This window comes from Sinohyriopsis cumingii, chromosome 10, assembly GCF_028554795.1.
Source record: "Sinohyriopsis cumingii isolate HCF-2022 chromosome 10, ASM2855479v2, whole genome shotgun sequence".
NCBI lineage: Eukaryota > Metazoa > Mollusca > Bivalvia > Unionida > Unionidae > Sinohyriopsis > Sinohyriopsis cumingii.
In genome coordinates this window covers 115,063,400-115,135,488 of record NC_142970.1, presented here as the reverse complement: position 1 = coordinate 115,135,488, position 72,089 = coordinate 115,063,400, and the positions used below count along the sequence as shown (strand labels likewise).

Genomic DNA, 72,089 nt, shown 5'->3' with positions numbered 1-72,089 from the left:
GCAGAGAGGGGCACCTACCAACGTTGGTCGTCAAAAAAAATAAACAAAAAAATAAATAAACACGTAGAGTACTTTATTTTTCAGCTACTATTTCGAACTAAAGCTTTATTAGCATGATCGGCCATTACAGAAATAAAACATCTCAAGGAAAGTTCATTTGTAAAAATCTGGACCTTTCTACGAGATGATTTTATTTTTGTTTGTTTTATTTTGTTTTGTCGGAATTCTATGGTCTGTTCACCCTCTCTGCTGCTCATTGTGCATAAAATATGTGCAATAACTTTGGAATTCGCTTAGCATGCATATTTGTAGCATGGTCTAAATACTGGGGGTAGAATCGTACTACTATTTCATTCTCTGCAATTTTGACTTCAACCTGTCCTTCTTTCCGTTTTTATTGCTAATTCCATACATCTTGTTTAGACACCGTCCTCTTTCTCGTTTACCGAATCGGACGTTTCAAACCACTGATATTCAGCTTATGGTCGTTCTTGTCAATGTATGTTGATGAGTAACACTGAGAAAATCATGTATGGCCGTCTGCCTCTGTGTTTCTTCTAAATTCAGTGTGAGAGTGAGGGTGTATTTTTGATCTATCCGATACCGAACTTCTAACGGTTGGGCAAGTGTCGACTCATTCAGCTAATGAATGAGAAAACTCCCAATACGATTTTCTTCTCGTTAGTGGCTGGTTTTCCACTATCTCTCTTAGTGCATGGGTGTTATACAATTCTGAGTTTGTAACTGCGGTGGATATGTAGAATACTTCCAAACTTGATGAACGAATGAAACTGTAATAATGTATAGACCATTTCGTGATTCGTCTGATTCAAGGTAAAGAGTTACTGCCCGTAGTATCATGATTCTACAGGGACTCGGAGCTGTAGATTAAACTTTTATTTTCTCCCCTTAAAATGTGTCTGATATTTGTACACTATGCAATGAAATACCTGACGGTAAGGTATGAAAGGACTGACTAATTTGTGCAACAATTACAGAATTTGATTGGAGGTTCCGAACAAAATCCCGATCGGTTTTTCATAGTGAAAAAATTATATTTCCTGTCTACTTGTTACCATTTCTCTTTGTAATAATGGCTCGTTTTAAATATCAAATCTAATTTATGAAAGTTTACTTTCAACAACGAAATAACATAAAAATACGTATTACATATTTCATAACGAGATATTGAAGTAGATCAACAAGAGAAAACATATAAACATATAAGACATTTAGGGAGTACATTTTGCATAATATATCTGCCCCTATGCATGTCATCCATATCGGTATTTCCATCCTTCAGCTTATTTGTATTTTTCTTCGTCTTCATTGTCTCGCTCACAAGGATGAACAGATCTCAAAATGTGTCCAGACTGATTGATCCTGTAAGTAGTGAATGGGGTCACTATAGGGTCTATGGGAATTAGCATTAAAAAACACCCTGGGTCGATATAGGGTCTATGTAAATTTAACATGGACAAAATCCCTGGGTCGATATAGGGTCTATGAGGAATTAGCATTACAGACCTCCCTGGGTCTGTATAGGGTCTATGTAAATTTAACATTAATCACCCTGGGTCTGTATAGGGTCTATGTAAATTTAACATGGACAAAAAAACCCTGGGTCTGTATCGGGTCTATGTAAAATTGAAACAGGGAAGGTCTCTATTTTTTTTAAAAAAACTAAATAAAAAAAAGGGTAGGCAATGGAAAGGCTATCTCTTTTCGAGAAATATGGCTGGCCCTGAAAAGGGCCTTTGGTTTATGTTAATATGCCCTTAACATAAAGGGCATTTGCGACATCTTCTTTTCCTCAAACTTCGTCTTACAGCAGGGCCATACATCAGAGTCCTCTTGAGGCAACCTTGTCTCTCTATATAGACTCTTCTTATCCACAGGCTGCTGTTGGTCCTGTGGACAACGGTCCACTTGGATCGGACATACATGAGCATGTCTGTCCTGAACATCATTGTTGACACAAGGGTTGAAGATTCAACGTCTGTCCACATGTTGAGACTCCGAGAATAGGTGAATCAATGCAGTGAACGGCGCTTATTTATAGGGACAGGAAGGATTGAAACGGATTGAGTTCATTCACCAATCCGAACACGCGTTACAGAATTCAGTCAGCTCGCATCCAATCCGAAGAGTGCAGTCTGTGACTTCACGTAGTCTATATAGATTCGCTAGCGCTTGTGTGCAGTCAATCTATGCGACAGTGATTCAACATGACGGAAACTCAGAAAACGATCCATTGGGGTGCACCAGCAGGGGAGACTGCCCAAGGGAACTCGGACTTACTTTCAGAAGAGGTGAATTGGGATTTTGTGGATTTTCTCTCCTCGCAAGAATTTGTTCCGGAACCTTCGTTACCTTCTTCATTACCGCAAGTGGAGAATTTTAGACAGAGACAGAAAGAAGAATTGGAGAAATTTATACAACGACAAAAGGAAGCGGAACAGGCTTTTCTCCTACAGCAACAGCAACAAGAAGAAGAGGTAAGAAAAAAACAACAGCAAGAAGAAGTAGCAGCAAAGAAACAAGAGGGTGAAAATCAAACGGTCACGGTACTGTTGGACATTTTAGCGGAGTTAAGAAGTCTGAAACAAATGTATCAGACTTCTTTATCACGACCAAAGAGAATACGACCTTCCCGAGCTAAACACGTCAACCCTGTGACTAAGCCTACAGTACCACCCTTAGTGATTTCAACCCAATCATTATCATCATCATCATCAACATTACGCAGTCCAGAAGTAGGCCTTGGCCGTGGCAAAGGCATAAGGCAGTTAAAGTTGATTGCTTAAACTCACCCTTTCACCATGAAGAAAAAAGGCCCTTTTCAGGGCCACCCACATTTCTCGAAAAGAAATACAATTTCAATTTGCCAATAACTCAAAAAAAAACCCCACCCATTTTACCCTTATACTACGTGTCTGTGTATGAGTGCGTGAGTGTAGCTTCTTATTTTAAAATCACAACTCAAAGACACTTACCTTTTATCATTCATTTATTCTTTTCTCCATTTTTTACAATCCAATTCACAATTCACAACACAACACTTTAATAAAAAGTTCATTGACTTCTTCTTTCTCCTTGTTTACTCTCTCTGTTTTTTAAATTTCTTCACCGTCTTTTCCTCATTTTCTTCCCTTCTTCTTTTCTTCTTCTCCTGTTTCTTTGCCTCTTGTAAATAGAATTGTCTTTTTTCTTCCTCTTCTTTCTCTGAAGAATCCCTCTCTTCTTCCGAAGAATCCCTCTCTTCTTCTGAAGAATCCTTCTTTTCTTCTGACTCCTCTTGTTTCTTTTTTTGGGCAATCTGGAGACCAATGTCCTTTTTCTTGACAATAATAACAGGTATCTTGACTTTTGTCTTTTTTAGTCCCTGTTTTTGTTCCTTTTTGACGGTCTGGACACTCTGAAGACCAATGCCCTTTCTTCTGACAGATATAGCAAGTATCTTGACTTTTATCTCTAAAGGAAGGAGAGTAGTCCGTAGGCTGGTCTGAAGAGAATTTTCTAATGACCCCTCGCAAAGCTCTGACGAAACGTTCCATCTGGTTAGTCTCTTCCATCGTTGTGCTCGGCTTGAGAGTGAAATGAATAGTGAAAGGACAAGACACACACCCTTTTATATAAGCTGGTCTGCTATGACTATAAAGTAGCTTATGGTGTTTGAACTTGAGTCATTTGACTTTTTGCTTTCAAGATGAAACGATCCCATTCATTCGAGAAGAAAGAAGAAGAAAGTAAGAGGCAGAAACGTGATTTATCGCCTCGTACCAGGGCTGAAATCTTGGCACAAATTCATGCCAGTGATTTTGAAGAGGACATGAGTGAACCAGAATCCGAACCCTCTAAAGCAATTTCACCACCCTTAGTCAACCCTGAAAAATACTATTCCATTCGAGAGACGGAAAAGCGTTCCTCCAGAAAATTTAGAACCACGGCTTACAAATACACGGTGAAGTTTAAAGATTTCAAGTCCGAAGTACCGTTAGAGAAAGCAGAAGGGTTCATCACCGGAGTGTGGGATTCTCTGCTCACTGCACTCAAGCGACAATGTCAACCCAAAGAAGACGATCGCTTGAGACTTTCCATACAACACGACGGTTTGAAATCCCCTGTTTGGATCGAGTTTAGCACCCCTGCAGAATTGACCGCTTCCAAAGTCATGGACAAGATTCAACACGTGCAACAATCTAATGACCAGTTTGACATCACCGATGGAAAAGCCACATTGGACATGACCCACGTCTCTCCTCCTCAAGGGACCGGACGCAAAAAGATGTTATTGGTGAACGACCTTCGCAGCATTAAGCGTAGCCTTGTCCAAATTCACAATCCTCATGACCAGATGTGTTTAGCCCGTGCCATCGTGGTGGGACGAACCTATGCCAACAAGAACGACACGGTAGAATGGAAAAGAGACTGGGAGAACATTCGACAATCGGACCGAGCCAAACAACGAAGTGAAGCAGAACTCCTGTTACGACAAGCTGGCATGTCCAAAGACACACCCTGTGGCATTCCTGAGATGCAAAAATTGCAAGATGCCCTAGCTCCACGATACACCTTGAAAGTGCACCCTCAAGAAGTGCGCGGGTCTTTGTTGTTTCGAGGGCAAGATTTTAAGGACGGAAAATACATTCATGTTTATCATCACGATGAACATTTCGATACCATTACCAGTATCACCGGATTCCTGGGATATGTTTATTATTGTGAGAAATGTGACTATGGTTATAATAATCGAGAGCAACACAAACATTGTGGATGGAAATGCTCAGGATGTTTGGCCTCTCCACCCTGTCTGAGCGAAGAACCAGTGCCTTGTTCAACTTGTCTGCGCACGTTTGTCAGCCCTACCTGTTACCAACAACATTTGAAGACGCAAGGTTCACAGAAGAAATGCGCTTGTCAACTGCTGAGATTGTGCCCCGCGTGTGGACAAGGCATACGTACCAATAGTGTCAAGGCACACGTATGTTCAGGAAAGAAAAAATGTCACATTTGTCACCACATCGTGGACTTGGAACACCTATGTTACGTGCAAAAATGCCAACCCCCACCAGAGAAAGAGGACGGTCACAAGAAGAAAGGCAATTTCATCTTTTTCGATTTCGAATGCATGCAAGAGACTGGCATTCACATTCCTAATTTCTGCGTGGCTCATCGAGCGTGCGAGAAGTGTATTCAAGAACCTATCTTCAGTCATTGCCCTCACTGCAGCAAAATTCCTGGAGGGCGTGAAAAAATCTTTCGAGGACCAAAGACGCTAGACGATTTTGCCCAATGGGTCTTAGACCCCATCGACAAGACATGGAGCCAAGAGGACATCGAACGTTACCGAGATTGTCATCGCCATGCCACATTGATGGCTCACAATTTCTCCGGATACGATGGACAGTTTCTTTTGAGGTACTATACGGAACATGGCACCGAACGTCCTAAAGTGACTTTGAACGGAGCCAAAATCATTTTCATGCAAGTGGGACAAGTGCAGTTTAAAGATTCGATGAGTTACTTGGCCATGCCTTTGAGTCGAATGCCTAAAACGTTTGGAATGACAGAAATGGCTAAAGGGTACTTTCCACACTTTTTCAATACGGAAGCCAATCAACATGCCGTTCTACCCCATTTGCCTGAGGCTCACTATTACGACCCCGACAACATGCGTACCGAACAACGAGAAGATTTCTACGCTTGGTACCAGGCTCACGCCTCGGACCCTTTCGACTTTCAGGAAGAAATGCTAAAGTATTGTCGTTCCGACGTGGACATTTTACGACGTTGCTGTGGAAAATTTCGAGAACTGTTCATGGAACACGGAGGGGTCGATCCTTTGAAAGAAGCTTGCACCATTGCCAAAGCGTGTTCCTTAGTGTATCGACAACGATTCATGCCTGAAAACACCGTGGCTGTCATCAGTCCTCAAACGACCCACTATGTCAAACGTCAATACTCGGTCAAAGCCCTACGTTGGTTACATTACTTGTGCGACAAGGAACACAAGTGGATTCAGCATGCCCGCAACGGAGGGGGTGAAAAGACCATCGGAACGTATTCGGTCGATGGTTGGGACTTAGAAAACCCCAAGATCGTGTACGAGTTTAACGGCTGCTTATTTCACGGATGTCTTGTCTGTTACCCTGACCGTGGCACTAAAAATCAGTTTTTGCAACGAACCATGGAAGACTTGTACCAGGACACTTGTCAGCGGCGCCTAAAGTTAGAACAGCAAGGATACCAAGTGGTGGAAATGTGGGAACACGAGTACGATTACCGTATGAAAACCGATCCCGAGTTTAAACGCCTCGTGGAAAGTTACCAGTTCATGGACCCGCTGAACCCGAGGGATAGTTTGTACGGAGGAAGGACCAATGCCACCTGTTTGCTGTACCAAGCCGACGAAGAGAAAGGAGAAGAAATCAAATACTTGGACGTGTGTTCGCTGTATCCCTACGTGTGCAAATATTGTCGCTTTCCTGTAGGGCACCCGCAATTGCTGACGGAACACATCGACCTGAAAAACATTCGACAATACGAAGGCTTGATCAAGTGCAAAGTTTTGCCTCCCACGAACCTATACCATCCCGTCTTACCTCACCATTGTCAAGGCAAACTGATGTTTCCCTTGTGCCGTACTTGTGCCGAAACGTGCAACCAAGACCAAGCTTGTCAGCACAGCCAGGAAGAACGGGCCTTGACGGGAACCTGGGTCAGCGTAGAATTGTTCAAAGCTCTGGACATGGGATACCAACTGTTAGAAGTGTACGAAATTTGTCACTTTCCCAAGACACAACAATACCGCAAGGGTGACCCTACTCAGAAAGGCATTTTCGCAGACTACGTGGATGCCTTTTTGAAACTGAAGCAAGAAGCCAGCGGCTATCCTTCCTGGTGTCACACTCCCGAAGACCAAATAAAATTCAAAGAGAAATACTACGAACAAGAAGGCATCACTTTAGACCACATCGAGAAAAACGAAGGCAGGCGATCGTTTGCCAAAGTGATGTTAAATTGCTTGTGGGGTAAAATGGCACAACGACCGTGTTTACCCAAGACGGAATATTTGACAGAACCTTCCCGATACTTCCAGATGATTCACGACAAAACCAAATACATGAAACACGTGGACGTCGTTCGAGAGAATTTGATCTTGGTCAATTACGAAGAAGATCTGGACTTTGTACAAGACGACCCTTTTGGAAATGTCATCATTGCGGCTTACGTGACAGCTCATGCTCGCTTAAAATTGTACGAAGCTTTAGAACTGTTAGAAGAACGCGTCCTGTACTTTGACACGGACAGTTGTATTTACATCCATCACCCGATTCAACATCACCCTAACATCGAAGGAGACCGTTTAGGAGCCTGGACAGACGAGCATCCCGACGACAAGATTCTAAGTTTCGTCAGTGGCGGTTCCAAAAATTACGGCTACGAATACCAGGACAAACAAGGAGAAGTGCACACGACATGCAAAGTGAAAGGACTGACTCTGAACTATCGTACCAGTCGAGTGGTCAACTTTGGGGTATTGAAAGAAGCCTTGCAATCGGGAGAGGATGGAAACTTTAAAGTGACCACTCACCAACCTAACAAGATTGTACGTTTACCCACTCACCACATCGTCAGTCGACCCTTGGAAAAAGTCTATCAAATTGTATACCAGAAGCGAGTGCGCCTTCCCAATCACTTTACCTTACCGTACGGTCACGTCGGTATTGGTCTGTATATAAAAAGGAACCCTAGGCAAGATCGATAGTTCATTGGGACTACCAAGACCGAGCGAACAAGATGAATACTTTGAAAGAGACATCGTTCCAGTTTGGGGATTGTAAAAAAGTTGTATCTTCCTCTAGTGTGACTAATACTGGATGGATAAGCCCCAGGCATTGCGACGGAAAATGTCCGGAAGGAAACTGCGATTGTCCATGTGGTTACCATTGTAATTGCGTAACGGAGTTTGCAGACGAGTGCGATTGTGAGCCTTGCGATGTGTACGATGCTGTACGTTGTGACCTGAGCGATGCCGTAAAGCATCATGGGAACTTTAGTGTCCCTACCCCTATCATGGAAAGCGATGCTGTGCGTGTCAAACCTGTGGGATGCGAAAGTGATGCCGCTCGTCCTCTTGGACATTTTACTGGATTTCGTTTTAAAGGGGAATGTTCACCTTCACGTCTACCCCCCTACGGATGTCATCCAGCCCTGAGCAAACTCCTGCCCATGTCACTCAATCCTCATCGAAACGAACCTGTGAAAGACGAATATTCGTTCCCTGTGCGTTTGTCGGAATACTGCGACTTTGAAAATCGTCTTCAATCGTTCAAAAGAAAATGGCCTAAGTATCTGGGAGGACCGACCCCCGAAGAATTAGCCAGAGCCGGATTTTTCTACTTGGGCGAAGGAGATAAAGTCAAGTGCTTCAGTTGCGGTGTGTCACTTCACCACTGGGAACCGCAAGATTCGGCCTACGTTGAACATGATCGATGGTCACCGAATTGTCATTACTTACCTTTAGTGGGACCGAGACATTGAAGTAACTTCTTACCATAATAATTTGTTCATGAATACTTTACAAGAGAACATTCGTGCTTTGCCTGTGGAGTTGAGAGAACGCATTTACCGAGAGCTGGTCAAAATACAAGTGAAACGTAAAGAACAATTGCATCCGTTACGTCACCGGTGTTTGAACCACTGGTACCTTCAGGCTATACAAGGACTGATTGAGTTGAAAGTGTTCCATTGCACAGACATTGATCAACGACCTCCTGGTTATAAAAAGGAATGGTTTGGTATTGACGATTCTATCTACTACATTGTAAACGTACTGCATCGAATTCCAGAGGAAGAGTTAACGAATTACCAACATCTTTCACGCAATGTCAACTTAGTGAAAGAGGAAACTTCTGAACGAATTGTAATGTGTAGATTAGTGGTGAAACGATTTAGATTCGACAATGAAGTGAAACCATGTTTGTGCAAACAGTACATTTCTTGTGTCAGACCAAAGAGGATTTAGTATGACCTATTCATGGATACTTTGCTAGAGAACATTCGTGCTTTGCCTGTGGAGTTGAGAGAACGCATTTACCGAGAGCTGGTCAAAATACAAGTGAAACGTAAAGAACAATTGCATCCGTTACGTCACCGGTGTTTGAACCACTGGTACCTGAAGGGTATAAGAGAACTGATTCGTCAGAAATTGTTTCAATGGTCAGACCTTGTTCAATACTTCCAGGCCCCCGATGATTCACGTGTTGATCATTTTGGTTACTTCGAGATTCACCTAGAGCAACCCATTGAGGAAGACGAGGTAAAGGATTACCAACATTTGTTACGTGGAATCTACTTAGCGGAAGAGGAAACTTCTAATCGAACTCTGACGTTTCGGTTACAGTATGCAAGATTTACATTCCCCACTGGAGAACGAAGATCACTGGCTAGAAAGTACGTGTATTCTTTTCGAAACAAAGAGACTATAAAAACAGGCTGCTATGCGACGACTTATGTCGTATGTCATCCAACAGATTCCGTGGAAGGAACTCAATGACCATATTCAAACCGTGGATCATTACCATCGATTATTACAAGAACTGTATCCATTCAATTTGGGACGACAAGTGGTGTGTGTCTTAGTGACTTGTTTTCTGGGATTTCGTTTACCAGCCGATTCTTTGTGGACTCTTTACGATCAGTACTTACCACCTCCATGGCCTTAAATGGTCACGAAAAACTCCTTTTGCTCAAAGCCTTGCGTTTTCATCTGGATACTTCTCGACCTCAACAGGAAAAAAAGATTCGTCAACTTTTAGCTACCCAAGACGTGTATGACGATGTGTGTGTAGCTTGTGACTTACATCCCCATTGGACAGATGTTCGTGCCTGGAAAGAATGGGGTTTTGAGGCTTGGACCCAAGAAGTGGCCCAGTATGCACAAGAGTTGTTCAAGGAAAAAAGTTACTTTTCAACCTGTGTTAGTGACGGTGCCAGAAGAACCCGTCACCGAGAACAACCACTCGCTTCAGGACAGGACTGTCATGGACATTCCTGAAAGGTCATTCCGGGAGGACACTTGTGTGACAATACCTCATGTAGAGACTGTAAGAACATTACACACTGTCCCTAGGACATCTTGGTTACCCAAAACATGTTGTACAGACACTTGTTTATATTCCACTTTGATCGCTTTGCTGTGTTTTATATTCCTGTACATCACTATTTGGGTTGTATGTATTTTTGTCTTTCGTGTTCATATTTGAAACATTCAATAAACGTGTTCTGAAAAAAGTATATAAACTCTTGTCTTGTTTGTTTTTCGTGTCACAAGTGACATTTCTCACACCATGGCTACCTCTGCTGTCTCTGCTCCCTCTTCCTCTACTGTCAAAGTCATCGACGAACACTTAGATCGTGCCAGTTGGGAGGCTTTGTATCTTCGCCATCCCTTTAACATGCTCATTGCTGGACCTAGCGGTTCAGGCAAAACCGAATTCGTCAAACGTTTGATCGAACATAAACATCATTTGATCGATCGACCACCTCAACGGATCGTGTGGTGTTACAAAGAGTGGCAATCGGCGTACAGCCTCTTGCGAGAAAGTCAAGGCGATTCCATCGTGTTTGTGGAAGGCATTCCTAAAGAAGACGACGGCATCGTCTCTGACTCCCGTTAAACCCATTTGGTCATTTTCGACGACATGTTAGGAGAAGACGAAGAAGAAATTAAATTGTGGTTCACGCGCAAAGGGCATCACCGTAATGCCAGTGTCGTTTACATCACCCAAAATTTGTTTCAACAAAGTAAAGCCCATCGCACCATCAGTCTCAATTACGTGGTCTTGTTTAAAAGCCCTCGAGATAAATCGCAAGTGCAAGTCTTAGCCAAACAGTTAGGAACGCCTTGGCTGACTCAGGCGTACGACGATGCCACTCAAACGCCACACGCCTATTTACTCGTCGATTTGAAACCTACCACTCCCGAGGATTTGCGATTTCGTACCCACTTGTTTCACCACTGGTGCCAAGACGGAGGGCCTGTCCTGTACACGTCTCCGTCCTCGACTTCATTTCACTCCCCATCAAAAAATCTATAAAAACCTCAGACCCTTTTTCGTCTGTCTCACACTCAGTGCGAACATGACGTCCCTTCAGTCGCATCTTCCCGTCAAATTGATTCGTGCCTTGTATGGCATCAGTCGAGAAAAAGATCCACAAACACGAGCTCGTGTCTTAGAAGCTAGTCTCAAAGAAGTCTTACGATGGTTTACGGTGACGGCACGTCAATTACTCCAAGGAATCATTCAGATTCCTCATCAAACCAAACGCTTTTTCGATCGAAACAAAGTCGCTTTGGTCCAACTGGCCGATCCCCGCATCGACACTCAAACCAAAAAACAAATCATTTTGAAACCTGGAGGGAGCGGTACTCTAGGAGGGGTCATCATTCGCTCACTCTTAAGATGGGATCCTAATGCCCCCAAAGTTATCCCTAAGACAAAAGTTCAACGAAGCCCCAAGAAGAAAAAGAAAAAGACCAGGTCCCCAAAGAGAAGAACTTCTCCAGTGGCGGGACCCTCCTCGTACCAGACACCACCCCGGAAAAAGAAAAGAAGCCCCCAGAAAAAGAAACAGAGAAAAAGTCCCCAGAAAAAGAAAAGTCCACAGAAGAAAACTAGTCGCAAGAGAGGCACTGCGGCCAGGACGCAGCCTTACACTCGCAAACCACGACCTGCCACAGCGGTGACTGTGTCTCCGACAGCCTCACGTTTATCCACTTCTCCGTTGATGTCACCAGGAACTGCAGAGTACTTGGAGACGTTAATCACACCAAGAACTTCTCCGTTGATGACCCCCAAAAGAACTTCCCCAGTGGCAGGACCCTCCAATTTAGTGGCAGTGCCTGCTGCTCACAAAGTACCTTCTCCCAAAATCAAAGTCCATGAAAGATCGGGCATGTTACAAAGTTTACTGGATTTGTCCAAGCAAGAACTGACTCGATTTAGTCCGTTACGTACCCCTGCACGACGTGTCATGCCTGTCATGAAGTTGATACGCCGTAAAGACAATCAGTGGCGACGCGTTCCAGTATAAAAAAGGCCTGTGACCAAGTAGGGTATCAGTGTTCTTTTGGTGCTCCTAAAGACTCAAAGATGTCACCCTCCAGAAAACCCCAAGGAAAGAAAAGGAAAGGACTGCCACCACGTTTAGCCAAACATGGGGACCTGTTATCTGTCCTGTCCAAAGCTTCTCCACCCCTACGAAAAAAACTCATTCAAACGGCCTCCAAAGAGGTCATCGATACCGTGTGCGAATGTTGTTTGAACGTTTTGAAAGGCACAATCCCTTTGTCCAAACACCAGAAACAATGCTTAGGCAAACATCGTCACGTTCTTCGCCAAATGGTTCAAAAGAAAATTCCCATTCGTCAAAATAAGAAGATGTTAGTGCAACGTGGAGGCATTTTGCCTCTCTTGTTAGGCCCTATACTGAAAGGAGTCTTGGGAACCATGTTGGGAGGACTAGTTGGAGCAAGATAAAAAGGCCTTCGAAAGTCCCAAGATCTCAGAATCGACCCCTGACAACCCCATGGAAGGACGAAAACTAGCTTTAGTGCCTTACAAACGATGGATGGAATACCATCGGTGGCAAGAACAACGCACCCCGCATTTACCTCCCAATCCCAATTTGAGCGAGATGTCCCAGTTACAACACGAATTGCAATCCTTGATGGATCGCCAAGATTTGCCCGAAACAGAAAAATCGCAAAAGTACGGTCAACTCTTGCAACGACTGCAACTCTTTCACCAGAAAGCTTTAGACGAAACAGCTCTACCCACTCTGAAAGATTTTAAGACCTTGATGAAAAGTCCAACACCATCACCAGTACCAGTACCAGTACCAGTACCACCAGTACCCGTGACCAAGACAGAAAAAGGAGAAGAAGAAGAAGGGTTTCAAACTCCACCAGAAAAAGTACGCAAGTTAACAACACCACCTACCTCCAGAATTGGATGGATTAAAAAGATGATGGCCACCCCTTCTTCCTCACAAGAGAAAAAGAAAGTGAAGACAGAAGTGAAGACAGAAGTGAAACAAGAACCGATATCCCCCGCTCAGACATCCTTCTCCTCTTCGACGCCTATTGCCGGTCGCACACGCAAAGCCTTGCAATCCAAGAAAATACCCCAAGAGAAAAAGAGTAGCCTCTTCCAAGAGTGGGTGCCTTATTAACACACCAATCAACACAAAAAAATGGAAAAAGTCTTAGCCAGCATTTACTACGATCCCTCCCATCCTGCAGGTTACGCAGGAGTTCAAAAATTGTATCGTGCTGCCAAAACGCGACTGAAAAGTCTCCGTTTACCTCAAGTGCAACGATGGTTACAAGAACAAGCTACCTACACTTTACACAAACCCATTCGACGCAAGTTTGCCAGAAGTCGCACCCTAGTGGAAGGCATCGATCATCAATGGCAAGCCGATTTAGCCGATGTCTCTCATTTGGCCAGCTACAATCGTGGCTACAAATATTTGTTTTGTGTCATCGACGTCTTTTCCAAATTTGCCTGGGTCGTGCCCTTGACTTCCAAATCGAGCAGCGAGTTAGTGCGAGCCCTGCAACGGGTGTTGAAACAAAGCGGTCGTCACCCTCTTCGATGGCAAACGGACAAAGGCACCGAATTTCTGAACCAAGCTTTCCAAAAAGAATTAAAGAAACGTGACATTCATTTTTTTACCACCGAGAATCCCGAAACCAAAGCCAGCATCGTGGAACGTTTTCAACGCACTTTGAAAGAACGCATGTGGAAATATTTTACGCATCACCACACTCTGAAGTACATAGACATCTTACCGCACCTGGTGCAAGCGTACAACCAATCTTACCATCGAAGCATCGGACGTGCCCTGCAAGACGTGACTCCCGACAACGAAGTGCTGGTGTTTGAGCGCCTGTTCGGTACGTCCCCGACGAGGGCTGTCCCTAAGAAAAGTGGAGAGTTGACCGTAGGAGATTGGGTGCGCATTGGCAAAACCAAACGCACTTTCGACAAAGGTTACTTACCTAACTGGACGACCGAATTGTTTCGCGTCACTGGACGAGTGCATGGCCGTCATCCTGCCGTCTATAAATTGGAAGACATGAACGGAGAAGTGCTCAAAGGAACGTTTTATTTGCCCGAGTTACAACGTGTCACCAAAAAAGAAGACGACGCGTACGACATCGAAAGCATTCTCGAACGCAGAACCCGTAAAGTGGGCAACCGACGTGTCAAAGAAGTCAAAGTACGTTGGAAAGGATATCCACCCAGTTTCGATTCTTGGATCGACGCTTCGCAAGTCATCGACTATAAAAAGAAGAAGTGACCATCATGCCCTTTCACACATCAGACGCAGCTACGTCGACCACTCCTTCTTCCCCTAGTTCTTCTGTGCAAGATTTACAAAAACAACCCTTGTGGGTGTGGTGTGGAGAACGTGTGCCTAAAACGCAAATCGTCTTTTTCTGCCAAATCTTCGTGGTGTATTGTGTCATCGGGGCAGCCATCGCCAATTTGAGTTTGCAACAAGGAGACAAACAATTGTGGACCATTTTATTGAGCAGTTGCATCGGTTACCTGCTTCCCAATCCCTCCCTGAAATTCTCCTCGAACGGGAACGTTGTGTCCAGTGCCAGTGCCAGTCACCACTCCAACAACAACAACAACCACAACCAGAACCCCATTTTGGGCGGAGACACACCTCTGACATCCACTAACCCCTCGGACAGCCACAGAACTCTGGAATTATGAGTCACCAAAACCAATTTTACTTAACCTTACCCAGTGACAGTTCCATGGAGGTGTTTCCCAACAACACGTTGTGCTGTTACACAGCCAAATTACCTCAAGCCATCCCCTTAGATCACGAAGCCCATTGGGAAGTGGCTTTGGTAGAAATGATTCACCCGACCCAAGTCCTCAATGTCATTCCCCAGCAAAATACTTTTACGGTGGAAGTTCATGACTCACATTTGCAACAAGAGTTGGATAAGACTAGTAGCACATATACCAATAAAACCTATAATGACAAAACTAAAACGTGGACCTACAACTTGTTCATTCTCCCAGGCTATTATTTCAGCGGTCAACATTTGGTCAACACCATAGCTACCAAGTTTAATGGTGTGTTTGGGGAAGCTTTTAAGAGTTCCAATGTCAATGTCAAGAACAAAAGTGTCACCATGGAGTACCACAAAGTACCTCGTCGCTTCATGATGAAATTTGAACGGCCTAAAATCGTAACCATTGTATTTTGTCCTGGATTGTTTGACATGTTGGGCGGTGACATGGAGATGAGGAAGCAAGTAGAACAAAAAGGCGAATTACCAGGCATTTTCGACAACGATTCTTTTGTCAAGTATTTTCGTACCCCGGTAGAACTGAACCAAGGACTGAATTTGATGTTCGTGTATTCCGATGTGGTGGAGTACAACGTGGTGGGACACACCTCCGTACCGTTACTGCGTGTCATTCCTTTCAAAGTGGATTCTGCCACGAACGCTGACGAGGAAGGTGGAAACACTTATCACGTCCACCGCGAATTTGTACATCCTCACTATTTGCCGGTCAGTAAGTCGTATTTGGACACGGTCAACATTACTATAAAAGGAGATCTGGGACAAGATATTCCATTCACCAAAGGAAAAGTCACGGTGAAACTCCATTTTCGAAAACGGTTCTCTCACGACTCGTAAGTAAGTAAGTCATGTATCCAGTGTACCGAGGGGTTGCTCGACAGCGAGGACACGGTTTAGGAGACATGTTAAAATCGGCCTTTCGTTCAGTGGCCCCGGTGTTGAAACCGATGGTGACACGCGGATTGCACGCCTTGAAAGATGTGGCACTAACGCAAGGCAAAGAATTTCTCCAAAATGTCATCATCGACAAACAAAACCCTAAAGAAGCCTTCATGAGGGCAGGCAAAAATGTCTTGCTGCAAACGGGCAAGGACATTTTGGGCCGACGAGACACACCTATAAATGCCCTGCACGCTACCGAATCAGGCATTCAGCAAGGACAAGGCAGAAAGAGACGACGAAGAAAACACCCTTTCACTAGACTTCAAGCTAGAAAGGCTAAGAAAAGAAGAACCGTTCGAGACTTAGACGTTTTCGATTATTGAAACACAGGAAAAAAATGATGCACCGAGAGTCTTGCGCTTGTTCCAAGACGGAACTGAATCTGTTTGCCATGCCCCCCACCATGATGACCATGCAAGAATCTCAATGGGTGGAATTTCATCCCGTCTCCTCATTGACCGATTCCGCTCCCATCGAGTTTGAAATCAAAGGACAGCCCGAAGATTACATCGATCTGAATAGCAGTTACTTGTACTTGAAAGTCCAAGTTCTAGAAAAGGATGGTAGTGGAGTAGAAGACACTGAACAAATAGCTCCCGTCAACAATTTCATGCATTCCTTGTTCAGCTCAGTGGATTTGTACTTGAATAACAAACTAGTCAGCAGCAGCATGGATACATACCCTTACTGTGCCTACCTGGAAAATCTCTTGACATACGGAATAGATGTCAAGGATACTCATCTCAATGCCTGCGTGCTGTGGGAACCTGACGAAGCGAAGAAGTTCGACGCAGTAGATGGAAGCAATTCCGGCTTTGAGGCAAGAGAAGAAAAAATCTTAGACAAGAAGAGTTTAGAACTGATGGATCGTTTGCATTTGGACATGTGGTTGCAAGAAAAATATTTGCTGAACGGGGTCAATGTTCGCTTGAGACTGAATCGCAGCAGTGCCACTTTCCATTTGCAGGCTGATGATCCTACTAAGGCTCCTAAAAGCCAAATTTTAGAGGCCAAACTCTACGTACGACGCGTGGAAGTGTTGCCCAAAGTGGGAAACGACATCAGTCAAACGTTGAGCAGAACGACCGCCAAGTATCCGATCCGACGTGTGGAAGTGAAAACCTTCACCATTCCTGCTGGACAGCATTCTATGATCGAAGATCATCTGTTTCAAGGACAGTTACCCAAGCGTTTAATCCTTGGTATGGTCTCGAATTCAGCCTTCAACGGAGCCATCAAAGAAAATCCTTTCAACTTTCAACACTTTAACGTGAAGAAAATCGAAGTCAGTCGCGATGGCAAAACCTTGTGTACCCGACCTTTCGAACCTAACTTTAAAGAGAAGAATTACTTGAGATCGTACTTGTCCCTGTACGAAGCCACGGGTCAGTTAGGAACCAACACCAGTCACGGCATTACGTACGACGATTATGCAGAAGGCTATGCTTTGTGGGCTTTCGATTTCACTCCAGACCAAGGCAGCGACGAGGGACATTTCCACCCTATAAAATCTGGCCAGATTCGTGTGGAACTTCAGTTTGCAGATGAACTGAAACAGACAGTGAACGTCATCCTGTATGCAGAATTCGATAATACGATAGAAATCAACAGTTTGAGAGAAGTCATTCTAGATTATTAGAAAGCCATGGAAGACTGTTATCCCTCATTACCTAGTGGAGAAACTTTGGAGATGGAATGTGAGGAGACCGTGGAAGGAGAAGAATCTCAAGACAAAGACGAAGAAGATATCATAATGAAGTCGAGATGGCCAGAACAAGAAGCCCATTTAGTCTCCTGTTTTGCCAAACACTTGGTCGACAAAATGACGGAATTGATCAAGAAAAATTGCTATGGATGTCAAAACGATCATCCTAGTCAAATTCAACACGATAAATGCCTAATGTTAAGTCAAGAAGAAAAATTGGACGAGTATCTGGACGAAGCTTGGAGTCTCATCTCGGACAAAGACGTGTTGCACCAGTGGTATAAAGACTTGCGTGAACATTCTTGTCCACCATTAACCACTCAAGAGATCCATCGTATCGAAGCTCTCCTGAATCAGAGTGAGGAAACAGAACGAATAACCGTTTATTCGTCAGACATTTTCAAGCAAAAAGTCAGGATCGAATTGACAACGTATTATTACCTGTGAAGAAAAAAAACAAATCAATGGATACCTGGGAACTTTATTACCTTTTGAACCACAGTTCATATACGGCTTCTTGGAATCCTGTCGTCTGTGCTAAAGATGAACTCCCTCATCGCAAACCTAAAGACCATCAAGCTTACGTGATCAACACGGACGACAGTCATCTCCCAGGAACCCACTGGGTATCCGTCTACTTTCCTCAAGAAGGATGTGTGGAATATTTCGATTCGTACGGATTGCCCCCTTTGGAAGACGATATCATCGACTTTATGAGAAGAAATGCTCAAACCACCCGATTCAATAATGTGAAATTACAAGGCACAGATTCCTTGGTGTGTGGACAGTACTGTGTGTATTTTCTGCATCATCGCAGCCTGGGCTATTCCTTAGAACATTTAGTGACTCATTTCGATCCTCGTTCTTCTGCTAGAAACGATGTGAAAGTAGATCGATGGTTTTGTGACCATTATGCTTATCTTTTGTCTCAAGCTAGGAAACGTAGTGTCCATCAATGGCCTAATGATTTCCAACAGTGGAAATCACAATTTCATTCACAACGTTGTCAGCCCTGTTTAAAGTAGATTGTCTATTGAGAAAAAAATGTTAGTGATTTGAAAAAAAATTGTTTGATGTTATAGTGATGGATTATTGTTAAAAAATGTTAGAGTTGTTGTTGTTTAGTGTTAAGTTATTTTTGAATAAAAAATGTTGTGTTTTGAAAAAAATGCCTTTGTGGTTTGTTTAGCTATAAGACTGTTGGATTGATGCTCTTTGATTTCTTACTATCCCTCTCATGACACTCACTAAACGTTGCGGCTCGAAAACCGTGTGGGGGATGTTTTCCTTCACGTCCGCGCTTTGACTTTAAGAACCGGTTTGTTCCCAGTCTAACCATCCATTGTCGACTCATCCTCCTACGAAGATGTGCTCCAAACTAGCTAAGCTCAACGAAGCCTACGTGAATTTGCATAGGGTCAGACACAGTCTGATACCGAAGCCAGAAGAAATAGAGAATGTGAGAATGTTAAAAATCACTGAAGACCTGATAGAAGAGCTCTTCAGAGAAGAAATGAACAGGGAGAAAGAAGAATGGACAGAGAAGTACAGACTTCAGAGACAGCAGCAACAGCAGCAACAACAGCAACAACAGCAGCAACCTGAACCTGACAGAGGCTTTGTCGATTGTCGTATCGACACCAAAGAGTTCTTCTTCTCTTTCCGAAGAAGCAGACCTATCGCCAGAAAGTCTATCCTCAGAGGACATCGTATTCTTAGAAACCAAAAAAAGAATGCCATAGCAAAACAAAAAAACAGCCCTTTTCAGGGCTACCCAATACTCTAGAAAAGAAATAACGATCGATTTGCCAATGTGTGTAGGTAGAGTAGTGTGAAAATAAACACTAACTCTTTCTTAAAAAATGTGAGGGTATGTGTTTGTGTGTTTGTGTGTTTGTGTTTGTAAGTGATAAAGTAGGTTGGTGTGGATAGTAGATTAAAATGATGTTTGGTTTTTTTTGGGCTGTTTGAGGTGTATATTTGGGGTTAGATTGGATTGCTTTGCGTATGTGGATAGTCTATTGAAGTGATTTATAAAAAAATTTACAATAGTGATGGGTAGCATAAAAAAGTGAGTGAGTGTTTCTTTTAGGTCCGCGCGTTGCTGTTTTTTTTGGGTCATGATCTAGGTAAGATCAATTTTATGTTATTAGGGGATGTTTTCCATCACGTCCGCGCTTTCACTATAAATTGAAACTCGCTGGGCAGTCTAGTTACCCTTGTTGATTGATCAACACAGCCAGAAGAATGAATAGCAGAATAGTGAAACTGTTAGAACTCCAGATGCACCTGGAATATGCCAGGCGCATAGTAAACGAACTATCAGCGGAGGCTATCGTAGAAGAAGCAAGAATGAAGAAAGAAAAGGAGGAGAGAAGAGAGAGGGAAGAAGAGGAAAAGAAAAGAGAAGAGAGGATGTCCTTCAATATTCCCGAGACGGATGATTGGGGTGTTGAAGCGAATCATCCTCCCTCTGCGCTCCCCAGAAGAAAGGTGAAAGAAGACTGGGGAAGAAGATGCGTGTGTGGCGCCAGGCCAGGAAGGTGCAACCATTAGATAGGTGCATCAGGAGTTCAAAAAAAAAACAGCCCTTTTCAGGGCTACCCAATACTCTAGAAAAGAAATAACGATCAATTTGCCAATGTGTGTAGGTAGAGTAGTGTGAAAATAAACACTAACTCTTTATTAATAGTGGAAGTGTATGTGTTTGTGTGTTTGTGTTTGTAAGAGCTCTGGTATGTTTGTGTGAATAGTAGATTATAGGTTTTTTTATTGTTTCTTAGCGCATGTGGAGAGTATAGTTTGGGTTTGATTATATGAAATGAGAAAAGTGGGGATGTTTTCTTTCACGTACGCGCGTTGATGGGTCATGATCTAGGTAAGATCAATTTTATGTTTTTAGGGGATGTTTTCCATCACGTCCGCGCTTTCACTATAATAAGCCACCACGTTCGTCGTTCGAACCATTCTACGGAATAATAAAAACGAAGATGGTGGTTGCAATTGACTTGTTCAACAATTTGGTACATATATACAACTGGATAATAGATGGTATCTATGTAGTGGAGAGACTGGAAAAAGAATGGAAGATAGTAGAGTACCTGGACTACGCTAAATGTCTAAACATAGCCAAAGAACTGATAGCAGGAATGATTGAAGAGGAGGAAAAAAGATTGAGAGGTATGATAAATCCCACCTATGTCAGAGTGGGAAGCCTAAAGGAAGCACTTGACAATGCAAGCAAAGTCAGGTGCTTTCTTGAAAAAAATGTCACATGGGACAGAGTGCTCTTATGTGGAGAGAGGCCAGGAAAGACTGAGGAAAGGAGAGGAGTTGATGAGAAAAGTGATGGAGGTAGAAGTCAAGAAGATTAAAGAGAGATGGTATAAAGAAAGAAAAGAAGAAGAAAATAGAAAAAAAAGGGATGAATTTGAAAAACTGAACACAAACTGGATGAAAATCCAAGAGAAGTTCCGGGCCATGGGCCACCCGGACTGGCTGCCGGAAACAGAAAAGAAAAAGAAGAAAGGAATGATGGACAAAATAAGAGGATGGTGGAAGATGTTAAGAAGTTAAAAGAAGAAGAAGAAAAACCCAAAGGCCCTTTCTTTTCAGGGCCCCCCATATTCTCGAAAAGAGATAGCCTTTCCATTGCCTACCCTTTTTTTTATTTAGTTTTTTTAAAAACAATAGAGACCTTCCCTGTTTCAATTTTACATAGACCCGATACAGACCCAGGGGTTTTTTGTCCATGTTAAATTTACATAGACCCTATACAGACCCAGGGTGATTAATGTTAAATTTACATAGACCCTATACAGACCCAGGGAGGTCTGTAATGCTAATTCCTCATAGACCCTATATCGACCCAGGGATTTTGTCCATGTTAAATTTACATAGACCCTATATCGACCCAGGGTGTTTTTTAATGCTAATTCCCATAGACCCTATAGTGACCCCATTCACTACTCCTGTAGTATACACTAATATAATCAAAAAGTAGACGCCATTTTAAACCAAAGCCTAATTATATTGAAAACTCACACATATTATAGATTCGTAATATACATCGATATCATTCAAACTTCACATATATGTAAAGATGTGAAATGTTAATTATTGTACTCTGTTTGGAAGAAAACGTTACAATCATGAATTTTGATTCTAATCATAAGGTCAGATTTTATACTCAGTTCGTGTCTCAAGGGCGAAGACATTTCTAATTATGTTTAAAAGGATTTCGCTATTGCAAATTCACTAAACTGCCACAAGACACTTTAGAAATTCATTTTATAGGACCACGACACTTTCCAAGTATAATAGGATGCTATGTTTTGAAACGCAACTCGACGGAATCAAAAACATTTTCCACTTTATATGTCTTCATTTAAAATTAACTCACTGGCAGGAAACTGTCATCCGGATATTTCTGATCACATGGAACCAGAAGCTATGGTTATAAATATCTGCAACGTTGCTGGCCATTCGAAGTCCTGGACAAGATGACAAGGTGTAAGTTATTTGCACTTCTAACATATATGTTTTTAAAAACTTGTATTTTTTTAAGTATTCTTTATCTTTGTGAATGAAAGTGCTCGAGATCCTGTCATAGTTTAAAATAGCTCCAAGGACAGATCAATACAGTGTTCGAACTGTTCAAGACGTTGCCTAACTGTGGCACTTATTCTCGGGACTATAACCTCCTTACCTCTGCAATATTTCTCCTCCCCACCTCCACCTGCACTTAATGCTTCTTGATGTATTTTTTAAATTTCGTGCCATTTGTATGAATCAAATTATTAAGAAATTAATAAAGTATCATTTCATTTTCAAACTAAACCATATCACCCGATTAAAACGAAAAATTCTCGTCCGTATTAAAACGAAAACGTCTCGTCCGTATTAAAAAGAAAACTTCTCGTCCATATTAGAAAGAAAACCTTTCGTCCGTATTAAAGCGACAACTTCTGGTCGTTATTAAGAAAACAAAAAAATCAAAATTAATAAATTGCAAGAGATTTTACCAGCACCACGGTAGACTATTTCTTATTCACCTTTTCATCTTGAAGACCATGGAAATACACATAGAGGATATTTTTCTTCACCTATGTTAATACCGGATATATTTAATCAAACACCTGATATTCTAACGAGTGGCGAAACCAAGAGTTACATTATGTAGTTTTTGGTATCACGAGATGAAATACATCTGGAATTAACGTATGCAAAGAAAGTTTTCTTTTTATTATATACCACACTTGCTCCAAAACGAGCTAAGAAGATTAAACTAACTCTTCGGCAAAGACCCCCCACCCACGCCCATCTTGTAAATTCACCTCACTCTTGTAGCCTTATAACATTAATATACGTGACTTAAGAAAGCGGTACGATTGGGTTGACCTAATCTGTCGCAGTAACCTACATTTATGTCATGTTTTTAAATTGTTTGACCTTCTCTGAAAACATTGCAAGTCCGATCCAGCAATACAACACAGAGAGTTTGTCGTTCTTGTCAGCGAGTAAGAGGAATTAACTTCAGAGATACGCGATCGGCGTCATATTTCTTTTTCAAAGATTAATTGTCTGAAATGGAAGGCAGTTTCCATTTATTTTTCCTAGCTCGCAAAGTACTCGTTCTTCGTGTTCAAGGTACAACTTTTGTAGGCACACATAATCAAGCCTAGCGTGACTTGATCGGAAATCATATATTCACATGTGAAAATATAAAGTTATATGTTGCACATGTAAAAATATAAGAATGTATTTTTCACATTTGAAAATATACGAATTAAAATAGTATGAAAATTATTTCGCCAATATTTCATACTTAAATATATAAAAAAATATTTTTCTCATTACCAAGGTGATGTGAGTATGTGATAAAATCCCTCTATACACACAGGTCACCATATTCTTTAATGGAAAATATTCAAACCAGGGAGGACTTGAAATAATATTCGTCGGTTGTCTGCTAGATGGTTTTAAAGTGGAAATCTGTTTTGTATATCATTTGAAATACATAGATATTACAGCGAAGTGCAATATACAAATTTATACCTGATTTTGCTTACCAAGGAAAGTGTGGACTTTCAAGAGCTGTTTTCAAAGCATTGGCACTCTTGCACTAAGGAAGCTGTATTGGTTGTATTTTGCATTGAATATTGCTTACTGGATAATAGGAAACAATTTCATTCTTTCGTTGATCTTGTTTAGGTTGCATATTTTCACCACAGGGATTATTCTCGCCTTAGATATTATTGGTCAGCCTCTTAAGGTATCACCGTACTAATTGTTTTTCAATATACCTCCATGCTAATGTTTTGTGAAATAAATATACCTTCTATCCTACCTCAGCATGCATGGCATACACTGTCATAAAGAACAACGCTAGATTGTCAATTTGACAAGGACAAACCCAGGTACTCCGTTGCATTTAAGAGAAATGATTCTGCTGGAACTAGACGGGGTAAGAGTTATCAAGTCACACAGATTCAACCATGTGTACCACATTAAAAAAAATCACAAAAAAATACAAAATTTGATCTAGATAGGAATTAACATAATCTCACATATTGCCAAAAGGCTTAACTTTTTTTAAGCCTAACAGAAAGTACAGCGCTTACATAATGCACCAATCACAGCTAGTGTTGTTCTTTATTCTGAATGCAATGTTTCACTACGTCTTATGCTCCGCCCAAGTGGACTTGCGCAAATGGTACCCTTATACCTTAAATAGCTTGCATCGACAAATCTAGGCATTCTTTTTAAAATAAATCAACACTTATCTTGTATGATGAATATGTTTTTAACCTATAAAACCTCAAACAAAAGATATCTTTTCGTCACAAAAACATAGATGATTGTACCATTTTGTCTAAGGACATTGTCACGATATTAATTTTTCACCATATTCTCATGATACTGAATTTTAGAAAAAATTGTATGATATTAATTCTTTTACATTCGATTTTTATTCTCCACAAGATTGTGATGATATTGATTTTTTACGATTTTTTTTATTAAATTTCGATTGTTCACGACATTGGTCATGATAGTGATGTTTCACGACATCGGAATGATTTTGAGAACTGTTTTCCTTATTTAGATAATAGAATGATTTTGATAACTGTTTTCTTTATTTAGATGATAGTTCAGGAGTGCGACAAGAACATAACCGTGACGCACGTTATGACTGGAGACCACTTCCATGCTGGACCCGGTGAATTAATCAATCATTATGTAAAAATGTTTAAATAAGCTACAAACAAATGTCCTAAAGATACATTTAAGAAAAATGCAGCTTAATTGTTGGTCTTATATTTCATATGCTACTATATTTGCTTGCGCTGATGAGACTATTTTCTTTTCAAACAATATGTTAACCGGTCCAAAATGGGACAACACATACTAATTAAATCAATTAAATCTATGTATCTATGTATTTTAGCCTAGGGTTTAGCGCGTCATCGAGTCCTGGCTATATCGTTCCGAGCAAAGGCTAGTTAAAAAAAACAGCGAATTCAAACACATTTCCGGAAAATCCCACAGAAGCAAAATGCAACCGACCAAAACTAAAATCAATCATGCGACAAATCACAAAGAATAATCAAATTGTAAAGAAGGCATGGAAAAAAAATCTAAAGGCAAACACTTGCACAATCCTAAAAATTCAAGGTCGAATGGCCTTCTGTCCATGCCGCAAGATTTCAAAACCCAAATAATTTCTCATATGAGTCACAATCCCAGACTGCATCTCACAGCAAATAATTTACCTCCATAGATCGTCTCTTACGACATAAAGGGGTGGGGTGGCGAATTAATAAATAATATGCTTATCTTACTGTGCACCAACTTCTGTTTTAAATATTTTTATATTCTGATATAATTGAAAAGTCATACGTCGGTACATATTTAATATTTACGCTGTGTAGAGAAAGATCGATACATACATACATACATACATACATACATATATACATACATAAATCGAGCAGGTGTGGCGAATTCTAGAATTGTCGCTTTTGTTTATTGGCTGATTTTTAATTTTAAATTTTAATTGTGCTAAAAAAAAACAAGAACCTGACTAAATTACAAAATATGAAAGAGATTATAGGAGCTTCACGTTTCTCTACTGCCACACAAACGTGAAATGAAGTGGCTTTTGACGTGATTACTATCATAAGTGGAACGTGACCTAAATACAGTCGCTACATCCCAATCCCCCATTACTTCTATACAATGTTTGCGTTACACAATAGTATACTGCTATGTTTGCACCCTACAATAACATACTATAATGTATGCACAACACAATAAGATACTGCTATGTTTGCAGCCAAACCATGAAGTGCAATAGCTACCACAAAAATTGATAGCTATTTATATGTTTAGTCTCATTATCGGATTCAATGATGAGATAGTTTCGCCAATTTCCGCGACTCGGAGGCATTCACTCATCTGAGTCGCTGGTTAAATTATTTTTGGTCTTTAATCGATTAAACCAACATAATTACAGCGTCCGACAAATAAGTCAATTTTAGGAAAATTAAATCCATGCTAGACGAAATATGCAAATGATTAAAAGTGCAAGATCATTTCCTGTTAGTTTAATATATGTGGTTTATAGAGTGAGTTCGTAGTTGAAGAATATGGTCAATGCGTACTAGCTGCATATCATAAGAGTCAACTGAGTTAATGTGACTTGTTTGCCGTGGGTTGCGTCCCTTGTAGTTTAAAAGCAGGATCTCGGTAGTTGAGTAGAGGAGACCCCAAAGTTGCAGTTTCGATGCAACACATCATTTAGACTAGTGGTCCGGTCTGTTCAGTTGGCTGGTCAAGCCAAGCGTAAGGGTCTGCGTTAAACACATTCAGCCTAACTGGTTTGGATACAGTTTAAACATGGCTTTAGTGTTTGACTGTTGTTCACTAAATCTTACCAAGAACCTGCGGGCAATGGCAAGGCAAGGGTGAATCGAGTTAAGTTTCTACTTTATTCGAGTATATTACTTTCTGAATCTTTAACACGAGAAACGTAATATATCAGCATAAACCTTGTTGGGTTCCAATGGAACACAAGTGATGAATACTTTGATATGCTACTTTGGGAAAACCAACAAAACCTTTAACCAATAGTCTCACGAGATGAACCAACAAACCCTGTACAAACCTTTAGCATGATCCTCTTCACTCATTCGTACAGTTGCACAGCGGTTTTTTTCTTTTGTTGATATGTCATCGAACTTAAATGATATAAAGATTCCATCGGTATATATTGACTATGTTTACAACCGTCACTCTGCAGTGAAGCAAAGAAATATTACAAAAGATAAGAAAGGAAAGAAAAATACACGGGAGAGAAATGACGAACAGAGAAAATAGGGACGGACAACTGACACTGAAACAAACATTAATTCAACTTCCCAGTTGATCTGAGAGTTCTATTACAATAAAATCTTTACATGTTTTAAAACGAACTGTTATCTTCTTTTACGACATCAAAAAATTTTTATATAAAAAATCGCTATCAATCAATTTACAAAACAAAATATCTTGAAAAACTAAAATTATTCATTTAAGTGATGTCCGAATTAATTAACGAAATGAAATTAAGACAGGAATACCAACATGTTAAATTCTTAGGTTTAAACAAGAATAATTGTGTCGAAAATAAAAATGAATCAGTTTTCAGACATCAATTTGCAAAATAACGTTTTACAATGGAAAAATCCCATTGAATTAAAATATTCAGATCTCCAGTTCATTATGCAAATTATAATGAGAAAATGATTACTTCTCTACTCAGCGATATTCACAAATCCAATTAAAATTCACGCCTGAAATCCTTTCATAGTGGCTTTAAAACGCACCGTCACTTCTAGTGAATTATTACACTTAAAATCCTTGCATTGTGATTAAAACTGAAAATTTGTGAACTTGTCTTATGCATTCATGAAAACGTTTCCTGCAGACATGAAACATTTTCTGATCTATATCCGTTTTTCAGCTAATTTTAAACAAATTAGACAACAATATCTTTTTAGTGGAAAATAAAAAACCACATTATAAGAATCCGATGTTATTAATAGACTAGTGTCCTACGTTTTCTAGAGACTAAAGTGTACAACCAAGAAAATATAATGAGAGATCATATATTTTTATGCTTAATACATTGTATTGATACACGTATAGTCAATTACGCAAGGACGAAAATGAATGCTTAATACATTATAATGATAAGTGTACAGGCACGTCAAGTAATAAAGACAGTGAATGCCTAATGCGTTTTATGGATAGATGTATATTAAGATTCCGCAATGTATAGTCACTTCCCATAATATAGTCACATCCCATAATGTATAGTCACATATCGTAATGAACAGTCAAATCTCGTAATGTATAGTCACATTTCGTAATGTATAGTCACATCCCATAATGTACAGTCACATCCCGTAATGTACAGTCACATCCCGTAATGTACAGTCATATCTCTTAATGTATAGTCACATCCCGTAATGTATAGTCACATACCGTAATGTGTAGTCACATACCGTAATGTATAGTCACATACCGTAATGTATAGTTACATTCCGTAATGTATAGTCACATACCGTAATGTATAGTTACATTCCGTAATGTATAGTCACATACCGTAATGTATAGTCACATCCCGTAATGTGTAGTCACATCCCGTAATGTATAGTCACATACCGTAATGTATAGTCACATACCGTAATGTGTAGTCACATACCGTAATGTGTAGTCACATCCCGTAATGTATAGTCACATCCCGTAATGTGTAGTCACATCCCGTAATGTATAGTCACATACCGTAATGTATAGTCACATTCCGTAATGTATAGTCACATACCGTAATGTATAGTTACATTCCGTAATGTATAGTCACATACCGTAATGTATAGTTACATTCCGTAATGTATAGTCACATCCCGTAATGTATAGTTACATTCCGTAATGTATAGTCACATACCGTAATGTATAGTCACATCCCGTAATGTATAGTCACATCCCGTAATGTATAGTTACATTCCGTAATGTATAGTCACATTCCGTAATGTATAGTCACATACCATAATGTATAGTCACATACCGTAATGTATAGTCACATCCCGTAATGTATAGTTACATTCCGTAATGTATAGTCACATACCGTAATGTATAGTTACATTCCGTAATGTATAGTCACATACCGTAATGTATAGTCACATACCGTAATGTATAGTCACATACCGTAATGTATAGTTACATTCTGTAATGTATAGTCACATACCGTAATGTATAGTCACATCCCGTAATGTATAGTCACATCCCGTAATGTATAGTCACATACCGTAATGTATAGTCACATCCCGTAATGTATAGTCACATCCCGTAATGTATAGTTACATTCCGTAATGTATAGTCACTTCCCGTAATGTATAGTTCATTCCGTAAGAAAGAAAGTTAAGAGCTATTGTACCAATGTAATCACGTGGCGTGCAGCGAATGCAGATTATCCTTTCACGATGGATTAGGAATCAGCATCACTGGAGTTTTTTATACGAAACTATTTATTAAATGTTTAATATTGACAGTTCAAATTCGCTCGCCACTTGCTGAACACAAAAGAGACAGATAAGACACTTAAGAGATAAGCAATGAATAAATGATACCAAAAAACCGAAGGACCAATAAACATATGTAATAACGTCTATGTATCGCTTTAATGAATAAGAAGAAATAGAAGAAGAAGTGATTATACTGCTGCTGTAGTTGTTTGTTGTGATGACAAAGACGATGATGATGATGATGTCATTAGGGTCGAAGCAGCAATGTTTTCTTCTCGGACTAAGGTGCATTGGACCAAGAAATTCTCAAATTGAGCATAAACTATTGGGGTAAATTCTTATCTGTCTGCTATTTAGAAAGGAAATCTGTAATTTCTATAGTGATAGATATTGATTGAGCATTTGTCCAAAACTAAAGACTTAAAAGATTAAAAATAAAAGACTAAAGCGGTCCCGATGAGCGTTAGTTTCGTTTATGACAATTTATAATACGAGGTTAAAGTTCACCACATCTCAAGGACATGATGTATCATAGTATGTGAAATGAGGTTAAAGTTGATCATATTTCAAGGGTAAGATCGTGATTGGAGTATAATGTTAACCATACATCAGAGGCTAGATCTTGATCGCCGAATTTGGTTTAAATTATTAAAATATTGCATGGTTTATTATAACCATCATTATGTAATGAGTATGATTATGAGGGCAATTCATGTCTATTCATGGGCGTCACCTTGCATCCGATTGGTTGAACTTGTCAACAATGTAGCAAGTTTACTTATAATCAAATTTTGAACAATCTTGATATGTTGATATTATCAAGATGTTTGAATGAGACTAATTTTAGAAAGCAAGATCTGCTGTGTTATTTGGGTCATCTTGCATTATACAGCGTTTTACCTCTATAGAGACCGAATTTCAAATCGAAGCTTCACTTTAAACTTATATTAATCCTTGTTAATGAGAGGTTCTATTATAAACGAAGTAAGTGTGATAAGAATTTGTATCTGAGCGGCTGCTCCCGTAATCTCTCTAAATCTAGAGACTGTAATTATCATCCAATTTCGATTTGCGAGGGACATAGTAGGAATAGCACCAGCCATCAATCCATCCTGAGATGACATTGTTTGTGCCAAATAACTTACATGTACTGTTGTCTTCGTTGTGTTTTAAATCCAACTTCATAGATTGGTTGCCTCGTCGGTAGAAACAATGTTGTATTTGTTCCTTAGACCGCAAAAACAAAGGTCAAGGTCAAAGAATGTGACATTGTGATCTTGCTTTTCCTATAAAAAGTACGCTGCAATAAAAATTATATAAGCACACCAAAAGCAGTGTATGTGGCAAATGTTGTTGTTGTTGTGGGGTTTAACGCCATTTTTCAGCACACGATAGGCTATACATGGCAGCCAGTAATAATGGTGGAGGAAGAACCCGGAAAGAACCACGGATCCACGAGAAGCTACTGGCAAGCTTTCTCACATACCCACATTGGCTGAATTCAAGACTCAAACCGGCGCAGACAGAGGTGAGATGGCAGTGATCGGTAACGGAGAGCGCTTTAGACCACACGGCTACTCGGGGCCCTCTGTGGCAAATGTCGAGCGGTACATAATATTTATATAAGTCTCACATAATCATAACAGATCGAAGGCTAGGATCACAAATGGTGGCATTACATTTGTGCTATTATCAATATAGGTACAGTGTCATAATCAAGTATATACACCCGCCTTAAGCTGTATAAAAGCCACTGATTAAAAAAGAAAATATTTTTGCACAGTAACTTTAATTCTAAGGTTTGGTAGGGAAGATGCCTAAAGATATTAAAATCATCGCTCAAGGTCATTGTAATTCAACGAAAATATTGCTTCTGCACAAAAACTTGTGTTCTAGAGTTCCTAAGCAAAAGGTTTGTAGATGATTTGCAATGCATTTAGATAGTAAAGATGCCAGTAGTTATACGGGTCAGCGGTGAAATGTCACATGTCATGGCAATGAGAAAATAATGGTTAACCTCGATCAATAGTCGTGGTCATTGTAATTCGTTGTTGTGTATTCTATAACCAGACATGGTATACCGTGTTGTGTATTCTATAACCAGACATGGTATACCGTGTTGTGTATTCTATAACCAGACATGGTATACCGTGTTGTGTATTCTATAACCAGACATGGTATACCGTGTTGTGTATTCTATAACCAGACATGGTATACCGTGTTGTGTATTCTATAACCAGACATGGTATACCGTGTTGTGTATTCTATAACCAGACATGGTATACCGTGTTGTGTATTCTATAACCAGACATGGTATACCGTGCCTAACTAGAAGACTATTAAATAAAGGCCGTACATATAATATGTCTTCTGCATACAGCTGCCTTTTTTCATGTACCAACAGAGAAAAACTTTGATTTTATAAATGAAGACGATTTGTATAATATTATTTTCAGAAATTGCATTATATTTTTTGAATTTCGTCCAAATTTCATGTAGAACTACGCGTACAGGAAGGGGCGGCTCCTTAAAGACTAATGGTCCAAGAGGTTAAAGGTCAAGCTCCTTTGGACTAAACTTGCGACTTGGTTTTCCATGTTATAAGCCTAGATTCTTTTCGGAATGATTTAGTTTTCCTACAGATGGCACGGTGTGACTACCTTACTATTTTACTACCTAAACGTTTCTCGGTACTTGATTGTCGTGATTGTGCCGATGTACATTTAAACCCTATCATAAATAATAACAACAGTTACTGTCAGCTTAGATCAATTTTGTGATTGATGTCGTCTAGTTAGCCTGGCCAGAGTTCATATACCATGGGCCTGCCACAAAAGTTGCCATCCCTTGAATGGCCTGGTCTTTGTATGGAAATGATAATCCCTTCCAGAACAGAATAATTTTCTTGACATTACCGTCAATGAGTAAAATATTGCTTGATAATGTTTTCAAAACTTCTGTTAAGGTGCTGGTTGCGGCCGGTACTGAATAAATATGACCCATCATTACTTCATGTAGGTAGCAAATTGTTTAATTTCCATAGGACCTTCAGGAACAAATAAATGGAACTCGCACATGCATGTAAAAATGTACACAAAAGTATCCTGATTTCAGCAAATGGAACTCGCTCATGCATGTAAAAATGTACACAAAAGTATCCTGATTTCAGCAAATAAAAGAAACTCGCACATGCATGTAAAGATGCACACAAAAGTATCCTGATTTCAGCAAATAAATGGAACTCGCACATGCATGTAAAAATGTACACAAAAGTATCCTGATTTCAGCAAATAAATGGAACTCGCACATGCATGTAAAATGTACATAAAAGTATCCTGATTTCAGCAAATAAATGGAACTCGCACATGCATGTAAAATGTACATAAAAGTATCCTGATTTCAGCAAATAAATGGAACTCGCACATGCATGTCAAAATGTACACAAAAGTATCCTGATTTCAGCAAAACATGCTATTCATATACCCTAACGATAATAATCTATAATCACAAACATTTAAACATAATATACGCTCTCCGTAAAAGAACTATATTTGTTTCAACATATTTGCTCGAAAGCTATGAAAATAGCTACCTAAAAGCCAACTAGGATAAACTGAGGGATTAAATGTATATGTTTATAATCAGAAATATATTTGTTCACAGAAACAGAGTGAATGAAAATCTTCTTTGGTCAGATCTTCAGTTTGTATCTTTATTGTAGCCGTGCTAGGGTATATGCGGTCTCAGGTGTACCAAATTGTGACGCAGTTGTAATGCTTACCATTTGTGGATCCGTCTGGGTTATAAAGGAACTTTAATATCGGAATGGCACCTGGGACCCAAACGGAAATTTTACGGAAATTTAATATCGGAATGGCACTTGGGACTCAAACGGAAATTTAATATCGGAATGGCATCTGGGACCCAAACGGAAATTTAATATTGGAATGGCACCTGGGACCCAAACGGAAATTTAATATCGGAATGGGACTTTGGACCCAAACGGAAATTTAACATGGCGGCTCTTCTCAAGGCTGTATTAGGAATTTAACGTGGATATTGTCCTTTAGCCTTGAACTGGAATTAACGTTTCGACGTACATTTAACATAGTTTGTGCTCTTGAGGCCCTTCAAAATGAAGTTTACGCCTTAGGTTTAGCATGTGTGGGGATGTAACAGGATAGACCTGAATAGATACTTGGATCAAATGACAACACAACACAATGTGATGAAAGATGGAAATTTATGAAATGAATATATATATATATATATATATATATATATATATATATATATATATATATATATATATATATATATATATATATATATATATATATATATATATATATATATATATATATGTATATATATGTATATATATATATATATATATATATATATATATATATATATATATATATATATATATATATATATATATATATATATATATATATATATATATATATATATAATTCTACAAATACATTCTTTCATGCTCTAAACATACGTTCCATTTAATTATTTTGTCCAAACATTCACAAATAGAAAATAAAATGACTTATATATTAAAATGTATGACGGTAAGGTTCATATAATCACACGTAATTATAGTAAGATTCAAATAATCTCATGTAATCTCCAAAGAGAGAGAGAGTGAGAGAGAGAGAGAGAGACCAGTAGTGTCACTATGAGGGTGCGGACTGCACCTGGTGACACCATCAGAGGGGATGACACCAAACTGACTGTCTATAAAACTTTTGAATTTGTATGCAGGTCCGTGGAGGTGACGTGACACCGTGTCTTACGGCACTGGGTGACACCAACCCTGTGAGGCAACAGAGAGAGCGACAGACTGACAGACAGAGACAGACAGACAGAATTGTTTAGTCTTAACAAATGTTCATTAAAGCAGAATAATGGTATTGATGAACTGTCAATATATTAAAATATTTTAATTACCTCTTGTTGGTTCGTCATTTCGCTTAGTTTCTATTCCACGCTAATTTCCATTCGCTAGTACGTGAGTGCCTGACGGTTCAGGTTCAGTGTACATTTGGAATACCTTTGGACTTATGATAGAACTTTTACGAATATTTGGAACATAATCTATTATACTTTAAGTTTCTATTGAAATATCACTTTCTACTGAAGGCAATTATATATTTTGTGGAGGTTTACATTTTTCTTACATTTTGGTTCGATCGTCATTTCTCTATCTTATTGTAAGACCTACAATACTGACGAATACACAATGGGCTACTATCATAACTCCATACACAGTAGCCTACTACCATTACCCAATAAACAGTGGCCTGCTACCATTCCCCAAGACACAGTGGCCTGCTACCGGTACCCAATACACAGTGGCGTGCAACCATTACCCACACCTATACTATATAATGCCCCTACACCTACCGATCCACACTCTTTTTGGACTGACCAGTACTCGTGGTTACCTTTCAACACAAGGTAGGGATAAGATGTAAAACAAAAAAGATACCTTAAAGATATCTTTTTTTGTGTTTATAGGGAATACTAGGGAGGTAAGGGATAGATGGTTAAGTTTTGTTTATAAGGAATTTAAAGTCTATTTGATATCGCTTTATTTTACATCTTATCCCTACCTTGTAAACACAAAAAAAGATATCTTTAAGGTCCCTATCACCCCACTTCTAAAAAGAAACTATTCCCGTTCCACCCTCATAACTTCTATAATCATACCAATATTATAACACAGGGAGTGCAAGAAAAGGCATAACAGTTGCATTATACCGTGAATGAACATAATTGAAAAAATAGAGATTTTACTCAACTTTATATAAAACGCAAGAATATATCCTCTTTAAGTCCTTTATGAATCCCAAAAGCTGGAAAGGTTTTAAAAAATTGCTTATCATAGGTAACTGGTTTTTAACTACGGTAGTTGTTTATTTTGGGGGTCTCGTTTGCAACTGCCATCACATGGTGTATGAGTGTAGTTTTAAGCATAACACACTTGTCAGAGAATCTCGGGTAGGTAGAATAGACCCGGTGTGCTTTCCTACATTTCAAAAGATGCTGATGCTTCCAGGAGCTGCCATCGTTCAATGGTTAGCACGCTGGACTCGCGACCGAATGTGTGCTGTTTCAGATCCTACCATGGAATCAGTCAGGATCGGCTACCGTAATATGTCCGTTGACAATCGATTGGCTCCAATAGTCTTAGGACTAAATTACAAACTTGTGTGAATCTGTATTTTGCATTACCTGAAATACTGTTTATGATGTCATACTCATTTTAAAATATCTACAGGTAGAGAATGTATGTCGAAAATCATGATTTCAAAATTGTTATAGGTAGAAATATTAATGAATACGGTCACCGTGGATCTGTGTCATTGATAGAGTTCCGTGACAGCGTTATCAGTCATAAATCTATATTTAAATTAAAGACGTGATGACGGATATGCGATTGGGGCACGAGTAGTTCAACCTTACGTCTCCATATGGCTCAATACGCAAAAGGTAACCTCTGACTTTTATACATCTGAACTTACATGTGAAAAAAGTGCATACTCTGCTGATTGTAACCGTGTTATTATAGACATATATGTAGAAACGAGAGATTAACGCTTTCGTCTGTTTTAGCAATGCCAATTTAAATTTTTATTTCATCGTTATGCCGTGAATTGAATTTTTTATAAAAAATAAAATAGAATTCAAATATTTGTGTCCACACAACAGCTTTGAATTCGGGGGCCCCTAGTGGCCGAGTGGTCTAAAGCGAAAATGGATAAATTGAAAATGGTGTAGAATATATAATATGTGTAGATCAAAAAGGCCTTTGATGACAAATTGTACAACGAGAACACTGTTTCATACCGATGAAATGGGAGCTAATGGTCTTTTCTGAGAACACACCTGGGCAGAATTCTAGTCTGGTCGGACTTTGAGCCCGCCTGCAACCATTGAATTACCAGTCAGAAGCGCTGCCAATGGCTGTCGAGAAATTCCTGGGTTTGGTTTGCTTTTGTTTGTTTAACGCAGCTGTTCAGCACGTATAATACACATGGCGGCCTGGTGTACCCACGTTGGCCAGATTCTAGGGTATGATGGGAATTTAATACATACTTGTCTGCTAATGGATGAACAAATATATTAGTTTTAAGCCTTGTTCCTGTTTAGCTGACAGATACTAACATCAAAACATACAATATTACTGTTAGAATATATATATATATATATATATATATATATATATATATATATATATATATATATATATATATATATATATATATATATGGCCGTTTGAACTTGCATAATATACATGTACCGAGAGACATCATTTTAAAGGTTTCGCCTATACAATAAACGTAAATACTAAACATTATAATAATTAGTCTTTATGTTTGTTAAATATCTTGTTCATAATTGAAAAACGAAACCGTAGAAAGGCGCCATTTTAGGAAGTGCTTTATACATACCAAGAATATTACAATTAATATTTGTTCTGCTGTATTTATTGCCTCGTACCTTGCTTTCTTCCAGAAATCGGACTTCTTTGGGCTTTCTGCGTTTCTTGCGTGTTGATTAATGCAGCAGGTGAGATTGAAAGAAACACCTGACAGACAGAGAGAGAAAAAGATAGATAGATATTAACTAAAATGTATACCAAAAATAAAGTAAACAGCTGATGGTACCAGCAATCATATGATGTTTTCATAAACATATCCACTTTACAAACAATGTTGCTGTGCTGTGATTTCTAAATTGTAAACTTAATACTCTTTTAGTGTACTTAGTAAAGTTAGTGATTGAACCTCGTCATAAATGCTCTTTTTAGATGTCATGTTCCTTTGATTCATTTGGCAGCTGATGTCCACACCATCACTACCAACGCACGTACACACCGACCCACACACGCCAAAGGTTTCGTTTATGGCATGTATAATTGGTTTGTCATGCCAGACTCAACATAATGGAACTTGAATTTAGTTTCTTTATTTATCACATGTTACTCTTTTAATACCATATCACTATTACCTTCTGATTTTTTAACAGATGAGCGTGGAAGGAGTGTGATCATAAGCCAGGTAGTAAATATTTGTCATTTAACATTAGTTTTAAATTGTTAACTTATGGATTTTTTTCTTGAGCTGGTTATATTCTAATGTATCCCCTATTGTCGTACTGCTGACAACTTAATACTGCAACAAATAGAGATGAAAAAATACGATAGCTCGGGCACTATAAAACCACCCAACAAAACGGAGAGAAGGAATGGCAGAAACTAATGTTATAGAAACTGCTTTAGGAAGCAACTTAATTTCATAAGAATTAAAGCGTATTTCAGCGTGTTACAATAATATAGTTATTACACATTTCAGTGTTTATGCGATAGATTCATTAGACACATAACTTATCGCATGTTGAAACAAAAAATTATAGTCAAAATATGAACAATAAAATGTTCGATAGATTAAAATTTGACGTTTTTCCTCTACATTCTGCTTCCACTTTGGATTTGTAATATGTTCATGTTTACATGATTGCGTGATCCTTTATTATCTAATGGTTTGTTTTCCCCACAGATTAAAAAGTCATTATACATCAAAGTTGTCACCTTGCTTTATACGGCTCTTTCTACTGACATTTGCTGAGTCTGGCTATTTTGTTTTATTTTGCCTTATATCCTGCAATTTCGGTTTGTATGTTGTGTGTACATTTTGTTTTGACATGTCTCTGTGTGTGTGTGTGTGTGTGTGTGTGTGTGTGTGTGTGTGTGTGTGTGATAGAGAGAGAGAGAGGGGGGAGAGAGAGAGGGGAGAGAGTAATGGTTCTATAACACAAGCACTTAAAAGTGTAATAATCGACACCACGTTGCTTTATAATCCTATTTTCTAAATATTATGATAAAACATTGTTCTATTTTAAATTGCAAGTGTGCAAGAAATCTTGTCATTCTTCAATATCAGCCAGAAACAAAGTTTGCTAAGGTCTGTCAGAAATATTTTAAACCCTACTGCGAGTGATCGTGCTATATATTTAATTTACAAGTGTTACAGAAATAACCTATATACCACTATATGAGGCAAAAATGTGTGATACTATTGTAGTATTAAGAGTGTGACAAATTATTACCTACTGATGCATTTTGACCTTGGTCTAAAAACAAAATAGCTAAATCAATGTTGTGATGGATGGTAATGCCACGTGTATGCATTTCCAAATGTGAATTTATCATTTCAGGAACATTTGCAACAATTTATAAGTTGTTAAATACAATCAATTTAAAGATTGCAAATGCAGAAGCCGACTAGGAGCAGCAATGTAAATCCTTGATCTTGAAATATATTGCAAAGTCAATCTCGATCTCATTCAGATTGTGTGCTACCTTCCTGACAACACGTGCTCCAACGAAATTTTTAAATCAACTAGAATCCATTGAATCAAATGAAGGATATGTCATAGCTTCAAGTGTCGTAGCTGCTTGACAGTAAAGTTTAAGAAAAATGTCTAACAACAATTTTAATTATCCAAAAGTCGTGAGGGAATATGGGCTCGTGTGTGCAGGCAAGGCGATGGGTGCCGTTTACCCGCGCACCTGGGTTAGAATCTCCGTAGAGTACGAATCATAAATTCTCTAACCTGTATGAAAGTATTATTTGTATTAAAATACTAATGCTGCCTACTGTTATCAAGCATTATTCTATATGAATCCAGGGATAGCACTTTCCATTCTGTCTGGTGTATATTTATAATTCTCTATAATTAATTCTATATACCTTGATTTCTTTCATAAGAAATCCGGAACTGTGCATATACAAAAGAATTAATTACTAGGTCGTCATGCAAGTGTGTCTGCTACACACTAGTGCATATAACACCGATTGAGTACCATCATTTTTCGGTGATGTGTGCTTAGTCCTGAGGGAATATGGGCTCGCGCCGTTTACCCGCAGACCTGGTTTCGAATCTCCGGAGGGTACGAATTAAAAATTCTCTAACCTGTATGATAGTATTATTTGTATTAAAATATTAATACTTTTATCAAGCATTCTTCTATATCAATCCAGGGATAGCTCTTTTCGTTCTGTCTGGTGTGTGCAGACATCGTAGCGATATATTACAAAAGTGATCATTGACTAGATCACAGTTCTGAAATGTATTGTGTATTCATTCAGTGAGAATCTGGATTTTATCATTGTAATGCTTCAAGACTGCTGGCACACTAGCACATTCAAGACTACTGGTACATCGGCCAATTCAAACTTGGAATTCATTAGAATCAACGCTCCAAAAATACATTACGAGCACTCTTTACTTTGGGATTTGTGATCAATCTTTTATTACTATTTAGGATTTCATTACTTTTTAAAAACTGTAATTACCTTCGGAATGTTCACTTTGTATTTACAGGTAATAAATTATTTGTTGGTTTTCGTTATTTCCTTTAATTTAGTTTAAGACCATAGAGTCGTAACACTCCATCATAAGAATGTTAAATCTTTTTGGCATCTTGTTTCCCTTGTAAGTCTCTGTTTCATGTGAATATGTTTCTGCCACACAATTTTTACCTGGTGGAAACAATAAAGATTTTTAAATTACACTGTCACGACTAAGTAGCATAATATATTAGACGGAGGAAAAATAAAAATAAATATAAGAACTTATATAGACAAAACTACATACGTGTTCTGTTGCAAGAAAGCGGAAACAACGAGTTCGATGCAATGTAGGAATACCGAGAACATCATGCCCAGACTATGTTCTTACGCCTTATCAAACGAGTTCTTTACCCCGACTCGGAAGAAAACACTAATGCGGTTTTATATTTATTGCATCCCTCCTCTTTATTCACATATTCTTTTAAAAGCATTATAATGCATATTTTTTAAAAAAATATTTCGGCAGTTGGCGCGTTTTGAATAATAGTGTACAGGCCTCAACATATACAAGTACAAAACCGCGGCTAAGCCGATATGAACTGTGTACAAGAACGTACATAAATGCATGTATACATATGATTGGGGGAGGGGGCGACGGGAAGGGGGCTCTGTTGTTTTTGTTGTTATTATTGTTCTTCAGAACAGCAACACATGAAGGTTCTATCGTATGCAAGCAAGCGACATGGAAAAGGGACATCATGCCACTAGAACTTACCTGGTGTGTGTGTGTCATATGGATTTTTAACGTAGCTTTAACTATTTTTGGCCATATCACTACGATGTATGCAGTGTGGCAGTGTTTAGTGAAGTCTAGCACTGCTGCATCCGCATGATGTCCTACCCAGTCACATTATGCTGACACCAGGCCGACCAGTCCTAATACTAACCTCTTCATGCTACGGACCTAGCGAGGCAGCTGTTAGTACCATTTTTAAAAAGTTTTTGTTACGACTCGGCCTGGGTTCCAACCCATGACCTCCCTCATCAGAGGTAGGCGCTCTAACCACTAGGCCACCGGAACGGTCAGAACTTAGCTAGTAATTGATGAATAAATTAACAACGTTAATGCAATATGAAAATATCTGTCCCCTAGTAAAATTAATAAATATACAATGAAAGAGATTAGTAATTAAGAATAGCATGGGTAAAATGCCACAATCATGCAGACTTATTATTAAATCAAACTTCTTCAGCATGTATATGTATTGCTCTGCGCGACACAAATTTTCCAAGCAACTAGTAATTAGAGATATACTCTGTTTGTCTTGTAATAGTGACACTGGCCAAATAATTTCATTTTATGTAAATTAGTGCCTGTTCTGTAAGATTTCATTTATAGCACCATCTTCTCTTCTGTCGCAGAACTTGTAATCCGAGTCGGATATATATGTATATAAATTTCATTGCAGCTATTATGAATAAAGCAATCCAAACCTTCTGCATCCAGGCTCTTGTGTAAAGATTAGAAATATTTTTTTTAAAAAGCCTGTAAAACGTATGTATTTGCATGGGTAACATGTGTGTATTTGCATTAGTAATATATGTGTACCTGCATTGGTAACATACATGTATTTGCATTGGCAACATATCTGTACTTGCACTGGTAACATATGTGCATTTGCATTGACGGCATGTGTGCATTTGCATTGCATTAGTAACATGTGTGTATTTTCATAGGTAACATGTGTGCATTTGCATTAGTAACATGTGTGCATTTGCATTGGTAACATGTGTGTATTTGCATTTGCATTGCATTAGTAACATGCGTGTATTTGCACTTGTAACATATGTGTATTTTCATTGGTAACATGTCTATTTGCATTGGTAACATTTGTGTACTTGCAATGGTAACACATTATTAAACTTTAGTAGCCGTGAGTTTTTGTATTTATGAAATTAGTTTGTATTGCTTTTACCACTTTCCCTTTCCTTCCTTTATAGTGAACAACAAACTATATGACAAAAAATGTATTTTTTTAAAACGTGGCTTATATTCTACATACTGTTTTTTCCCTAGAAAATCAAGACCTTTGCAAAAAATAAAGTTGAATTTTGCATTTCCCATTTTTCGGCATATTAAAATATTCATTAATATTTTTCCCTCATTTAATCGTCAATCATATCCGTTAGAAATGCTTAAATAAATCGTTGAATATATTATATGTAAAAGAATAATAGTTATGATACTCTTTGTAGAAAACCAGCTTGCAATGTACTTTCCAGTACATACTGAAACTGTCTGTTCCTGTGCATGTCTTTGCAACTCTAGCCAAATTGGCTGGGACCCCAGTGGCGGCACGTCTATGGCGCTCGACCTTACTGACATCCCATCTCTGTCCGCTTTGGTTTCGAGTCTTGGGCTCGGCCAACGTGGGTATGTGAGAGAACATCCCAGTAGTTAACCGTGGGTTGGTGATTCTTCCGGAGGTTTTTCCGGGTTCTTCCTCCACCAAATAGTCTACCATGTGCTGAAAATGGGGTTAAAGGCGCAAAGACAAACGACACTGGGTATTACGGTAACCAATGATGATAATCTCCCTTAAAACAAATAAATCATCAAGGCCACATTGTTTGCTGTTTTACTTTATGTCTATATTATGTCATATCATTGCTTATCTATCTGCTTGGGTTCGAGCATCATGTTTATCACATGTTGGTACGTAAGAAAGCTTGCAAGTAGAATCTCGTGGGTCGGTGGTTCTTCCTCCACCTGTTATATATGTGTAGCCTATTTTGTGCTGAAATATGACATTAAACCCCATTGTTTTTACAAGTCTTATACATTGCCTTTGATATGGCTACTTACTAACGTTTACTCAAGCTCAACAAACGCTTTCCAGTAATGGCGATCCTCAAAACGTGAGTCTCCAGACTAGCTATATTGTCACTTTCCTTGTAACGAGGCCAGTGTGGAGAAAATATTACTAACATGCAGCCATAATTTCGTACCATACATGGTTTTGACATGTGTACCATAAGCATACAAATTATAATCTGATGCTAAAAGTTTCAGAGTTTTATATTTTTAACAAAATCAGATTTGGAACAAACTCTAATGCCTTTGCGTACTTACTAATGGCGAACTTCAAGTATGGTTGGTATTGATAAGACTTGCGCGTGTTTCTACAGAAAACATGCCGATTAATTTGTGCTGATATACAAAGTTTGTGAGCATTGTCAACATGTTGGCAAAATGGTCTTTGATATTTCGAAAAATTAGTGTGTTGTTAAAAGAAATAAGCTTGGGGTTAATTTTAGCGATTTATTGTCGTATAAAATGAGGATACATGATACGTTCGTGCTGTTGACCAATCTGACTTAACTTTTATTTTTATCGGTTTTTAAAAGAAATGGATTGTAAGTACATGTACAAATATTAGAAAATATTAAATTGCTATTTTTATACAATATGTGCGTTTGTAAATAAATGTCTTCCTGTTCCCTTTTTACAATTCATAATAAAAATTATTGCTTGTAAAAAAAAATGTATAGTTCTAGTTTTCACAATTAACGTTGTTTTAAATTTCTACTTCTAGGGATCGCATCAATTTGGGTCCAGTGGGTCCAGTGGGTCAAGTGTTATGAACATTCAGTCGATTGGTACATATAGTAATGTAAATACTCTCGTGCTTGATTACTTTCAAGGATGTGAAAGATATACGGAATACAACGGTAAGTAATAGCACTTTAGACAAAGTCACACACACACACACACACACACACACACACACACACACACACACACACACACATATATATATATATATATATATATATATATATATATATATATATATATATATATATATATATATATATATATATATATATATATATATATATAGTTGACTTTATGCACAGCAAAATACATTATTCATTATCGTATGAATCACATCATTCTAACAATAATTATATATCAGTTTTTAAAAATATCTTTACTTAAATTTGAGTTCAGGACCTTGGCGTTTTACCTTGGACATTATTTTGTCCACCTGATTGTTGACATGTTTATAAGTTTTAAATAAGTAATTTACTGATATTTTAGTTCAAAATCAAGTTTTTACCAGAAACGCAGAATGTTCTCGAAACAAACTTCTGAATCATATCCTGGTCATTTTATTCTGATTTTCCTTTTCTATAAGGTTCTGATAAGCATAATTATTTCATTCAACTTTTATGTCCATTCTCTGAGTTATTTAATGATTTGTTCAGATATTATTTGAAAGAAGTCATTTATTTAAAATTATTCATTGCAATTACAATGTGTTCCCATACATTTGGACTGTTTGGGATTATTGTGAATTCATTCAAAGGCATTCTGGAGTATAGCATTCTGATACGTCAAGACCGTTGGCACATCAGCACATTCAATACTGAAATTCATTCAGAACAATTTACTATTGATGGAAAATTATCGTGATTTCTGTGATCATTTAGACGATGATATCCTGATTTTGCAAGTTGGCGGTTTAAATGATACATGATTTGGAACTCGAGTCATGGATTAATGTGATAAGACTATCTACCAGTTATTTCATTAAGATCAAGGATATTATATAATCGATTGATTATAGAACTTGCATAGAATATAATGGAAGAACTAACTGTATTCAACTGCCAAACCAGCAGGATAATTGCTTTTTTTTGGAGTGTAGATCTATTTTCAAACGTTGAAACATATTGTAATTTATCTAGTTTGGTACTGACATTAATTTATTTATTATTTTCCTATTACATATCATTCACAAGGCTACATAGGTAAAGAATTCTTTATTTTCTTGACTTTGTGTATTCCATTGCATTTTTGAGATTTATCTTAAAATTCTCAGAAAATGGAGGAAACGAATTGCACTCTCTCTCTCTCTCTCTCTCTCTCTCTCTCTCTCTCTCTCTCCGCATCACACCGTTGGCCTGTCAGTTTTACCTATGTGGATCAAAATCTGTCGATATCTCTGTGCATTATACCGTTCTCTTTCTGGATATACGACGGATGCAAGTTAGACCGGTAAGGTGATTAAGTTGGAGACAAAAAGGAGGAAATTAATATATCTTATGTTTAACAGCAATCATAACTAAGACATAAGAATGACTTGCAACAACTGTGAATAACTTTAAATGTTTAATTACCACCTGTTTCTCCAACATTCCCTTCTACTCTTTCCCACGCACTGGCCGTGGATCGATCAATAATCAATACAAATGGCAGCGGTTGCATGTTCGGGATGCTCTCCATAAGCTATTCGTAGTTTGTCTTTAACCATTACCAGCGTCTGAATCTCCAACATATCTTTTAGCGTTATCATCAATATAGAAAAAAGAGGCTTATAAACAAATATACCAAATTTGAATATGATTAGGAAATGTAGCAGAACTACATCGTGTAGTGGACACACTGGGATGTGAAGACATTCATATACATTTCCTTATTTAAGGGAAACTCAGCAAACCTCGACGCTTTTTATTGACAAATACGTATATAAGTTACAACAATAGTAGACCTTTGCTGTATCACCCTACAGAAGTGTGATGAACTTTGAATTATTAATCATTAACACAAATAGAAAGTACGAGAACAACATACATATTCACCACTGAATGTACAATTTCTAAATGAATAAAACACGTGACTACAATTTCATCTAGAACTTGTTCCCACTCAGAAGTCTACAAAGGCGATATCCATTAGTCACAAGATGTGACCTTCCACGCCATTTCATTTTCCTTCTTAAACTCTACACCACTAATATATCACCCCTCCACCACATTTAAAAATCTTTCAAACAGATATAAACCTTCCTCAGCATTCATTTTTGTCCACAAAGCCCTGTCATTAACGTATTACACTCTGCCATTTTTTAAATTAATCCATAGGCAATTAAAACTCATAATTTAATGAAAACTCCTAGATCATTCGCGCTCATCATGTTTTGGAAACATTCCACTTTCCATTCATATCTTTGGAATTTTTTTTGAAATTTCATCATTTACTAATTGTCAAAGCGTTTTTGAAAATCCTAGGTCTCTAAATCCTAAATCATAAATATTTCTGATAATCCAAAGCCCATTAACCTACATTTTGAAAATAATAAATTGGTCAGAATGTCTAAAAAAAATATTTAAAAAGTACTAAGTCAATTACCTCAAATGTTTTCTAAACATCATCAACCACACTAAAATTCACAGATTTAGGTAAAATCTTTGGATACTTAAACTCAAGCTTTGAAGGGAAATGCATAGACCATTAAACTTTCAAAGAAAAAACACCATAGCTTATTACATAATACCTGTGTCTGTAATATTTGTGTCTGGAAACATCAACAAGAACCTTGTCATATGGCAACTGAGATTAATAGTATCTTTTGCGGAAGTTTTTCCAATTTTGTTCAATGGCGCAGATGTAGAGTTACCTGATCACATATTCGTTGCTAAATGTTCGAGACCCGTCATGGGCATATTTGTTCTTTAAATTGAGCGCAACTGTTCTCTCTGACTTTTCCGTAATGCACGCGGGACACCAAATTGGTGTCAAAAGTTTCAGTTGAAAATAATTAAAACTACTCGTAATGCGAACGTCAAAAACACCATAATAACTAAGGGATAGTTCGTAATCATTATAGCTTAACTCACTTCGATTCTAGCCAAGCGACACACATATGATCTCCCATGGAAGTAACAAACGACCATGTAATTGAATCAATCAAAACGACATCCTGGCGAATTTCGAGTAATAAAAGCGAAACGGGCACAAATACGTTGGCCAGATGTCCTCACAGATAGTTAGACCAGAGTGAGCAGATAGGGTTTTGCAAATGTTTTCATACAAAACAAAGAGCATGGGGCAAGTGAATAGAAATGAATGTAAATAATCAAAGATACATAACACTAATCACAAATACATACATTATTTTTAAATGAATAGACAGATCAATATTTAAGACATATATACTTAGATACGGAAAGCCCAGATTATTTTATAAACAACAATCAATTGTGGGGACCAATAGCCAGAATACTGGGTCTGTTAAACAAAACTGTCAATCACGAGAAAGGTCCAATAGCGAAGAGGCTATCAATATTATTTACTTAAAGATCCGTTGATTTAACAATCTTCCTATAAATTACACAAGCACGCAAAAGTACGATTTCCCTTTTAAGGTTTATGTTAGTTATGATAATGATCAATTCCAGGCAGATATTAATGATATGCAAGTGGATCAAAAATACAACAAAGGATAAAAATACATTTAGACATTTATGTCTTCTAAATATAGCCATTCACAACGAAAGTAAACAGACAAATGTGTTACAATAAACACGAATTTTTTAGACTTATATAATGTGCGAAAACCAGAAAAGATTAAGGAAAAAATTGTATAGCGTGCACAAGATAAAGATTTGTTGGAGAACGAAATTTACAATGCTTTTTCACAAACTCAGATTAAAAAATATATATATAGTGGAAATGATTAATCGAACTCTTATTACTCGAATTTCAAAACATCTGAATGCATAAGGACCTCGAACATCGGTAGATATATTACGTTGCCTTATTGATGGATAAACACTTTTTCATACAGTCGGAAAGAAATGTTGCTAACTGAGCTAATGATACTAAAAACGGGTCTAAAACAAATAAGACATATGAGTCGCATTATTATACAATAGGTTTGAAAATTAGGCGCTTGAAGGCAAAATCTAATGATGCTAAAGACTTTATCTCTTACCTCGTACAAGATATTTTGCACAGTTAAATAAATACTTTTAGGAAATCCTATTGCATATAAATTGGCTGACATAAATGGAGTAAATATTAAAATAATATTTCACGAGAAATAATATATATATGATAAACAAGATGACCTGTTTAGTGGTGATAAAATATTCAGAAGTAAAAATAACGAATGGTAAAAATGGAAAGAATACGATGAATCTTTAAACGGGGGGGGGGGGCAGACGAAACTATTGTGGCACTTTAGTAGGCCATACCGTTCTGAACACAAGTCCTAGGTAAGAGTAATAACGTTCTGATGTCCTAAAATAACAAATGGAAAATCGAAACACACTCTACCATTTAACAACTGTAAACATATATTGAAATCTGAAAATCTAATGTAAAGGAAATTCCTACATGATAGAATACAACCCAAAAAATAAATATTTGTGAATGTCAAAAAACTGTAACGGCAAATAACTCCATGTTCATTGAAAAAATGTATAGTTCACATTAGTATTTAACATGATAATAATACTATAAAAAGAAGAAAAAAATATTCGGAAAATGTAATTGAAAAATAGCAACAGAATACATGCTGAAAGATTCAATTGATACAAAAATACTTAAATCCGTTCGTCTTCCAACTAACATTAATTATCAAACTAAACTAAAATATATAATGAAACCTTCTAATTTCATTTAATGGAGGATACTCACTTCTAATGAGTTTTAGCCACTGTCGTGCCACTGTCATCTCCACCGTCATTTATTCCACCATGTGTCTGTTTTATCTCTTCTCTCAGATTAGCTAATTCATTTGGTTCACTTCTTTGTATGGTTATTAATAACAGTTAAATTCTCCCATTTTAAAAATATCCACTCATGATGTTAAGGATTATTAAATTTGTTGCAGATTGTTTCAGATCTATAACATTTTGGGATTGAAATCCTGTTCATTATGAGTTTATAACTCGCAAAAGACATCGGCTAAAACTCTTTATTGAATATCCTCACAATATACAATTGGTGTGGGTCAAATCTATGCAGCCTAAGACTTAAGTTTGGCGTTCTATTCCATTGCCATAATGAAAATAATAAAAATGGAAACGTGTGAAGTGAGTGATAAAAGACCATTTTGAGCTGAAACGTTGGAGTACAGATGCATGTGTCAGTGGAAAAGGCATGCCAATTCATTATGTACTGGCCTGCCGTTCTCACTGCCGCACTAGTGCGAGACCAGCAGCACTTACGCGAGAATAACCACGAATCATGTGTTTATGAGCAATTGGGGGTGGAGTGGGGATTGGAGACAACAAACAGAAAACGATGTGAAACAAAACATCCGTTCAATACAGTTTGCCGTCGATTCGACATTTCCAGCTGTCGTCTCAACTGGCAGCTGCTTTATGGTAGTGTGCTATCGTTTGTCCAAATTGCAAGCATTGCCGCCAAGTATAGTTCGCGACAGTGACTTTTTGGACATTTTCTATATTGCATACCAGCGCTAGTAAAGTTGCACAACCTGCACAAAAGCGCCAGCAAATATTTTCCTTTCTTTGAAATTGTAAATGTTGTCTTTCTGACTAGTAGCTAGTGGATGAGCAGGGCGCTTGTCTCCAGCTATCTCTTTCGATAGAGCATATGAACACAGACGTCTCTTCCACCACAGAAACAACAACAACAAAATGTTGCTGAGAAACGATAGCTAAAATATTATGGAGTCACCCTTTGTACGATTCCTCTTCTTTGGCGATCTCGATTTGTGCAGGTGTAGGTGTGGTGGTAGGAGAAGTCTTTTTTAGGGATGTGTGTGTGTGTGTGTGTGATTTGGCCTTTTAGCGTTGTTTTAACAAACATTCAGTAACAACGATGTCTGCAGTGTGGCAGTTTATAATGATGTCTAGCACTGGGGCATCATCCGCAAACATGTAACATGATGTCACACCCAATCGGATTATCCGGACACACCAGGCCGACCAGTCCAAACATTGACCTCTTAATGCTGAGCGCCAAGCGAGGCATCTGTTTGTACCATTTTTGTAAGTATTTGGTATTTTTCGTACGGGGTTCGAACCCACGATCTTCCGCTTCCGTGGACGCTCTAACCACTAGGCCACTGGAGCGGAATTCTTTTAGGGATAATGTGGGAGCTAAAAGGGTGATATCACCAAAATATATGTATATTGTATATACATTGTATCTATGATATAAAGCCAGGTGTATACCTATCTCGTCAAAGAAATGTACAAGACTTGTTTTCCTTAAATTAAAGACACTATTGTCTCTTGGTATATCAATGGAGGAGAGGATGTATGTATGTATGTATGTATGTATGTATGTATGGTTGTATTCTTTCTCGTTCGTCCCACACAAATTGTTGGACTTCATTACATATTGATATATTGCACACTGCTTCCAGCTGAGTTTGCAACAATATTCTTCTTTGGTAGTTTCTTGCAATCTACTTAAAATCATATCCCCGCTGTCATACATGAAGATCTGACGACGACCGCTTAGTGGTCATGTTCTGGCGACCTTAGAATTAGCCAATGGAAATGCAGCTTCTAAAAATCTGAAGTGAGTCAAATCGTTCGGCGCACATTCATACTCTTCCTCCACACTGCTTAATCCTCAAAAGAGAAGGTATAAGACTTCACCTGCTTGGCTGATAAAATTAGTGATTATGGTAATCACATAGGTTGCCAGAACCTAATCCCTAAGCGGTCACTGTCAGATCTTCATGTATAATAGTCGCGTTATATAACCATTTCATTTGTGCAAGTCAGTTATAATTTGGGTATATTTTCGTCTAACCGTTTTGGAGTATGTTTTATACTAAACTGAAAGTCTAGAAATGCAACTGAAATTCCATTTACTGGAAACCTTTCAGTTTCAATTATTTAAATATATAACTGTAAGCAATAATCCAACAAAAGCCAATCAATTTTCTTTTCCAGACCTCATTCATTTAGAAAATAATCAGGAGTGTTATTCCATGGCTTCGGGTAAGATCTCTCTCTCTCTCTCTCTCTCTCTCACACACACACACACACACACACACACACATATATATATATATATATATATATATATATATATATATATATATATATATATATATATATATATATATATATATATATATATATATATATATATATATATATGTGTGTGTGTGTGTGTGTGCATATGACTGTAACATAATTGATTATGCAGATTAGACGAATGCTAGAAAAGAACTCATATTTGGTTTGAGTGTCAATAACCTTCTGTCTGAATAAGAATAATCAACCAAAGTAATCATTGCCTATATTTTCCTCAAACATCTTGCAGTGTTTACTAAACTACGCGCCCTGCACGAGCGAAATCACATTCATGGACCAGGCTGTATGCACGACGTGATTGGAAAATTGAAAAGTAAATATTCATTCATTATTATTATTATCATTATTGTCATTATTTTTATTATTATTATTATTTATGGGTCTACCATATATATAGTACTGGATGTTGATGGAAGTTTTATATTACATGTATGACTTTACGTTAAAATAAAATATCATAGTGTAGAAATTTTAATCTCAAATATCAGACCTTTCTAGTCGCTGCAATTATCATTGAAACATTTTAAGAAAGCCTGTGTAGTTGTTCGACCTAAAGTCATCTTTATGTCAAATTTGCACAAATGTGTGTGTGTGTGTGTGTGTGTGTGTGTGTGTGTGTGTGTGTGTGTTTAAATGTGTATGCTGATATATTTTCCACACACCTGTCATACGTTTAAGGGATTTGACGTACAGTCCATCCCCCACCAACATTTGAGAGACTCCGTCATTCTTGCTTCTCCTACCCTATCGGATAAAATTATACAAAATTTTAATAACACTTGAATTTTCAAAGTACGTAACTGTTTATTTTGGTCTTTTAAAAATGGCTGTAATTAATAATGGCGGACTATCTCCAGTCTGAAACTATCTCATACCTCTTATGCCAACAGCAAACCGAAAACTTTATGTAACCTGTGGTCTACAGAGTTTTTCTACACTGGGTGTGGCACTAGTGCGATGACCAACCACTTGATATATAAACATAAGTCTCTTAAAATTGACCACATGATATGTGGCAAACGTTTGCTAACGCAACCGTCAGTTATCGTTTTTAGTAACTGGTGGTATTCATAATGTCCAAAGTGACAGTAATCAACTGATACACTAGACATCCTCCGGACACTCAGTATAGTTGAGGCAGATACATGAGAAAAAAATGTAGAGAACTAAATCTCTTGCACAAAGCCCCTAGAAAACAACAATTTCCAAATATGTTTCTGTGTTCTATGCAGTTATACTAGAGGAATTTCTAAGATGACCACGACCCGGTTGTCCAGAAAGCCAAGTAGCTAACTATACTGATGGGGAAATTTTTATGTACATCGTTTTATTTTTGCATTGATGTTAATACAACATAAGTTCCAGAGTTCCTAATTTTTCAAGAATATGGAAAGGGAAAATTAAGAAAATGTATGTAATTATTGGCTTGTAACTTCTTGGTGACTACATTTCTGCGTTATATCTATGATTTTGAAGGATTTGCCTTTCCTAGCAATATCCTTAATAAAGACGTATCATAATTGCTGGTTTTGGCATGCAAGTCGATTAATCACGCTTAAACCGAATAGTGTCGTGTTCCAATGGTTAACTTAAAAAATTTAAAATCATTTATAAAACGTTACAGCCTTATTCCTAAGTGCCTTTGCTACGACGGTGTTCGTATTAAATAAGTTTTGTACTATATTTTCACTTCTTTTATTAGTAGTAGTAGTAGCGGTAGTAATGCTGCAGTCGGTGTTGTTATATTTTGACTTTATGGATGTTTAAATACATGATATATACGGTTTTATTTGGTTTGTTGGTTTTAGTGGCACTTTTAAAACATTATTGGCTTCACAAACACTTACAAGCTATTCTCATATTCATTATAGCATATTTCACTACGTATCACAACTCCAGGTGTAAGTGTGACGGACATGTTGTCTACCATCCTGAAAGATACCACAACGGTAAATTAAGATAAACTTTACTAACTTTGTTAAAGCACTACAATGATCCCTCATTAACGTATTCATGGAAGCGAAATCACTGTACCCCGTTATCAGTGATGCATCTGTATTATAAGAACTTTACACAGATTCCCACCTCAGTGACTAACAATGACTTTACAGAGATTCCCACCTCAGTGACTAGCAATGACTTTACACAGATTCCCACCTAAATCATGAGCAATGACTTTACAGATTCACACCTTAGTAACTAACAGTAACTTTACACAGATTCTAACCACAAAGATTAACAACGACTTTACACAGATTCTCACCTCAGTGACTAGCAATGACTTTACACAGATTACCACCTAAATCACTAGCAATGACTTTACACAGATTCCAACCTCAGCGACTAAAATGACTTGAAAGAGTCCCACCTCCTCGAGTAACAATGACTTTACAAAGATTCTCATCTCAGTGACTAACAATGACATTTCTAAGATTCCCATCTCAGCGAATTACAATGATCCTCTTTCCTTGTATTCTGCCTTACAGAACATTGAGAACGTTTGTAAAACCCATTCTCGAATAGGTAGTACAGTACCTTTATTAACTGTGTCAAATGAAAAAACACATGAAATACGATAACTGGAGAAAATATTAATATCCACGTTCCGTCGTTCTCTTTTCAAATTTAAATCTTGATTATTTTTTTCTCAGTTTGTATTTGAATCTGTGTCAATCACAGTCACCCTTATGGCAAACTCCTTAAGTAAAGCTCAAGCTTTCTATTCTTCTTTTGAATGAAGAACTGACTTGAATTGAATTGATTTGGATTGAATAGAGCTATACTGGATGACAACGAAGCGTTTACTGACACAAATCATAAATTTCAGTTTCTTAGAAAGTAGCCCAACATAACGTTATAATCGTAAACGTAAGATTTTATAATAAATGATTGATTACTCAAGTGATGTATTCATATGACTGGATGTAAAATGATAGCGATAATTCACATTTCTGTATCAACAAGAAATTGTTTACCTTGAACTTCTACGTACATATATAACTAAACATTCGTATTCACAAGAAACTGTTTACCTTGAGCTTCTACGTACATATATAACTAAACATTCGTATTCACAAGAATTTATTAAAATGAGCAAATATTTTTTTTTCCAGTTCATCCGACATGTAAAAATCAAAACAATCATTTTAATGGTATTTTCTCTCTCTCTCTCTCTCTCTCTCTCTCTCTCTCTCTCTCTCTCTCTCTCTCGTTTTAATAGCCTTTAAAACAATCTATAAAATAATGTACGTTTTTTTCTCCATTTATGCAAATAGTATCGTGGAAAAGATAATTATAAAAGTCTCTGGGCGATGAGACATATTCCCTTTACTCATATATGTTCCAAATCGACCTGTTGACCTTTATCAACTCCATAACATAACATATTTCAGTGTACCCTGTTATCATCGATGCATCCGTATTATATTTTTTCCATTGGAAATAGGCTGCCTTCAATAATTATCTTAGTAGGATTTTAATCACATATGTTATCAAACCCTATCTTAACAAGTTATTTCATGAGTACGCTTTTGCAAGTATGTATTGTAGTTACGGGCCTTGGACGTCTTAGCATAGCCATCGCTAATGCTCATCCTTATCAACACTTTAGGCTCCGCATTTATAAATAGATTTTAACCAAAGTTATTATGAAGCTTCATCTCAAAATCAGTTCAGTATAGTTTTTTTTCTAGTTATGGCCCTTTATCATCTTACCATTTAACCAATACTACGTAAACCAATACGAACATTATATCATCAATATTTTGTTTCTGATATCAAAGGAACTTGCAGTGAAGCTTCGTCCGAGTAAGAGCTCAGATTAGATTTATACGATTTATTGCCCTTTATCAACTTAGACTAGATTTACTGCCCTTTATCAACTTAGACTAGATTTATTGCCCTTTGTCAATTTAGTCTAGATTTATTGCCCATTAGACTAGGAATACTAAATGCTTGTAAACATTAGACGCATTCTAACCTTTTGTTTTATTTCAAAATCACGAAGACACTTCAACATCGCAAATGATCGAATGATTTCAATGATGACCTGATTTTAATAATATTTTATACGTTCTGTCTCTTGGTAAACATAGAATACACATGTCAATGTCATGTGATCACGCTATCGTTCGCACTGTTTTGTTTGATTTCAAACAAATTAGCACTGAATCTTCGCCATAATAAGACTTCAGATTAAGTCGATGATAAGCGCATTTGTTACCAGAGAGGTGTAGCTTTAAATCAACTTAGAATGGCTTGTGGACACCATGAGAATCACGAGAGTTGATTTTCAAACAAATTTGCAGTGAAGGTTTAGTTCATATAGACCTTGGATGAATCTTAAGATGGTCATAGTGTGACTTTATTTTACAGAGTAATGACCCTTGAACGACTTAGACTGAGCATTAGTCGGAAGATTTCAATGTCACTGCATTCACTGTTTCCATTTGATGTGAACCAAGCAGGTTGTGAAGTTTCATCTTAACAAGGTCTCATCTACGACAGTTACATTTTGGTAGTATTTTATAGACCTATGACCCTGGTAAATCTTGGGCATCTCACTGCTTTAAGAAAATAGTACTGTTTCTATATTTCAAACAATGCTTCATAAAATAAAGGCATTAGGGAAGGCAAAGATAACATTAATTATGGCCCTAAGTGTACAATTCTACAGATATTGTACTTGCCAAATTGAAATATCCACGGAATCTCAAAGTGATGTAATGCTCGTGAATCCAAATTATTCTTTTGATATCAATCAAATTTACAGAAATATTTTATCTCGATATGATCTCAAACAAGATTGATGATCAGCAAATTGGGAGATATTCTACAACGTTCTTGACTTGATTGACAGGGGTCTGTTCTTGGACCTGTTCTCTTCATTCTGTACACTCAGTGGCTCTCAAGTGTCATAGATCATCATCCAATGTCTCATCAATTGTACGCTGATGACACGCAAATATACAAAACTAGCCACCCAGCTGAAGTTGATGCTACCATCCAAGGTGTAGAGAGGTGCATTTCTGATGTGAAATCATGGATAACTTGTAACAAGCTGCAGATGAATGATGATAAAACTGAGGCCATTCTGAGCACAACTCAAAGACATTCTTATTCACATCCTTTACCTAAAACAATAAATATCAGCAACGCCAACATTAAATTCACACAATCAGTACGAAACCTAGGTGTTACTCTGGACAGTACTCTCACATTGCACCAACATGTCATGAACATATGCAAGGCTGCATATCTTGAGCTGAGACGCATCAGCTCAATTCGCAAATATCTTTCAGTTGATGCCACCAAAACACTTGTGTGTTCATTAGTACTTTCAAAATTGGACTATTGTAACTCAGTTATGTCTGGTTCATCTCAATATCTACTCCAGAAACTTCAAAAAGTTCAAAACACAGCTGCTCGGATCATACTTAGAGTACCAAGATCAGAGCACACCTCCCCGCTGCTCTGTACCCTACACTGGCTATAAATTCGATCCAGAATCAAACACAAAATTTGTTCTCTGTGCTACATTTCACTGTCGGACTCTAGTCCAACATACCTATCTGACCTCACTCATGTGTACACACCAGCAAGATACTTACGCTCCTCTTCTGACAATCGTATACTCATTATTCCAAGTATGAAAATAAAGTCATATGGACAGCGTTCTTTTGCATACCATGGCCCAGCAACGTGGAATGAATTGCCCACTGAACTTAGACACAAAGACAGAGTGATCACATTCAAGAGGGCTCTCAAAACTCACTTATTGCGACAGCAAGAACAAACTTAAAGACCTAATAATGTTTCCTACCTGAAATATTCTCAGAATGTTTTTTATTTTATTTTTTTTATTTTTAATGTTTTTCTAATTTCATGTTGTTTGTTTTTGTAATAATATTATGTTTCTTATCTTATAGGTGTTGTCTAAAGTTGTAAAGCGCTTAGAGCTTCTAAAGATTGGACGCTATACAAAGTCCTCATTATTATTATTATTATTATTATTATTGACTTTAAATATTTCAATAGCATGTGAAAATATATATTGGACTAACATAAACACTTTGTTGCTTCAATTATTTATTGCCTAAAATTTGGTAAATACTCATTTTCAATATATTTCGCCAAAGAAGATGAAATTTCTACATAATCGGACCACATGGTCGACGATAATGTACATATCCTTTTAGGTATGGTTTATTTTATAGACATTTAGTTTGCTTTAGTACATTGGACCTTTCCATCAATTAGTGGAATATAGTTTTCATTTTCAGATCTGTCCACTTAATTTCCAAAAAATGTATCTTTGGATTTCACATTTATTACCCTAATAATGACGAGACCCTTGTGGAGTTTGATTGACCGTGTTCTAAGTCGTCTATTATTTGACTTATAGCCCCCTATTTATCAGACACTTTCACATTCATTCCCGAAAGATAAGCGCTATATAACTGGCTTTCAATCAAATTTGATTCATAGCTTGATATTGATTGATATGCCATGTTTGATTACTGGCATCCTACGTCATTACTGAGCGGATTTATAGCTTCTGGTTTTTGGACACACACACTATAATAATCTCTGCACGATAATTATTATGTGTTCTTTGTTCTGCAGCCAAATTGTATACGCATTCCAATATTGATGAAATCTTGACTGAGTTTGTTTTGCAGCTTTCTATATTGTCTATTAGCAAAGTTAAGACACCTGATTATCAAACCTACTTTTAATGGAGTTACGACCCCTCATTGTTGGGCTCTCCCGCATTCCTTCCCTTACAGTAACTCGTTACTTTTTATAGAATTTCAATTACATTCCGTATGCAGTATTATTTTTTTATAACATCTTATCTGAAATTGATTTTAGCGCTCTGTGTCATCATTTAGCAGAGTAATAAGACATTAATGTTTGTTTTATAATTCCCTTAATTGTTATCGAATTTCAAGCAGATTAAAAATAACTCTGTATTGTTATGACCTCAGCAGTATATTATGATCATCTTTCGATTTTATTACTTAGAGGCGCTTTGACTGGGCAATGCTTGACTCACATACTCTCGTTTCAGCATAATGGCTCTTTCAGCAAAGGAACTCTTTGATCATGTTTTAATTTCAAGTAAAGATTGTAATCTGTTTTATACTGATTCTTTGTGTTATCCGATGTCAGTGTCTTTGAGTCTTTTACGAATGTATCGTACCTGCTATTGTCACCAAGCGTCTTTCTCTACAAAAGTTTATTCCAGTATTTAAAACGAAAACTGGTGGCCATCACCTTTTTTAATTATTTATAATGGATTTCGTTTTAGTAATCCTATCTTAAGATAACGTTACGTAGGCAGCCATACAACGGTTTCATAAAAGAGACAGTGATAATGATACGTAGTTTGTCTAGTTGCCTTCAATGCAAGAATGCCTTATATTTAATCTGAATGTAAGTAGAAACCCAAAATTTTCAACACTTGTTCTTGGACCCGACAAGGTGTAAATCTATCGTCCCTATTTCCTTTGTTAAGCTGCAACAAGTATCATAAAAAAGTCATTTTTAAAAAAAAAGGTGCAAGAAAGGAATGTCCATAGGCATCAATTGCTCATGTTAATCTACAATTTCTCTAGCATCCAATACATGTAGCCATCCGAATTCAAATGTGCTTTATATAGTTGAACTCGTAATTAAACTTTAATTTTCTATTTGGGATCTAATTCCTAATAATATAAGTTCATCTTAAATTTTCACTGTGTATTATAGGGAGGTAAATTATTTCTTGAATTTTACAAAACATTTTGGTTTTCGCTCTTTTCTATTTCAAGGTTTCAGACCATAGGATCGTTATATATATATATATATATATATATATATATATATATATATATATATATATATATATATATATATATATATATATACTCTGAAAAAAGGAAAATACGAATAAAATAAAGAACAAACGCATCAAGCGCTTACTCACGATACGCACGGAAAATACGAATAAAATGAAGAACAAACGCATCAAGCGCTTACTCACGATACGCACTTTAGTCAAGGTGCTCCGTTTGTATCCCTCTGCGTAGACCATATATTAGTAGCACGTCAAAGGATTTGTTTTGAGTTGTAATTGTTTTGAAAAAACATTAAGAGTCATAGATTAATATCATTTACACTTTGTGTGATGCAAATGTTCATCTATCTAGTTGTATATATTGATACGGTGTTCCCGTCACGTATTTCATTAAATAATTATTTTACAATAATTCGTATAGCTTTAATTAGCGTACAAACCTTTTGAAGTCTCTTGAACTACTGGACAAGTTATATGTTGCTTACGTATGACACGTGTGTGTGTATCGTTGAAGCGCTGTAGCAGAAACTCTTGTGGGTTCTATATGGGACTTCTTATAGAAACAATTTGATTGCCACTCATGTAAATATCTTTCCCAACCCAAATATGAACATATGGGAGCGAAAGGAACGTTTCACTTTCGCAAAGCAACGAACGTTTTCCAAATCTTGTCGTCGAGTCATACAGTTCTTTTATATTCACTACTAACGGATGTCAGAACGGCCAATGAAAAATGTTAACGTTAACCATTGTGAGGTGATTATCTCACCTTTCCCGAGGCAAGAAGTCTATGGTCAGCCCAATAGGAACTATTCCGAAAATGTCGCAATTGGAATCAACCTAATTGTTTTTGGAGATTCATTTATTTTGTGCAAATTATCACATTGTTATCACAAGTGCTATATAACATACAATTATCATAAAGCATTATCACCGAGGGTTGGCCACAAGTGCTGTATAACAGACAATTATCATAAAGCAAGCGTTGCCAACAGTGTATATGTATGTCCGAATAGAACATAATTAAAGAAAATTGAAACAAAGTGCACATCCACATATATTGATATTATGTTTCTTTGGCTTGCAAAGACATCTAAGGCAAGATTTCTTACTTTATTATAGTTCTCTTCTTTGCAGAATATCTGTTGTAACCTCAGCCATAACAATATGTTACTTGGATAAACTGCACATATTATCTGAAGTTTCTGAGAATAAAGTACAGTTAATTAACTATGCATGAGGGTAACTACTGGACAACGACCAAACCATTGTTCTATTGCAAGGAAGAAGAAAGTCTTTTATACATAGGTTATGTTAAAGAACTCATTGTTCGAAGTCAGGGACAAGTTAAAACTTGTATTGAGCAAGCAACTCTTCCCTTGATTGTTAATGATTTTGCATGAATTATGTGAATAGAAGGTCCAGGATGTTTGGGCAATTTCTTAAAATTTCTCATTCCAATTTTCCAGTCCTGAATAATATAAGTAGGTCGGTTCTTGTGTGTGAGATAATTAAACGAAATATCACACGAAAATGTCTGATCATGTAAAACAATAACTACTTTATTTTGTTGTCTTCATCATCTTCAGACGTCTATGACCATCTGTTCGGGTACTACAGTAATCATGTTCACTGTACTCCACATGATAGAGGTAAACGATCTACCTACCTTCCTACCTATATATCTATACATGCATTCATGCCTTAATAAAGTTCCAAAATTATTCCGAAGGAAATGTTACATATTAATTAAGTATTATATCCCAAAAAAGATAAATTTACGCACACATAATATTAAATATTTATTTATTTTCCCTTACTTCTCAAAGTTCTTAGTGATCTCCTCTGACTAGATCATAGCTCTCAGAATGTAATGTAATGGGAGGCCATGCCAGATTTCTCAAACACAGCTATTACATCAGCCTTGCAATGAATACTACTTACTTTCATCTGTACACGATTTTTTTCAAGTTCTCAATATGTTTTGAATTGTTTTTAAATCTAGACTTTCTTTATCGACGACATTTTGAAATTTGAATTCGGTTTTTCCAGTTTCCATCCAGTTTCCCTTTCAGATGCATGGGTGCGGACGGTATCATCTTTAAAAATGCACTGACTTGCGTATATATATTTTGCAACAATAAGCTATAGGCGTCGCCCTAAAATATTAATATATATTTTTAGAATATAATGTTCCGTCCACATGTGTTACTTCTCGCCCGTTTGTACCTTATTCACCTCCAAGACATAAAGAACTTTCTGTCACTATATCGGAATATGGAAAACTTTGAAATAGTATGTTCAGAGGAGAGTAAATGATATTCATTAATTCTATGTACACTCTAAATTAATACGTGTGATTTTATAAATCTGTTATTGCGTCCCATTACCTTAAAATTATGAGAGTATTCATGGGGGATTAAGGGCAGTTTTGAGAGGACATAGTACATAATTAAACAATGAAAGTAATTGGTGAGTATATCTTTGCTTATATTTGTTTCATCACATGCATCAGCCTATCTATCTATTTTGGGAAATTTTTTTATTATTAAAAATAATACTAGTTATGAACTCAAGGTATAAGACAGCATAGGCAAGAATATATTAAGAGTGTGACGGAATTTAATACTTACACCTCATTGCATAAATAAAGTAATGAATTTCTGTCCAATTTCAATGAATTAAATATTTTAATCCTACCGTTGCATTAATTAACACAATGCAACTCCAGCGGCATTATTGTCAGAAGACAATACGTAATCCAACGATATGTTTTCGGCCATTCAATCTGAACACCTGCCAGATCTTCTGTGCAAAGAATATCCTTCCCTAAGTGTAAAAGACATCCTGCCTCAAGAGTTGTTTCTTCGTATCAAAATCTTCCTTAATGAATGAGGAATACTTTCTCACATTAAAAATTAACACAAAACAAGCACCAGAGCACTATGTCATTGCTATCTTGGAATTTAATGACTGAAAATCTCCAATATACTACGAAATACATATAGCATTCTTTGGGCAATGAAGTTTTGATCTTAAAATGCTTTTTGGTAACATTTAAATCTGAAAGTATCGACTTGTATACAGTATCGTTAGAGCATTCATTGCAATAGTGTACACCAGAAATGTAATTTCTCATGGAATATAAAGACGTAACTGTTTTAGAAATTCACCCGGTATAAATGCATATAATATTTTAATCAACTGGTAGAGGCGCTATGTGAAATAAATCCACGTAAACAATTGCACCAGCAGACATGTTTCAGGGGCGAATGAAGGGCAAACATCAATTGGAAGTTATAAAATGTTACGGATGAAGGCAAAACACGTTTAGAGGTGCAAACCAGGAAGGAGAGAGGTCATAAAGACCTTTTAACCGTTACTCAGGAACAATCGATAAGAAAAGCTGACAAACTACATTGCAAATATAATACATACTGTAACTATTTATCACATCTAGTGATACATATTCAAGGTCCCTCCGACTGACTAAAGGGATCTATTCTAGGACAAGTTGTATTTCCCCTTGGCTACATGATGCAATACTTTACTACGGGAATGATTGATGTTCCAGCACGCATTATTTGCCATGCGTTGATATTATGTGTCGTCATATTTCGTGATGTACTGGATTTATCATTGCCATCTTCTTCGGAAACTGTTCTCCGAAAGCGTTACTTGGTGGAGTATATGACCTTTATCTTCTGCTGGGGCACTATTCCCCACTACGCAACACTATAAGAAAACAATTCCCTCCAGAGAAGGCAATAATATAATAGAATATTTAATGTGTGAAATATACTGTAAATGAAATGTGCAAGAAATTACTTCATAATGAATTTATCTAATTAATTATAGAATTAGTATATGCAGTATTTAGTTTCGTTTTAGCCTTTATTCAATTGGGTTCCTTACCAACAAATTTAAACAACTACTTGGACTGCCAATGGGAGATCATCAACCATTACACCAGTAAGTAATGTACACGGCAAAATGATCAAAATTAGTTTAAAAGGAAATGCGTATGCCAGTTATGACTGAATGTTACAGTTGTTTAGGAAACATTTGTGTTAAGTGCTGTTTCATCAGCAGTCTGAAAACGTTTTCAAAATAAAGTATTCTTTCGCCAACATTTTTAAAGTAGAAGATAATGTATACGTAAAGAAATTAATTTTCCTTACTTTGGTTTTCTTATAAATAAAGTAATACAATCAGCATTTTATATTTTGCTTGCAATTATATTTGCAGAATTTTCAGAAGATAAGTAAGGGCATTTACCCTTGAAATTTAAATATTTGGTTTTGTTTTCGTTAGAAAATTAAAAAATATACGCAGTAAAGATCTGCCAAATGTATAAGTCGCAAAGTAATTTGACATCTGAAAATAGCTTGACAACGAAAACCAGTTTGACACTGGAACATAGTATGAACTTGGAAAGCAGTATCATGTTCGAAAGTATTTTGACATTTAAAAGTACTTTGACATTGGAAGGTAATATGACATTGAAGAGTAATTTGACATTGGAAATTAGTTTGACCTTGGATTTGAGTTTGATATTAGAAAATACTTTGACACTGCAAAGGAGCTTGGCATTGGAAATAACACTGACATTGGAGTGTAGGTTGACACTGGAAATTAATATGACATTGGAAAGTAGTTTGACATTGGAAAATGTTTTGATATTGGAAAGTACTTTGACATTTCAAAGTAGATTGACATTGTATAGTAGTTTCACACCGGAAAATAGTCTGACATTGCAAACTGGTTTGAGATTGCAAAGTAGTTTGACGTTGGTACGTAGTCTGATATTGGAAAGTATTTTAACATTGGAAAGTAGTTTGACATTGCAAAATAGTTTGACATTGCAATTTAGCTTCTCACTACAAAGTTCGTTGACATTATAAAGTACTTTGACATTTGAATTAGTTTGACATTGGAAAGTAGTTTGTATTAGGAAAGTACTTTAACATTAGAAAGTAGTTTGACATTGGAAAGTATTTTGACATATGACACAGAAAAGTAGTTCGACAATGGAAAACATTTTGACATTGTAAAATAGTTTGCAAGTTGCTAATTAGTTTGGCAATGTAAAGTGGACTGACATAGGCAGGTACTTTGACATTGGAAAGTAGTTTCACTTTGGAAACAAGTCTGATATTGAAACTTTGTTAGGTTCAGTAGAAACGAAAACATAATACGTGCATCATGCAGTGATTTCTTTTTGTTCCAGCAATTACTGATGTCAACGGAATTATATGTAGCTGCTTTCAAGGTATGTTAGACTGAATTAAATAATATACACATATACACTAATATACACATGATTGCTCTAAACAGGCTCTTTCCTGAGTGCTTGGATGCATTTATTTATCGCACTGTCAGAAAGAGAAATGCATCGTTATCATCACCATTATTCGCAATAATAACATACTGTTATCGTTATAATTATTGCATCCATTATTATTTCGTATCATTAACTTTATTTTGTTTCTGATTTCCTCAAAATGAAAATTGTTCCTTGTATTGTAGCAACCATTTATGTTGTTGGTGTTGAAGTCATTATTGTATTTATTGTCTAATCTACGGCGTGGTAAAGAGGAGAAAGAATAAATAGCTATAAAGTGTACACTATATGCCTTGAACACAAGACTATAAACGTGTACACTATATGCGTTGAACACGACACTATAAACATGTATACTGTATGCCTTTAACACAAGGCTATAAACATGTACACTGTATGCCTTGAACAGAAGGCTATAGACATATATACTGCATGCCAATATACTTGTACTCTTCAGAGCTCACATGTGCTACACACAAAATGTGGATTTTATTATTGTTTTGCATTGACAATTGGATTGTAAAACAACACACACATGACATTAATTGCAGGTAAATTAGGGTGCATGCATTTATCTTCATTGTCGTTAGGAATTTGCATAAGCACATACATTAAGCTCATACGGAAAACTCCAAACATACAAAATCATTCTTAAAATATGTAAATATCAAACAAATTACAGAGATACGTCAAATACATTAATGTCAAACTTTTAATTATTCTATCTCGTTGGTAGAAAACATTATATACATTTTAATTTTGATCGTTAGGTCAGATTTTGTCCTCAGTTTTGTAACTGTACGGAGCCGGAACACTTTCGAAATATGTATAATGGGATAGCATCTTTTGAAAATTCACTCTACGGGACCAAGAGACTTCGTAATACGTTTCAAAAGATGTATCTGAGGATGTCATATTTTGAAAATGCACTCTACGGGGCCACGATACATTTGAATTATGTATAAACACACTTTCGACTATATATGCCTTTATTAACAATATCATGTTATATACATATTAAAACAATAGAACTTGAAACCTCGAATAATGTTCCTTAGATAAATATATTACTAATTTATGCAAACATAATAATACTGATTTTCTTCATGTACAATTACAGAACCTATGAATGCTCATATCACACCAAATCATACTGTGTCAACAACAACCATTAGCCTAACAACGTCCGAAAGCAAACCAATGAGTGAGTACACCATACCACATTCTACACATTCGACGTCAACAGCCATAAGCCCAACTCCAACATTTACTGGTGCGTACTATTTCAAAACAAATAAAACGTCGCGATTCCGAAATATCTCAACGGTAAAACATTCAGAGATCATATTATGCAGTGAATGTACGTAGACATTGGATATCGACATCGATTATTTCGTACAGGGAAGGGTCAGAATAGTTATTTCATACGTTGGCAGTAACCACTTGCAAATTAGCGATATTGCATACCTTATCGTATTTTCAATGTTCATTGATTAAATTGATAAAGATTGAATGTTTTCTTACAGTTTTAAATTCTACCCTACTAAATCAACATAAATGGGATTTTAACGACTCTTTTCACGATATCTAGTTAGTAATGGCAGCGCTTGATCTAGAATACTGTATACTTTGGAACAGGATTGAAAATGGCTCTGCGATTTACTATCACATTCCATCAGACGCTTTTGCTCAAGACATATCGTTTGTAAATGGATCAGAAAAATTAGGCCAAAATCACTAATACACTGACGATAACACGGGAAAGTATTGTCGAAGTTATGTATATCTCCATAAGTAAAGAAAATATAGTAATCTCGTTTGTATGCGCTGTTTACTTAATATCTCTGGAAATAAATATAACTCATAGAAAACAAAATAAATAAATATGTTGGCCCTCTATTGACTGCATTTGTTTGCTTCACGCCATTGAATACAAGCATTTATCACAATGGGACTCTTCACAATATAACTAGTAACCTTGCAAAGATGAAGAGTTGTGTTAAAAGACAGACGAAGACACGGGCATCATACGGTAGAACATATAGACCCTAAAAACAATTGGAATATTATCACTCATAACATATTAATTTGTTTCGTAAATTGCAGAGTCCCACACCTGCACGAAAGCGGATGTCATTAGCACTTTGGGATATGGAATCAAGCAAACGAATCCTTTGGCAGGAAACTGTCATTCGGAAACTTTTGATCACATGGCACCAGAAGCTTTGGTTATGAATATGTGCAACGTTACTGGCCACTCGGAGACCTGGACAAGAGGGCAAAATGTAAGCTATTCGCACTTATAACATAAAAGCAGCTTATAGTTTTAAGTAATCTTTATTTCTGTTAAAGAAAGGATTACAACAAATGTTGACATATCGCATCAAACAATCTGTTATTTAAAAACATTCTCCAAGAACAGACGAAAATTGCGTCTAAGTAGAGACGTTATTTAATCGCGGCGTTTATTCTCGGGAGTATAACCTTTCTTCTGTAATTTGGCTCCTCCCTCACTCAAATCTAACTAAACCCCCTCATAATGTATCTTGATTTATTTATTTAAGCAACACAATAATCATTCAATAAAGCATCATGAAACGAAAACATATCGTTAGTATTAAAAGGAAACTGAGACTTCCTAAACCGCACGTGATCTGACCAGGGCGGCGGGGCGGCGGTAAATTGCTTATCAACCTGTTCATCTTGAAGAGCATGCAAATAAACAGTATTTAATTTCATTACACAAGGTGATGTCAATATGTGAGAGAATTCCCCTATACACACCAGTCGCCACATTCTTTGATGGGAAATATTCCAGCCAAGGAGGACTTGCCGGAATATTCATCGGTTGTCTGCAAGGCGGTTTTAAGGTGACCTACTGTTCTCTATGTGATTTAAAGCGCATGCGTACTTATTACAGCCTATCGCAATCGAAGTATCAAAACGAAGGCTCTGGACCGATATCCATTCACTCGGTTTCATTATAGTCCGTTTTAAACAGTAACTATAACCGACTGACTATCTTTAAATAACCCCATCTAATTTCTGTTTTTTATGTTAGAATTCTGAAAGAGAGAAGGTAAAGATTATATTTTAAAAGTTCATTTCCACTGGTCTAAATCTACTGGAACGTGTGTTGAAAGTATTTATTTTCAAAAAGACCTTAAGGTTTCTGAGGCATGGGAACAATTTTCATTCGGTTATTACTTCTATGGTGTTATGATCACATCAGGCATTGCTTGTTGGCAATTAATCGTCGTTTCCGGGAGAACTTTAGAAACAATTTTTTATATTTTATTGAACGGACCCTTTTTGTGTGGTAAATTAATACCGCGCCTAAACGTATCGTTCTTGCATCAAATATTCGATTTCTACACCCTGATATCTTGCAGTCGAATGGACATGTTAATGCCTGATGTTGTTGACCAAACAAAGTATACATTTTTAAGATTTATCTTTATACTATTGACAGTCTTTCAGTGAAGCTGTTTTCGTGTTAGTTTGGATTATTGATTATTTATTTTAGTAACCGAAAGAAGTGTTTCTTCTCTTTTATCATGTTACATTGCATATTTACCACTATTTTTTGCCAGGGTTTATTATAGCCATATATAATATTAGTCAATCTCCATGGTATGCGGTCAATATCTTACATCTACCAATCTTGGTAATTAATTAGTATTGGTAAATTTCCATGTATGTGTTTAATAGCTTACAACGATAAATATAGGCAATTAGTTAATATTGGTCAGTCACCATGGTATGTGTTCAACAGCTTACATCGACTTATATAGGCAATTAGTTAATATTGGTCTGTCACCATGGTATGTGTTCAATAGCTTACATCGACTTATATAGGCAGTTAGTTAATATTGGCCAGTCTCCATGGTATGTGTTCAACAGTTTACATCGACTTATATAGGCAATTAGTTAATATTGGTCTGTCTCCATGGTATGTGTTCAACAGTTTACATCGACTTATATAGGCAATTAGTTAATATTGGTCTGTCACCATGGTATGTGTTCAATAGCTTACATCGACTTATATAGGCAGTTAGTTAATATTGGCCAGTCTCCATGGCATGTGTTCAATAGTTTACATCGACTTATATAGGCAATTAGTTAATATTGGTCTGTCACCATGGTATATGTTCAATAGCTTACATCGACTTATATAGCAGTTAGTTAATATTGGTCTGTCACCATGGTATGTGTTCAACAGTTTACATCGACTTATACAGGCAATTAGTTAATATTGGTCAGTCTCCATGGTATATGTTCAATAGCTTACATCGACTTATATAGGCAATTAGTTAATATTGGTCAGTCTCCATGGTATATGTTCAATAGCTTACATCGACTTATATAGGCAATTAGTTAATATTGGTCTGTCACCATGGTATATGTTCAATAGCTTACATCGACTTATATAGGCAATTAGTTAATATTGGTCAGTCTCCATGGTATGTGTTCAACAGCTTACATCGACTTATATAGCAGTTAGTTAATATTGGTCTGTCACCATGGTATATGTTCAATAGCTTACATCGACTTATATAGGCAATTAGTTAATATTGGTCAGTCTCCATGGTATGTGTTCAACAGCTTACATCGACTTATATAGGCAATTAGTTAATATTGGCCAGTCTCCATGGTATGTGTTCAACAGCTTACATCGACTTATATAGGCAATTAGTTAATATTGGTCAGTCTCCATGGTATGTGTTCAACAGCTTACATCGACTTACATAGGCAGTTAGTTAATATTGGTATGTCACCATGGTATGTGTTCAATAGCTTACATCGACTTATATAGGCAGTTAATTAATATTGGTCTGTCACCATGGTATGTGTTCAACAGTTTACATCGACTTATATAGGCAGTTAATTAATATTGGCCAGTCTCCATGGTATGTGTTCAACAGTTTACATCGACTTATATAGGCAATTAGTTAATATTGGTCAGTCTCCATGGTATATGTTCAATAGCTTACATCGACTTATATAGGCAATTAGTTAATATTGGCCAGTCACCATGGTATATGTTCAATAGCTTACATCGACTTATATAGGCAATTAGTTAATATTGGTCTGTCACCATGGTATATGTTCAATAGCTTACATCGACTTATATAGGCAATTAGTTAATATTGGTCAGTCTCCATGGTATGTGTTCAAAAGCTTACATCGACTTATATAGCAGTTAGTTAATATTGGTCTGTCACCATGGTATGTGTTCATTAGCTTACATCGACTTATATAGGCAATTAGTTAATATTGGTCAGTCTCCATGGTATGTGTTCAACAGCTTACATCGACTTATATAGGCAATTAGTTAATATTGGCCAGTCTCCATGGTATGTGTTCAACAGCTTACATCGACTTATATAGGCAATTAGTTAATATTGGCCAGTCTCCATGGTATATGTTCAATAGCTTACATCGACTTATATAGGCAATTAGTTAATATTGGTCAGTCTCCATGGTATGTGTTCAACAGCTTACATCGACTTATATAGGCAATTAGTTAATATTGGTCAGTCTCCATGGTATGTGTTCAACAGTTTACATCGACTTATATAGCAGTTAGTTAATATTGGTCTGTCACCATGGTATGTGTTCAACAGCTTACATCGACTTATATATGCAATTAGTTAATATTGGTTAGTCTCCATGGTATGTGTTCAATAGCTTACATCGACTTATATAGCAGTTAGTTAATATTGGCCAGTCTCCATGGTATGTGTTCAACAGCTTACATCGACTTATATAGGCAATTAGTTAATATTGGTCTGTCTCCATGGTATGTGTTCAACAGCTTACATCGACTTATATAGGCAGTTAGTTAATATTGGCCAGTCTCCATGATATGTGTTCAACAGCTTACATCGACTTATATAGGCAATTAGTTAATATTGGTCTGTCTCCATGGTATGTGTTCAATAGCTTACATCGACTTATATAGCAGTTAGTTAATATTGGTCAGTCTCCATGGTATGTGTTCAACAGCTTACATCGACTTATATAGGCAGTTAGTTAATATTGGCCAGTCTCCATGGTATGTGTTCAACAGCTTACATCGACTTATATAGGCAATTAGTTAATATTGGCCAGTCTCCATGGTATATGTTCAATAGCTTACATCGACTTATATAGGCAATTAGTTAATATTGGTCAGTCTCCATGGTATGTGTTCAACAGCTTACATCGACTTATATAGGCAATTAGTTAATATTGGTCAGTCTCCATGGTATGTGTTCAACAGTTTACATCGACTTATATAGCAGTTAGTTAATATTGGTCTGTCACCATGGTATGTGTTCAACAGCTTACATCGACTTATATAGGCAATTAGTTAATATTGGTTAGTCTCCATGGTATGTGTTCAATAGCTTACATCGACTTATATAGCAGTTAGTTAATATTGGCCAGTCTCCATGGTATGTGTTCAACAGCTTACATCGACTTATATAGGCAATTAGTTAATATTGGTCTGTCTCCATGGCATGTGTTCAACAGCTTACATCGACTTATATAGGCAGTTAGTTAATATTGGCCAGTCTCCATGATATGTGTTCAACAGCTTACATCGACTTATATAGGCAATTAGTTAATATTGGTCTGTCTCCATGGTATGTGTTCAATAGCTTACATCGACTTATATAGCAGTTAGTTAATATTGGTCAGTCTCCATGGTATGTGTTCAACAGCTTACATCGACTTATATAGGCAGTTAGTTAATATTGGCCAGTCTCCATGGTATGTGTTCAACAGCTTACATCGACTTATATAGGCAGTTAGTTAATATTGGCCAGTCTCCATGGTATGTGTTCAACAGCTTACATCGACTTATATAGGCAATTAGTTAATATTGGTCAGTCTCCATGGTATGTGTTCAACAGCTTACATCGACTTATATAGCAGTTAGTTAATATTGGTCTGTCACCATGGTATGTGTTCAACAGCTTACATCGACTTATATAGGCAATTAGTTAATATTGGTCTGTCTCCATGGTATGTGTTCAACAGCTTACATCGACTTATATAGGCAATTAGTTAATATTGGTCAGTCTCCATGGTATGTGTTCAACAGCTTACATCGACTTATATATGCAATTAGTTAATATTGGTTAGTCTCCATGGTGTGTGTTCAATAGCTTACATCGACTTATATAGCAGTTAGTTAATATTGGTCTGTCGCCATGGTATGTGTTCAACAGCTTACATCGACTTATATAGGCAGTTAGTTAATATTGGTCTGTCACCATGGTATGTGTTCAATAGCTTATATCGACTTATATAGGCAGTTAGTTAATATTGGCCATTCTCCATGGTATATGTTCTATACCTTACATCGAGAAAGCGAGGCATTTCGATAATATCGGTCAGTCTCTACAGTATGCGTACAATAGCTTAAAATCTTTTAAAACCTCAAGGTATTATTTTCGTCATAATAACATGAAAGATTCTACCATTTGGTCCGACGACATTTTCACGACAATGATTTCACAAGACATTTTCATGAAATTGATATTGCCATATATTGATGTTCAACGACATAGTCACGATTTTGATTTTTCGCGATGTTGTTGTAATTTTTATTTTTTTATTTTCAGGATTTGACTTTTCACGATACTATTTTCATTTATATTTTTGACGACATCATCCTGGTTTTGATATTCAAGACATTGTATTGATATTGATTTTCACGAGATGATCATTATATTGATTTTTAAAACATTTGCTATGATATTAAGTGTTCACGATATTGTCATGATATTTATTTTTCACATGGTCATGGCATTGATTTTTCACGACATCATTGTGATATTGAAGTTTTCAATATTGTCATAGTTTTGATTAGCACGATATTGGCATGATATTGATTTTTCACGACAATGTCATGATATTGATTTTCACAGCATTTTTAAAATATTGACTTTTAGGGCATTTCTAGGATATAGAAACCTCTAATGACACTCATATTTTTTATTTTTTCATCACATTGTCATGATATTGATTTTTCATGGCATTGTCATGATATTGATTTTTCACGACATTGTTATAATATTATTTTTTCACGACACTCTCGTGATTCTGACGTTTTCCGACATTGTCATTATATTCATTGTACGACATATTCCTGATACTGATTTTTCAGGACAATTTTACGATTTTGAAAGTTTTTTTTCTCTGTTTTTAGATGATAGTTCAGGAGTGCGACAAGAACATAACCTTGATGCACGTAGTGACTGGAGGTCACTTCCATCTGGATCCGTTGAATTACTCCATCATTATGTAAAAATGTTTAAATAAACTGTAAACAAATGACCGAAAGGTACATTTTTTTTAAATGAGACCCAGTTTTTGCTTATTATATTTAATATATTATTATAATTGCGTGAGCTAATAGGACCATATTGTTTTTAAAAGTACTGTTCAGCGTTCCAGAATGAGACAACAACACTAAATAGCTAAACTAAGACTGTGTACTTTAGTGTTTAGCTAAAGGTTTAGCGGCACGTCATCGCA

At 37.0% G+C, this 72,089-nt stretch overlaps 1 protein-coding gene across 1 annotated transcript; it reads left to right on the top strand.

Moving 5' to 3' along the window:
- The first annotated feature begins 35,571 nt into the window (after window positions 1-35,571).
- On the top strand, window positions 35,572-71,859 carry LOC149791065 (uncharacterized). Its single transcript, XM_089973276.1, has 15 exons — window positions 35,572-35,629; window positions 36,656-36,709; window positions 37,169-37,200; window positions 43,092-43,227; window positions 50,227-50,274; window positions 50,603-50,686; window positions 52,245-52,322; window positions 53,487-53,525; window positions 59,803-59,865; window positions 62,105-62,185; window positions 63,444-63,485; window positions 64,678-64,830; window positions 65,664-65,842; window positions 66,305-66,427; window positions 71,761-71,859. The coding sequence occupies exons 1-15, from the start codon at window positions 35,611-35,613 to the stop codon at window positions 71,857-71,859; spliced, it is 1,230 nt and encodes a 409-aa protein (XP_089829402.1). The 5' UTR covers window positions 35,572-35,610.
- Window positions 71,860-72,089: the final 230 nt, after the last annotated feature.

Excerpts from the sequence above, each read along its gene's own strand:
- LOC149791065 (XM_089973276.1), top strand. Across the intron at positions 36,710-37,168 it reads CGTGTTGATTAATGCAGCAG|ATGAGCGTGGAAGGAGTGTG; the intron begins GTGAGATTGAAA and ends ATTTTTTAACAG. Across the intron at positions 65,843-66,304 it reads CCTGGACAAGAGGGCAAAAT|GTGATGTCAATATGTGAGAG; the intron begins GTAAGCTATTCG and ends TCATTACACAAG.